We start from the raw sequence: 68,120 nt of genomic DNA on the forward strand, positions 1-68,120 counted from the left end.
TGAACCCAACGCTGCTTCATTCCATTCTGCCCCACCCCCAGCGCCAGCCCCAACCCGGCCCCCATGGCATCTTACCATCAAGGTTACGTGGTTTCGTCGGCCACACTAACTCCATATTTTCCTCGTTATCCTCCTCCTTCTTCCTAAAACCAGCCATCTCAGTTCTCTGGAGTGATGAGAGAAACTGTTCATTATTTTCATCATCTTGCCTATTACCAACCATGTCATTTCTCTGGAGCGATGGCAGAAAATGTTCATGATCTTCATCCCGAGACTACCATTGATACTGCCAAGAAGCACGAGGATGCTTCTAAAAGGGATTCAAAGCGTCGGAATATCCGTGATATGGTTAAAAGAAACGTGGAGGCTGGCTACACCAAAGGGTTCCGGCCACCACGGTTGTCTCGCCGGCCAAACGGCACAGTTGGTTGCGATCGCCGAATTCAAGTAGGGACTTTTGGAAACTATAGGGTTTTCCCAAGGAATAAGAAGTCGAAGAATCCGTTGGTCGAGGGGAATACGACGATTATGATCAGAAACATACCCAATAAATACACGTTTGTCTCTGAACTCATAAAAATGCCTCCTCGCCTCCTCATTTCTGTCGTTATAAGTATTTCTGCATTCTCTGTGTGTCGGTGATCATCTGATCACAGCAAAACTTTAAAATCAAGAAGTTTTGAAGTTAGTAACCAGATTCGTATATTCATTCATGGGTTTTCTTCATATTTGTCCAATTAATACTGATAGTATATTGATTCTAGCTGTGGTTTTCGTCTGAGTTAACTGGAAAATTAGTTGCCTGTTGATGTTGCGGTCTTTCTCTTCTTCCCAAGCTTATTTCTGTCGAGCTAGAAGCTTGAAAATCATTATTTTGCGTATTAGGTCATAAACTTTTCTACTTCCATGCATAAAATTTCCTGATTCTTTTAACGTTATATTCTCTTACCGGTTCTCGTCTCTCCAGGCGGGCGATGCTGATCGAGTTCTTGGACCACCATTGTTTGTCTGAGAATCAGAAACTATCAAATAACGACGAAGGTGGTGAACCCACGATGTCAGCTTTTGACCTCGTATATCTGCCGATAGACTTCAAGTACGCCAAGTAGCACTCATCGTTCTATCTTTGTCTGTCTGGGGTTCAGATTTTGCATTAGTCCGTCATAGAGTTTCACTCGGGGTAAAACTTGGGTGTATCCTCACATTAAGGAAAGGACACTTTAAAATCTCTCTCTTTTTTTAATTAGATTGATTCCGTAGACGAGGGTTCTGTATGGATTCAGTTTTAAAGAGGCGGGGCGTCCCCGAAATTGTCCCAGTGCTGACCCTGGCGATCGATTTTGCAGGACCAAAATGAATAAAGGGTACGGATTCGTGAACTTCACGACTCCGGAGGGAGCTTGGAGGTTCTATGTTGCTACGAACAATAAGAAATGGGAATTCTTTCAATCTCGCAAGATCAGTGAGATCGTCGCGGCAAGATGTCAGGTATTTGTTATACCCTAATGGTCTTTGTTGATCTCAGAAACACCTGTTGTTCACTTCTTCATACTTATATGATTTTCCGCATCGTTTGGGATTCACAGAGATTCATTGAATGTGTGCAGGGGAAGGATAATTTTCTGGTGCACTTGAGCTCGATGAAGCTTCCGGCTGATTGGGACGAGGTTAAGCCTGTGTGTTTTAGCCCACCTCGGGATGGAACAGCCAAGGGAAGCCAAAGGCCCCTCGGAAAGCCAAACGAAGTTTGTAATAATCATGTCAGTGGTAGAAGCTCAAGGCCAAGCGGATGCCAATGGAAACCTAAAGAGAAGACCCCTTCTCCTCCAGTGGAACGCGTCAGTTATGAAGAAAAGGAAACATGAATGGTACCCTCCAAAAGTGTGCACATCAATTCAATGATTCAGAATTAATCTCCGCATTTAGACGCGGGAGCGCTAGATTAATCTGAATCATTATATGTAACATCCTGTGCACGGAGAGTACACGATCATTTCCACAGACTGGTTAGGGTTGAAGTGGCAGCACATGTATATCGTTTCATGTCTGTAAACTGTCTGTTTGTATTTTCAGTGACTGTGACCCCTTTAGCTGGGGTTTGAATTTCCTCGGCCTATCTACCTATCTATCTATCTATCTTTCTCACTGTCTGCTGATGTTGTCTGTGTGTAAAGTAGTACTCCTGTAGGGTTTGCCCTATGATACTGTTGTTGTATGCTTTCCGATTTTCATGAAACCTGGCTTTAGGTTTGAAGAACAGCATCCAGTTTTGACTTTGATGCTTAAAGCAGTTCAAATCAATAATATTCCTTGTAGGGTCAATTTTCTTTTTCTATTTATGGCTGTATCGTTGTTGTGGTAGCCAGGTCTCGGTTTGATAATTTGCAGCAGTCTGGTTGGTTAAAAGAGATCGAAGGCAAGTCAGCGGCTGAAGAGCTGCAAATTCGTCTGTGTGTTTTGGTATGTGGGTTTGGATGAATCTTTCCTCTTGCATGCATCTGGAAACTGGGAAAGCAGAAAGAGGGTTTGTTCTTTTGTCGTAGAGGAAGCCGGAATCATGAAAGGTTTGATTGGGGTTGAGTTTGATCATTGTTTATGGCAGAATTTGAAAAGTTGAGCTTGTTTGTCCTTGTTCAGTAATGGAAGTACTGTCCATGAGCCTGAACGAAACCTGTGCGCATCACTTCTTCGGCTCATTAATTGTGAGCATTCATCAATCCTAGTAATGTTGGTCTTTGATTAATAGAGTCAGAATATTACCTGGTAGGTTAGGTTTTTACAAGGCCTACATTTAGCCTACATAAGATTTAATCAAATCTATTTAGTAAATAAGTTATATTCATATTTAGATCTATTTAAGTAAACAGGTTAAACTTAAAGCATTTGTGTTATTATATACTCCTTCCGTCTTTTATTATAAGAGATAAATAATTAAATTACGTTTGTAAAAAAAACAGTTAAAATTAATTGAGGACAATTAATATGTAAAAAGTATAATGTTTTTTCTAACAATACTCCTATTAATAAGGGAGAGAATATGAGAGAGAATAATTAAATTATTAAAAAAAAAGAGAAGTGGGAGGGGGAGAGAGTATGAGTTGGAGACAAAATAAATAGGAGTAAAATAGAAAATCAATACAAAAAAATAGAGATAACCTTTAAGTGTCTCTTGTATATAGAAACATGTTATAAGTATCAAATGTTTCTTATAATAAGGAACGGAGGGAGTATTATATAATATAAACTAATTTTATAAATTATTTATAAAATTACTAACTTTAATTTAACTAAGTTTCACATCATGATATTTTTATATAAGATCAGTCTTTTTTTTATTCTCCAGTCATTCACCTCTATCTGTTTTTTTTCCCCCGAGCTCAATAAGGCAATATTAGCTCACTTTTTTTTTCTTCTAATTTTTGTTTTTTATTAAAATATAATAATTATTATAAGTTTATTTTAGTGATATCTAAATAAAATATTATAATATCAGTGGGAACAATTTGCCCAATTTATGCAGGAAACCAAATGAAGTGAAATTTAGTTTTTACGTGTCAGTTGTTATGTTTGATTAATTTTAGAAAATATATCTATTTGTTATTAGATGATTGGTTTTTCTTGTTTTTACTTTTATCTGATTACTGTTGTCATTATGTATTCTTTTGTTTTTTGCTAGACTCTTATATTGCAAATAAAAATAAATTTTAGACTTTTAAAACATAATAAAAGTATTTAAATAAGTTTAAAGGGTTATAGATGAACTTGGAGGCCTAGGTTTTAAAATTTATATAAAGGCTTACATTTTAAGTAAGTTTTTAAATGGATTTCAGGTCTTGTCAGGTTTTTTGAGAGCTCAAGTTTAGGCTTTTAAAAAAAAAAAAACTATATGCAAGTTTGGATTTAGACTCAGGCTTTAAATATCTATTACAATTCTAAACGTACTTGGCTAAAGCCTAACCCAACTTAGTTTATTTTCATTACTATCTGTGATAATTTTTTGATTTACCCCTGCATTTATATAGGGAAAATTGTAAAAAGACCTTAAAAATTAAAAAATTACATATAGAGACTGTTAATAAAATTGTTATTATTCACTTATTAATTGTTATCAAAACCAATACTAATTTTGTAATACCAATACTAACACATTCTTATTAGAAATTTAATGGTAATGTGACGTCAAAAGAAGTGTTCTCCCTCTTTTTTATAAATATACAGGAGCACAAATATAAATGAGTAATAGTCAGGGCTTTAAATGTTTTTTCCCTATCCTATTTTGCCCATAATTAATTAAAGCAGTTGAGTTATAATTTATTATTACATGGGGAAATGGAGAGTAATCATGAGTATTTGTTTTGGCGACATCATTATTTAATAACAAAATATACGGCGATTCACAGTATGAATTATTTTAATTAAAATATTTAAGTTGTTTAATTAAAGCAGTTTTTTTTTTTGCCAAAAGGTTTAGTTAGAGCAGTTGAGTTATTATAACACGAGAGTCTGAAAAAAAGAGCATACAGTAAAATGTTCTTTTTATTTAATAACGAATTTTTTTTTACAGATCTATTATATAAATTATTTTAACTAATTTATCAGAACTAAAAAATGACACTTATTTGTTTCAAATTTAATTTTTTATAAAATTTACTCATTAAATGAGCATATAAGAACAAAATTGATAAGTAATTATTAATTACCCTTAAGTGATTTATATTTTAAATCAAGTGATTCCTTTAAATAAATACTATCTTCACCTACTCCTCTAATCTTTAATACAGGACTCAATTGTTAAGTTAGTTTTAGTTCTAAATATAAAACCTATTTTTCATATTTATCAATTTTTTCTAAATTACTTATATAGATAGTCCCTCAACCATAATCAAATAGAAAAAAAGATAACGTATTAAAAAAAATGATTATAGTATTTTAAGAAAAATGTGTCACATTTCTTATAATTAACTAATTTACCTAACTTCCTTGATCTAATTAAATTAGTTAAATGGGTTTTATATTAAGGACTGGAAGAGTATTATTTTCCAGAAAAAAAGAATTAGGGAAACTAATATGGTATTGCTTATAATTTTACAAATTTTTTAATTAGATTCTTGCTTCTTCTTCTTCCTTTTTTTTTTTTGGATCCAACTCTTTGGGCATCAGCCCCTCCCTTACACACAACGTCACTTGAGAGAGCGCGGCGCTGAACAGGGGTAAGCACACGTCTTTCCTCACCCCTGTAACAGTTCCTCCTTGAAAGCGAATACTATTGTCTCTCTCAGCTGTAATAGCACACTCCTCCTCATTTTTGCAAGGCTTACCTCTCATGCCATGATCGATCTCTTTGCAACTTCTATGCCTCCTCCTTCTTCTACTCTGGGTATGAATTAGAGTGTAAGGGAGCGATCCTATTGCGAGAGAGAGAGAGAGGTGAAGAGAAAATGGAGGGAAGGGATGGAGTCTCAGTACTGAAGAGCTCTTCACTTGCTTTGGTAAAATTAAATCAGAGAGAGGCCAAGTAGTATTGCCATCGATTTTTGAGGCCAAATGAAAGGTACAAGTGATTTTTCGATTCCGATAAGGGAAGCACCGTGACTATCAGCACCACAACTACAAGCAGGTTACTAGCAAAGAAAATAAATTATACTCTTTTTGTCTTTAATATAAAACTTATTTAACTAATTTGATTAGATTAAAGAAGTTAAATAAATTAGTTAATTATAAAAAAAAGTGACACATTTTTTTTAAAATACTATAATCATTTTTTTTAATACTTATCTCCCGCTTCTACTTGATTATAATTCATAGAGTATCTATAGGGGTAATTTAGAGAAAATTGATAAATATAATAAATGAGTTTTATATTTAGGACCAAAACTAACTCAAAAATTAGATTCTATATTAAATACCGGAAGAGTATTATATTTTAGTTGTTCACTGTATATGCAGCACTGGCTTCAGTCGTAAAACTGCAAAGAGGAAAATTTAGGAAAGAGACGACAGCCTATGTCTCAAGGCATTCGTGCCTACTACCTTGCCACTTTCAGAGATTGGTTCACTGACGAAAAAAGAATGTACGATAATTTTGATAATCTGGGATTGCAGGTGTGTGAATGAAGTTAGGACAGAGATATGGTGAGTTCATTTTACTCTTCTCTTGTCACTTTGTTTAAATAATTAAAAAAAGTTGGGTAGTATAGGGGGAAAAGTGAGGAGGGAGATTTTGGGCGGTGTTCACTTGATTATGGGTGGTGTAGGATTTTGGAACTCCTCCTGGATGCACCCTAACCTTTTAGACCATTGTGATGAATTTCTGGGTTTTTGGTTAGCAATGCACTACAGGCTTCTTACCAATCAAGTTAGGCTCAAGAGGAAGATGGCGTCTGATGATATCGCTGTGAACTTTGTGGAAAAGCTTCGGAAGATCTAAATTCTTAGATACTGCACTTTAGCCTCCTCATGTTGGAATCTCCCGGCAGCAACAATTTTTGACACAACCGTTTGATATATAGATGGCTCAGTTAAAGAAAATTTCTGGCTTAACGATCAGAACAGACACTGGTGCATCGTGTTTGGTCTCCTTTGTTGGCAGCTCTGGCCTCTGGGACGCTAGAAATCGTTTCCACTTCTCTCAGGAAGACACTAATCCCACCGGATTGGTCAACAGGGTTTTAGCCTTGAGTGATTCTGCGATTAGGGCCCAGGATCATCACGAACAAATGGGTCATAGTTGATCAGAGCCTGACCCTTTTTGCTTTTCTCTTATAAATACTAGTTATCAATAAAATTACATTTTCACTATAAAAAGATAAAGGTGGTTGCTGAGCCTGCTTTAGTAACGCTGGAGGCATAATCATAGATTAAAGCTTAAACCCTATTGAAGCACCATATCATCATGAGCCAGCAGTTTTTCTTTCTACTTTTAGTAAATGAAATGGAGAAATTCTTGGACATGTTATTCTAGATGTTGACACAGTTACTCGATCACGTGGATCAACTTCATTTTTGGATCGTAAAATATGATGGACGTGACGTGAATAATGCAGCATATACAGTTACCTTCAGGCTAAGCTATGAGATGTATGTGTTGCTGCAAATTGACATTAGTGTGTTAGAGAGGATAGGTGCAAGAGTATGAATGAAGGGCAAACCTGGCTGGAGCATGACGAGACCTGACAGAAGAAGGAGAAGAAGTCATAATGAAACAGCATTCTTGGCTGCCAACTTGCTATGGGACTTGAAAAGCCGGCGAGAATCAAGGTTGAGCGAATCTAAACAAATTCTTAATAAGAATATAAATTTGGACGCTAAATTCAAATAGTCAACTTATAAGAATTTATTTTTATTAATAAATTAGTATTAAAAATATATTTTTAAATAATTAAAATATAAAAATTATAATAATTTCATTTAAATATATTTTGAATCTAAATAATTAAAATTAAATTCATTAATTTTCATAACTTATCATATTTAATAAAGAAATTTTTTTTATAAAATTGACATACAAACTCACTAAGCATACCTAAATCCAAAAACATAGCACAAAGTTTAAAAAGAAGTTAATATGAATTTGTAAACTAAAAAAGTAAAAACAGGAAACTAGCTAGTGAACTCGTAAGTTTGACTGAATTTATTTATAGGGAACAAGAGTTTAAGAATAACTTGACACAATTTTATAAGTTAAAAATGTAGAAACATTAAACTCGAGAGTTATCTCGCGAGTTTGACAACAATTGTAGTAACTAATAAAGGAAGGGGAAATGATGGCTACGATGTAGTGTATGAATTAAAACAAAAAAATACTTCCAATTCTTAGGATAAGATCCATATGATTAATTTTGAAAAATTAAGAAAGTTGCTAAATTATCTTAAAGTATTTATAATTATCATGTAATATATACTATAATCAAATAATTTATAAACTTTTTTAATCTTTTCAAATTAATCAACTTGATCTTATATTAAAAATCAAGGAGTACTGTTAGAAAGTAAAATATGAAAAGTCAAAAAAATTTGGGGAATTTTAATTTTAATTTTTTTAAAAAATTCAATGTAATTGCGCGAATCAGATTAAATTTAGTAACTTTCCTCTCTCTCTCTCTCTCTCTATTAAGAGGACACGAATATATGAGCAAAAAAAAAAAGGCATGTGCGAAATAGCCCTAAACGAAGCGACGAGGGATGCCCTCCCATGAAGGATTTAGAACAGAAGAGGAGAGATTTTAATCATTTTTTTTATTTTGTAAGATAAACATTTTAGAAGGGAAGCAAAAATTTTTTAATCTTTTCTCTTCCCTCCTCTCATAAGCCTCCCTTCTAAAATTGGAAGAACTTGAAAGAAAATGGTAATATTTTGACTTGTGTTGACTAATATGTCTATATTATTTTTTTAGTAATATCACGTTACTCTTTATTACTGAATTGTATGTGATTTGATATATTTATGGATCCAATCATACTTCTCTTCCCTCATATATTAAAGGGAGAATGACAGAAAAAGAAGTTGGAAATTGCAAATCCCAAATCAGGTTTGATAACATAACTTTATTTAGTATTGACAAGTCTAAATTTGCAAATGACAATGAATTTTTGTTGACATTCTTTGTTTGGCATTTACAAATTGCAATTTCTTTTTTTGTCATTGTCCCTATATTAAATATTATTTATAATTATATTTTATTAATTATTCTATAAAGTTTGTAAAAATCAACTTAAATAATATAGGGGTAAAGTTGTCCATACAAAATATTTTGCCTCCTCTCTTTTCTTAAACTAAACAAGGTAATATTAAAATCTCTTCCATTTCTTTCATCTCATTTATCTCCATTAAAATTCCTTCATTCCTATCTTTTTTATTGAGCCAAACACACCCTTAATCAATCATTTCAATTTACAAGTGAGGGGTGAAAAAAAAGGGATACTGAGAGAAAGATGCAGTTTCTGGTATTAATAAAAAAGAAGAGAGAGAAAAAGATGCAGTTTTGCGTAAGATTTTTTTATTTTTTAATTTCAAGAAGTGCCATTTTATTTCTTCAATCTTAATGTTGTTAACCAAAAACAAATGCTAACATTAAGATTTTAATATTGACAAAATACTTTTGATTATTAATATAATAAATTTAAATTCAAAAAATAACAATAATTTGAATAAAAAAAATGATCACGGTTTAAAAACTAAAAAAATATTTTATAAAATTGAGCAACCAAGATTAAGGACCCACTGAAACTCAATTTAAAATTAGAGGACTAAAGTTATATTTTTATTGATTCTTTCATTGTATCGTTTGTGGTGCGACCACTACTACTGGTCCGGTAGATACTGCATCAAAAAGGTCCAGGACACATTTGAAGATAAAAAACCCTCAACCGAAACACCAACGAAGTTTCTCAATTTCTTTGCAGGGTGCTGCAATCCGAAGATTTGCGCGGTTATGGCGGCAAATGCGCCATCCAGCCATCTATTGCACATTCTTCGTTCTCAACCATCTTCTCTGTCTTCGATATCGCCATCTTCACCTTCTTATGTTTCTTTTCTGAAACCTCTTCTGCTCTTATCCTCCTCTACTGCTCCCACTGCTGTACCTAAACTCGTTGGACGGATCCAAATTCCACATCGTCGGAAATCCCTCTTTGCCTCTCCCACTCACCTCTCTAATCCTTTCTTCTCTCACTCTTTCTCTGCACATGTGATTTCTGCTCCTCAGAGACATTGCGATGCTGTGGGAGCTGGAGATTTGGCGGACATTGCTGAGGACGATGAAACAATTGAACCGTACACTGAAGAGAGCGGGATTGAAAACGAAGATGAGCATATCGAGATGAGTAGGGGTTCAGATTTGTCGCCATTAGAGAGAAACAGGGAGGAGAGGTTGAAGTTGCCCAGTCTCACTGTGAAGGAAAGGAAAGAGCTCGCCTCTTACGCTCATAGCTTGGGGAGAAAGCTGAAAAGCCAGTTGGTGGGCAAGTCTGGTGTTACACCTAATGTTGCGACCTCTTTCATTGAGACCCTTGAAGCTAACGAGCTTCTCAAGGTACTAATTCCCTGAAATTTAGTTTATAATTGATGCTATGCCTCTAGAGATTGCTTTTTGGTTCTGAGTTTTGTATGTTAGCATTAGTTATGGAAATTATTGTCTGTTTATTTGTACGCCGGGATTTTGAATCATATTTCATTTGACGAGTAAGGAGAGAATGGATAATAAAGGGAAATTAATGTTCATTTCCTATTTTCCTCCTTGTCGAGCTTATACTGGGGATTCTGTTCGGCATAGGCTGTCAAGTATTCATGAGGTCTGCGATTCCCTTTAAGCTAGGTTTCAAGTTCATCTGTAGTTTGCTTCTGTTGGACTGTCTTTTTCTTCCTCGCCCCTTTTTGTGTATTGCTTGTCTAATTGGTTTGCTTTTGAAAGTAGTTTTCTAATCTATAATATGTTAATAGTATCATATCAATCTGGTGTGCATGCTTTTATGTTGTGAATTAGCTTGTTGGTAGATATGTTGCTGAGCGTGTCTTTGCTTGAAATTATTACACAGTCGGACCTTGGACGAGTTAGATTTTTACCATTTGAGTTGAGGTTTCGGGATATCAGTGTATGTATGAAACAATTGCAGGTTTTTGTTCACGTAGTTCAGTGACTGAATGGTAAGGGATATCCAAAAATAAGGTACCTGCGGACGGGAAAGAGTAATTTGAAGCACAAATATCCAATTTACTGTTTTTCTTCATGTTGCGTTTCCTCTCTGCTTTCCCTAGCTCAATGATTCTTGGATGACGTTAAAAAAAAAAAGGATTCTTTTGATCTGTACTTGCATTTGAATGGCACGTATGCAGATTAAAATACACCGGACTTGTCCAGGAGAGCTAGATGAGGTCGTGAAGCAGCTGGAAGAAGCAACTGGTTCGGTGACTGTTGGTCAAATTGGTCGGACAGTGATTATATACAGGCCTAGTCTCACCAAATTGAAGGCAGAAGAGAAGAAGAAGCAAGCTCGAAAAGTGTTTCTGAGAAAACAGCTAAAACCAAAACTAGTAAGCAAGGGCTTAGCTTTCATTTTCCTAATTTCGCCTGTCTCTCGCGACACTTCCCTAATTGTCTAATAAATATTGCAGAGTAAGGAGCAAGGGTCAAAGTTTTCGCGGCGGAGATAATTTTGGAAACACTAGCTAACAATTCTTGGTGTACTTATGTTGAGGTTTGCCCTATACGGAGTGAGGCTTTGCATGCATGGCATTTAGAAGCTAAATTCACAAGCATATTTTAAGGCAGATGAATTTCTATGGTTATGTATAGAACTCTTGTAACTTATGAAATCTCGCTGCCGAGGAAGAATATTGCATGTTCTGTACATAGATTATTTTGCTTGAGAAACTGGGAAGCAAACTTGTTTCGGAGGATTTAGATTAAATTTTTGAAAGTAATTTTATGAATATTGAAGGTAATTTTGAAAGTAACTTTTTGAAATCTCACTGCTGAGGAAGAATATTGCATGTTTTGTACAATGATTATTTTGCTTGAGAAACTAGGAAGCAAACTTGTTTTGGAGGATTTAGGTTAAATTAATTTTATGATGTACGAGCTAACTATGTAGAAATAGTTTTGTCTCGATTTGTACGAAAAAAACACCCCTAATCTCAAACTGAAATTAGGTTATGCATGTTGATTATTTTCCAAAAAGAGCTGAAATATTATAGATTGCAAACTTAAGTTGGTTATTGATTGAATTCAATGGCATCATAGGATCTACTTAGTCAATATTTCTTGATGGAAAAAAGTTTATTGTTGCTGCTACAAGCTTAGAAATGTATAGGCTATGTTTGGCGTTATGTTTAAAATGATTTATATACACAATTCATATAAGTTAGAATGAAACTCATTTTATATATTTGTTTTGTATTTTGTAGATCATGGATGAAAAGTTATTTATAAAATTATTTATAAGAAATTCTAAACAAACCCATGGATGTTGGCTTCATTGTAGATGATCATAACACGACAAAATGTGTGGTGTTTTAGGTGTTATTCCAAACGTCAGCATCTGAAATCGTGGAAGAAAAACTGACTGCGCATGCCTTTTAAAACTCGGACCACGTCCCATATATGCTCCTATGAATAATTATCCGGTTCGAACGAAAATGGCTGCTTCGAAAGACCATTTTTGTTATAGAAATGGTATTCAGAGGAGGGATTTGTTGCCTAATTGCCTAAGGCCAACAATCCTATTTGGCCCGAGACCAATAATTATGTTCGTGTAAAAATAATTATATTTTTTATCACAATAAATTACCTTTTTATACGGGCATAAATTAGACAAATCGGTTCAAAAACTCATTTCATTTATATTTTTGATACAAGTAAGCTCTAAATCATACAATTTTTTTTTTTTTCACTTTTCAATGCTAAGGAGTTAGGAGGATGTAATAATATATAATAAAAGTTACTGAAAAATCTCATTAAAATGTTTATCCTTTAAAAGTGCCTAAAATTTGTTTGACCACCCAAGTCCTTGCGTGGGTATGACTCATTTTTAATGAACACAACTTTTCAAATGTGCAATATATCTTTAACTATATGTAAATATTTTTATTTTAAAATTTTTACACATACTTAAAAATATATTGCGCGTAGCTTAAAAGTTACGTATATCCTGTATAAAAAGAAAAACAAAAGACAATCATATATAACTAAAAATATATTGTACATAATTGAAAAAGAATTGCACCCCTTTAAGTAAACAAATTTCAAGCAGTTTTGGCAATAAATATTTTTATGGAGGAAGCATATAAATGATAACGAATTTTAGGCGTGTAATACCTTCTCCATCGGGCCTGGTTTGTGTGCCTGGATCGCTGAATATAATATCGATCTAAATTTAGAAATAAAATTACAGTCGGAGCACTTGGGCATATAAATTGCTTGCATTACGTCATGCTTCTAAGAATTAATAATGTGAGCCCTGGCATATGATCACAAGCGCATGCCTACCTTTTTGATACTACAAATACAAGAGTGCTTCTATCCCGATTAAAGTGTGTCATGATTATTATAAAACTGAGCTCCCAACCTACGCAGCCTTGAGCTGCTTATACTGCTCAAAATCTTCAGAGAATAACATGCCATTGGGCGAAAGTAGACGCTGGAGGGACATCGAAAAGCGAGCCTATAGACGATAAAATAATTGAACATCAGAATTTTATAAACAATGCCTGTACTTGATGCAAGCTGGAGATCCTAGTCTTACCCATTGAAATATTGCGAGCGAAAACCAGCAGCCTTGCAAGCCATACCTGCTGCTCAGTATCTGGCGTCAAGGGAAATTGAATGTTACGCAAGAAGTGAGAGAGCGATATCACATTGTACAAAGGAGACCAAGAAAGGGGTTGCTACCAATAGTATAAATGCACCGAAGGTGAAGCATCCGCCCATTGATAAACTCATAAATCTCAGATCGCGTCCAGCCTGCATAAATAAACACACCATGAAACTGCTAGACGTAGCCGTATAATGTTCAATCCATGAATAGTAAAGCAAAGCAAGTTGGAGAAATATATCATACGCTAAATAATCACGCATTTGTGTTAAGTTACCGTTCGATAGTGCATAAGAGGATATGGATCACATCATACAAAGAGTACAAAAAGGGGGTACTAAAGTTGAAATAGCAGAGTTCAGTTGATAACGTGTAATGGATGCCTATAAATAGGGGGCGACAACATATTCAGCGGATGGATCGCCCAAATCTGACAACCCTATTTAAGTAAGTTTAGGGGAGCTTATTGGTAATTCTAAGCAATTAGACTTGACGCGGCCTGTTTATGTCCTGGCCTTAAATATTTACTTGTATTTCTTTGGAAAAGTTTAGGGGTTAAATGAACATACCAGCAATGTTCCTTCAAGGCTAAGAGTGGAGGGTGTTACAACAAGCGCTAAGAAGTATGGAATCAGCACCTTGTGCATCTGCATGGTCACAGTTCACAAATACAATAGTTAACTACTATTTTTGTTTATATAATATATCCGCTCTCAAAATCATTTATTTTTTTAACGCAAATCATGATTGACACCACATAAGATGACTATCTAAAGTATAAAGCGCAAGCACTAACCTCCTGGATAACCATCTGATCGGGTGTAAAAATTTTGGGGAATAACCAAGGAATTGATGTCCCAACAATTCCTAACAGCAATCCGAGTATAGCTCCAATTATTACTAGAGACCTTAGAAGTACTCTAGCCTGTTGACATTATGAAAATTCAGGATTTTTTTTTCCAACAGTATGCATGCAGAAATTCAGCAGCAGTGACAGCCACAGGTGAAGAAAATCCCTTCTAATCTAACCTTTGCCAAACTCCGCTTAGCGCCATAAATCAATTCCGGCATAAATGATTGGGCAGTTTGAGAGAGAGGTTCACCCCATACTGTACATGTGGTGTAGGTTTGAACCATGACCTAACATTAGAGTCAAGTCATGTCAGGGCCCTTGAATTTCAGATACCGACAGCAAGCAAATCAAGGAATACAGTGCAAAAAAATTAGAGAGGCGTAAAACTAACTTGATGAGCAGCCATTGTATGTGTGCCCATTGATGTGGCAAAATATATAAGTAGTGAGTAGAAAGCCACCTATATATTACAAGTCTCAGTAACATTTTTTTGGGGGGGGGGGGGAGTCAAAAGAGATTCGGATTTAAGCAACATAATTAAGTTCAATACTCGATGCAACCTTTGATATCAGTGTAACAAATACAGGGGTAGCAAGCCCAACTATCGAAAAAAGCTCTTGGGCTGAGGGGATGGAGAGGGCATATGCATTATATCCCTTCTCTTTTAGACTCTGAAGCATCATGTACCCAGCAACCACCTAAAAACAGGAAGGCAAGAGGTAAAGGATCGGATATATGACAGTTAACGGATAATAATTCACATGAACGCATGGGCACATAAACTGAGAACATTTGGAGCAGCATATGATAGTTAATGCATTATATGTGAATTTTTAACATACTTGTGATGCCATTGTAGCCCACGCGGCCCCTGCAATACCATAGCCCAGAAAAATACATAATACTACGTCACCAATGCCATTTACAGCACTAGCGGCGGCCAAAGCCTTCAAGGGTCCCCAGGAATCCTTCATACCAAGACTGTGAGAGAGAACGCTAATATTAGGACAATGGCTTCAATTAATAAGCCTATGTTTAATGAATTACTTATAGAAAGACATCATGTATTACAATAAACTCTGCTAAGGGTAAGTAGAAACTTGAAGATACAGGATAAGGAAATTTGAATGAGAAGCCCGAAAGTATAGTCATGCATATTGGTCGAACAGTAATACTATCTCAGCACCATCTGAACAAGGAAAAATGGGTCACAACAGGTTCTGAGCAAATACAAAGAGAAGCTCTATCATCCCATTGAACAGCTCACAAGGATTAATATGAACAATTATATGTAAATGAAATAGAATGTCGAGCAGAATCTCGTAAAGGCTCAAATTAAAAAAAAAAAAAAGGCACAAAGTAGCAATCTTTCATTTCAGCTAATAAAGCTTGAGAAATAAATAGAGCATATTTTGACCTAGCACTTTGAGCAACCCATCCAACAAGTAATGCAGGCCATGCCAAGCCTCGAATCTGACAGCAAAAGAGACTCCGGTTAAGTCATTTAAGCAAGTTAAACAGAGGAAAACATCACAGCTTTATTTACCAAAAAATCACGACTTCATTATTTAATAGTTAGGAAGCAAAAGGAAAATCTTATTTACGAGTCCTGATAACTTAAGAGGAAATAATGTTGCTATAGTGCCCTCATCTATTCTTATGAGAAAAAGAGATGAAAATTGATGACGGCTTTGATTGCTTTCCTCCATCAAATTTCAACTATTTCATAGTTTGTTTTACTTTGGAAAATATAAATTGTAGTCTTCAATTAAATGAAAAAAAGTAAATGCAATAATTTTAAAAAAAAGAAAGAAAGAAAGAAAGAAAAACCTGTACGTAAGTGTTTGCTGCAGGAACTACATGCAAATTCTTTGACCCAGTAAAAGCTGAAAAGGGGGCAGACAGAAAATTCATCAGTCATTGGATTGGTTATGCCCCCTTTTCTAAATAAGCAAGATGCTGTCATCCTACGAGGAGCACAAAACAACCAGACTGTGAAAGCATTACACATTCCATATGCATAAAAAGTAAGTAGTAGATTTCAGTACCAGTGAGCATTGATGCACCAAAGAATCTTGTGAACAAAAGCATCACGAAGCCACAAACTAACCCAACTAAAAGCAAGACAGAGATGTGATGCTGTACTTCGTCTCTATCCTACACATATATATATATGCTCAAGCAAAGCAGTGTAAGTCCTGGAGACACAAAGTGATAGATATGAACCGCAAAAATATACCAAAAAAATTCAAAATTTACGATGTCCAGAAAACTTGGTCAAGTGATGTACTATTGATTATTAATATAGGAATTAGAGAACTAAATTGAGAATATTAAGAAAATTAGTTAAGTTTGCTATTTGTAACAAATGTGTGCTGATTTCCCTGGACTACCTCTTTAATTATATGCATTGAAAGTAACCTTGGTGAACCTTTCAATCAGCAACAATATTTTAGAGAAAAAAATTATAGATTTGGAAGACAACCAGCCCTCAACTAGCTTTTATATATAGAAAGATAAGGCTGTGGGGCAGGAATACAAGATAGTAAAATTTGAAGATGTCACAGTTGAACTTTGGAAAATAAAAGTCATAATTCTAATGAAACAAGAAACTAACCTGTTTAGCAAGGGCAGTAGCAACCATGTTAGAAGTTGCAATCGAGAGAAACATAAACGCGTAACTCATGTAATCACACACAACTGTAGCAGGGCCTGCTCGTAGGAAATCAAGAGTTCGTATGATGCATCTTCAGCTATCAAAAGGTATATTAAGTGAGTAGATAAATTATATCCCAGAACTCAGTACCTAAGGCAGCTAGCTCAATGGAGCTTCCCTGACCAATAACAGCCGTATCAATGAGACTCATCAGTGGTCCGCATATCCAAAGTGCCGTTGCTGGTCCTGTAAACATGACAATTTCCTTCATCTGACCCCATATACTCTGGTCAGCCAGTTCCTTCTTCTCAACCTCTCCCCCGACTTCAACTTCGCCATCTTGTTCCCGAGAATCCTCCTCCACATAATCCTCATTTGCCACAGAAGTTTCGCGGCTATCATCAATGAGTTCTAGATTCCGATTAACGCAAGTGACTAACCAATCACGATGCGTCCGGGGAGTTCTAAGGAATGGATTTGAAGGAAAAGTAGGAATGCGAAATGCAGGTGGGGATGAATCGAGGTGTTGGTGATTGGAGAACAAGGAGGCTGAAGAGTGAGGAAGTGATGAAGAAGCACAAGGGTTCTTGTAGAGAGTGTTGTGAAGAAAGCGAGTTTGAAGTGCCATCTCTGATTTTGACGGTGATGAAGGAGTGAAGCAGAAGAGTGGTTTCGAACTTCCAAGAAAATGGAAGGAAGAGAAAGGAAGACAAAGCCCCAAAAAGGGGCCGAAAAGCGAGTGGCTTGTAATTCTGCACGCCCAACAATTGGTTTGGATGTTTCCTTATCAGAATTCAGAAAACGATAAATTTAGAAGCAAATGGTTGCTTGGCCGGGTTCCCCCTTAGTGCCCTTTTGCGCTGCCGCCTCTCTCTCTCTTTTTTTTTTTGGGCTTTAAATATTATTTTAACGAGTGGAATGCATGAGAACCAGAAGGCCTCCCACTTCCCAGGCTAATTATTGTCGGACGGAGCCGACCCTTCGTCTTCGTTTTATCTTCAAAGACTCGCAGCTTTCTCTTTCTCTTGTAGCTGCCTCCCTCCCCCTCTCTGTCTCTCTCAATTAAAAAAAAAAAAAAGAAGCAATTTTATTATGAAGAGGAAGATGAGAAGTTTAAAAAATTGAAAGAGCCCATAGAGAGAAACTCCGAAGAAACAATAAATTATCATCAGGAAGTGGGGGAAAAAAAACACGGTCAAAAAAACTTCAGATATAAGCACCGAGGTATTTGAGCTTGTTTTATTTTTTTTATGAAAAATTATATTTACCCATCTGTATAAAATATTATTCAAAATTTTAAAAATATATTAAATTTGTTGACATTAAAATTATTATTGAAAGTGAAAATTATTGTTGTATTTCTGTACCAGAAAAAAAGAAATTGTTAATGTATTTTCATACTTGTTAGTTCTTATAACGTTTTAAGAAAACTATCGCTTCAAATTTTTTTTTAAAAAAATAATTTTATGCTTTTCTGAAATTTAATAACATTTTTAACATAAAAAACCTTTTCTTGACAACTGAGTTCTGATTAAGTTCATTTTTGGAAAGACAAAAAAAAACATTTAACAATGATATGCCAATTTGACCATGATCTCAACTTCTGGCCAAAAAACTTGACAATACGTTCCTTTGCAGCTTAAAAAAATTGTGAAAAGCTCTGTTAAGTAACAATAACAAGGAAATTCATGAGGCCTGCAACAAGGTAAAAAAAAAAAAAATCTCTGCCTCCACACAGACGCAGTTGAATAAATAGAACACTTTGTAAAAAATCCCAAATAGTTAATCATTTTAATGGTTGAAATGTCATTGCATAATTACATGACCCACGTAGGTGGAAAAAGGACACTCCAACCACCCCCCCAACCAAAAACACCAAAAGAACAAAAATGAGTGGATATCACACGGCCACGCCAGAGTATGAAAATCTAGGCAGGGTTGCGAGTCTAAAACAAGCGGAATACTGAAGCATTTAAATTGTCTGCACCGCATCCTGCTTTAAAAGAAGAAATATAAAAGGGGAAGAAAGATCAGCTCTGGCTTTTAAAACATATGCATTCTCCTCTCATCTGATACATACACGGAATGCAAGTCCTTTTACTTCCTATCCCTATGGAGGTGTGTCATGAATTATAAATATTAAACTGAACTCTTAAACTATGCAGTCCTCAGCTTTTGCTGCTTGTGCTGCCCAAATTCTTCAGAGTACAACATGCCATTGGAAGAAAGAAGGCGCTGGAGGGCAATTGAAAACCGAGCCTGCAGATCATAAAATAATTTAAAATTATAATGTAATTAACAATACTCCTCCAATTCTTAATGTGAGACCTATTTAACTAATTTGATTACACTAAGAAAATTAACTAAGTTAATTAATTATAAGAAATATGACGTGTTTTTCCTAAAACACTATAATTATTTTCTTTAATATCCTCCCTCCTTCTCCTGCTTGATGATGTTTAAGGGAATATCAAAAGACGTAATTTAAGAAAAATTGATAACTATAAGAAATATATCTTATATTTAGGATCAAGATCAACTCGACAATTAAGTCCTATATTAAAGACCGGAAAAATACTTGTACTTGATGCAAGATGGAATCCCAGCTTACCCATTGAAATCCTGCGAGTGCAAACCAACAGCCTTGCAAGCCATATCTGCCGCTCAATATCTAGCATTTGCCATTAAGGGGAATCAGACGTTAAGGCAAAATGAACTAGATCAATAAAAGGACTGCATAAAAGGAGACCAAGAAGGGGTTGCTACCATTAATACAAGTGCACCTAAAGTAAAGCACCCACTCATTGACAGACTTATAAATCTTAGATCCCGTCCGGCCTGCATAAACAAATACAACTCGAAGCTGCTCAAACAATTGCTGTATCAATGAACAGTAATGAAATGCAGGTTGGAGAGATTCATCAAACAATTATGAAATGCATGTTATATTTATGGTCTGACGCTATCGAAAAAAGATTGTGCTCTGACATCGTACCATAAAAGCATTGATTTAATTTCATCGATGTTGGAACAACATAACTCAGTTGAGAAAGTTTCATGCAAACCCAAAAAATGTACACAAGACATTTAGAAGAGGAAGTTCCAAGATATAACAACTCTGGAAGTGCAAGTTTATGTAAACTGAACATACCAGCAAGGTTCCTTCAAGGCTGTGGGTAGGCGGTGTCACAGCTAGTGCTATGAAGTATGGAATCAGCACCTTATGCATCTGTATGTCCCCAGCTCACAAGGGGTTAATATTACCGTTTACATCAACTCACATAGTGTAAATTATATTTATACTCATGAGACAACCATCTAAAGTTTGAAGTACAAGCACTGACCTCCTGGATAACCATCTGATCAGGTGTAAAAATATTGGGGAATAGCCACGGAACTGATGTTCCAACAATCCCTAACAGAAATCCGAATGTAGCTCCAATTATTACAAGAGACTTCAGAAGTATTCTAGCCTGTTGATGTTATGAAAATTCAGGAAACTGTTGAATAAAAAAGTATATAGAGAATTCTAACACATCATCAGCAGAAAGGTCAAAAGAAAAATAAAAGGTCGGTGGTTTTTTTTTTTTTTTTTTTAGGAGGGGGGTTCTAACCTTTTCCAAGCTCCGACTGACACCATATATCAATTCAGGCATAAATGATTGGGCAGTTTGAGAGAGAGGCTCACCCAATACTGTACACATGCAGAAGGTTTGAACCATGACCTGAAGTAAAAGTTATGAATGCCCTGGAGTACTAATTTGCCGTAACAAAATCAGAGAATGTGTCAAACTAACTTGATGAGCAGCCATTGTATGTGTGCCCATTGATGTGGCAAAATATATAAGCAACGAGTAGAAAGCCACCTAAACATCAAAAGTCTCACTTAGACAAGAATTGTGTGTTAAGGCCAGAAAAAGTCATTAAAATGAGTTAAATAATTGATGCAACCTTTGACATCATTGTTACAAACACAGGAGCGGCAAGCCCAAGTATTGTACAAATTTCCTGGGCTGAAGGTACGGAGAAGGCAAATGCATTGTATCCCTTTTCATTTAGAGTCTGAACCATCATGTATGCAGCAACAACCTAGAAACAAGCCAACAGGAAAAGGTGTACTAGTTTGAGAAAATTTGGAACATGTGGTGTAATATATGGCAGTTATATATCACAATGTTCAGCTTACTTGTGAAGCCATCGTAGCCCAAGCAGCCCCAGCGATGCCATAGCCTAAAAAGATGCACAAAACTATATCACCAATGCCATTTATAACACTAGCAGCAGCTAAAGCCTTCAAGGGTCCCCAGGAATCTTTCATGCCAAGACTGTAAGAGAGGGTAATAATATCAGAACAGTGGATTCAATTGAGAAGCTGATGTTTTACTTGCCTACTCGAGCAAAGATCTCATCTATTACATGAATTGCTAAGGGTAACGAGAAACTTCAAGACAGCCTTAAAAAAGGAAGGAAAAACCAAGGAGAGAAAAAGTCATGTGTGGCTAAAAAGCACAAAGGGGCGAACTTAAAGAAACGGAAAGTATTGTATAAGAAGCCAGAGAGTTAAAAATACACATTTTCAAGTTAAGACGGATACTGCTACATATTTTCAAATAATTGAGGGGTAAATTGTCTAAGAAGCATTACCTTCTTAGAATTTTCCACGAAAAAACTTTTAGCCAAGAGTTTTCACATAAATATTGACAGAAACTTTATCACCAAACTGAAGGCTCAACCAAATTAATATAAACAATTACACAAACGGAGTAGAATAACAATTGCAGTATCTCATATTTAAAAAATAAATAAATAAATAAATTGTGAAGAAGCTGCAATCTAGTGTTTCAGATGACAACGCATGAGAAGTAGAGAGCATTATTTCACCTAGCACTTTGAGCAACCCATCCAACAAGTAAGGCTGGCCATGCCAAGCCTCGAATCTAATAACAAAAGAAATTTCTGTTTAGTTTGAAGCAAATTAAGCAATGCAGAAAATCATAGCTTTATTATTTTCAGAGACAGTGATTATAAAATAGCTATATATGATGCCCTGGTCTAATATCATGAGAAACGAGAATGACAATTGAAGGCTCCAATTACTTCTATCTGAGAAACGTTAAATAATTTGTTAAATTTTGAAGAATATAAATTGCGGCTTTTCTTTGAATAAAAAAAAAAAACAAGAATATTAAAAAAACCTGCACATAAGTGTTTGCCGCAGGCACCACATGTAAATTCTTTGACCCACTAAAAGCTGAAAAAGGCGTAGACAAAAATTTCGTCAGTCATTGCATTAGCTCTGCAACCTTTTCTGCATAAGCAAAATACTGTCATGGGAATTACGAAGAGCAAAAAATAACTAAGCTAAGTAAATCCTCAACCTTCCATGGACATAAATACAAGTAAAATATTCAGTACCAGTGAGTGTTGCTGCCCCAAATAATCGTGTAAACAAAAGCATCACCAAGCCACAAGCTAGGCCAACAAAAAGCAAGACGGATATGTGAAGCTGTACTTCTTCCCTATCCTACAAAAATAAATATACTCAGCAAATTGAAGTAAGGTCCTGTAAATACACCAACTGATAGATAAGGCGCATTAAAAACTGGATTGACTCATTATTAACGGTACACATTAAACCCTTATTGTCCTTATACACAAACTGTGGCATGGATAAATTATTCTCTCCTGTTACCATATTCTCCCATCTATTAATATCTTGCTCAAGACCAGCCACTCCAGTCAAGGTTGGGGAAATTTAGAGTAAATTTATTTATTATTCCTAATACTGTTTCTGGAATCTATTGCAGGTTTTTAGTGACATGTACAGAATATTAGAATACCAAAACCGTCCTTCATGACCAAAATAGGAGACTGTTCTGTTTCGGTCCTCATAAACAACCATCCTAGATTAAAAACATTTGCTTCCAAATATATTAACCAAAATTTATGACAGAAGAACCCCAGTTAAGTTCGTACAATCACACATGCTGCTCCTAACAACCAAACCCTTTGTTTAATTTACAAATAGGCATTAATCAATTGTAACGGAGAAGAAATAGTTCCGCTTTTTCAGAATTAAGAAACTAACCTGCTTAGCAAGAGCAGTAGCAACCATATTAGAAGTAGCAATCGAGAGAAACATGAACGCGTAACTCATGTAATCACAAACAACTGTAGCGGGGCCTGCTCATGGAAAATTAAGAGCAAGAACAATGTATATTTAGCTATCAAACGGTATATTAGCTAAATTAGTTATATCCCGTAATATAATTAGAACTAACATCACACAACTATGTCGAATTTATCATAAAGTGGCGGCACCAGGATTTAGTACCTAATGCAGCAAGTTCAATCGAGCTTCCTTGACCAATAACAGCTGTATCAATGAGACTCATTAGAGGTCCGCATATCCAAAGTCCCGTTGCCGGGCCAGTAAACTTGACTATTCCCTCCATCTGTGCCCATATACTCTGGTCGGCCAGTTCCTGCTTCTCAATCTTCTCCAGCATTTCATCTTCGCCTTCTTGCCCTCGAGAATTCTCTTCCACTTGATCTTCATTTTCAAGTGAAGTTTCGAGGCCATCATCAATGAGTTCTTGAGTCCTATTAACGCAAGAGGGCACGAACCAATAGCGATGCGTCCTCGAAGTTTTAATACACAAATTTGAAGGGAAAGCAGAAGCGTGAAAGGAAGGTGCAAATTTATAGAGAAGTCGGCGATTGGTCGACAAGGTAGTATAAGACTGAGGAGGTGATGATGTACACGGATTCTTTCGGCGAGGGTTTTGGAGAAAGTGAGTTTGAGGTAGGAGGAGTTTGCATGCCATTTTTGTTTCTGTTTGGCAGTCAAGGAGCGAAACACAAACGAGGTGACGAAAAAATGGAGGGAGGGGAAACGGAAGACGAGAAGCGGTCCGCGTCTTTTCTTGACGGTAAAATTTGACGCCCTTTTGATTGAGAAATCAAACGATGAAGCTGTAATATTTTACGCGCTGTAAAATATAAAATATAAAATGTAATTATCTTATAAAATTATCATTAATTATTATCACTGTAAAATATAAAATTTATATCAGAAAGAAGGGTTTTATCTCATACTAACTCTAGTTCTTAATATAAGATCCTATTTAATTTTTATTTTGATTTTAAATATAAGACTCTAATCTATTTTATTTCTTATATTTATGTATTTTTTTCTAAAGTAATCCTTCTAATAATAATAGTTTTGACCAATATACTTAATTTGTAAAGATATTTTGAGAAAGACAACACTTATTTATTATAAATAACTAACTAACTTAATTTATTCTTTTAATCTACTCAAATTAGTTAAGTAACTCTTATATTTATGATCAGAGAAAATACAAAATATTTATCCTGGATATAAGAAATTATCGAGATCAATTTATTCCTTCACTTAGTACGAGAGGTAGAAGCGCTAACCATCAGATAAAAGTTAAGACGCAAGAGTCCAAACTCTAGTGGGAAGGAAGATGTTGGTTTGGCTGCTTACTGTTACTGTGGCCTAATAACGGCTTTTTTTATCCAGACACGACAAACAGTAAAAATATTTACTCAGATGCTATAAGATAAAAATATTTACTCAGATACTACACTTGAAATCGTTCAGACAGTGAACGAGTTTAAATTTGTACAGAAGTTGTTCAGGCAAAAAACGACTTCAGTGGGACTCACATCCAAATATGAAAGTTGTTCTTGGTCTGAACAACTTCAGTGGACCCACATCACAAAATGGAAGTTGTTCTTGGTCTGAACAACTTCAGTGGGACCCACTATATACATTTGTCTTACACTCCATGCGTTTTCAGCTTTCATATTTTGACCAGACTATTTCTGCCTTTTCCAGCCCCACGCAAAGTATTCCTTCCTTCCCCAAATATTCCCATCAATATAGAGTAGTCATTCCTTGTCTCTCATGCGTAAGTACTTTGTTTTTGCATGTGAGTGTATAGTATGAATTCTACTTATATAAGGCATTCGGCATTCTTTTTATTTAATTATTCCAAAATTATAACTAAAATTCTAAAATTATAAATAGAATATTATTATTATTTATTTAATATTATTTATATTTAATTAATTCTGTTTTTAATAATTAATTAATATTAATTAGATATTAATTATAGATTTATTAAAAATAAATAGTATATTGAGGAAATTTCTAGATTTCACATCTAATTGAATTGTAGAAATATGATAATCTCCTCCAAGAATTTTTAGAAAAAAATCCGTCAGATTTACATTTTATTTGATCCTTAGTTTCTAGTCGAAAGTTAATAATGTATTCCCACTCATCATAAGCCTTCTCCTCACTTAACGGAGTGAAAGGGGCTTTTGTTTTGCATGTTTTGGGTTTTGTAATCAGACCCAGTTTTGTGTTACTTAGGGAATTTTTAGCAAAACGCTGCAAACAGGGAAAAAAAATTCTTCAAATACTACATAGTGGGAATTATTTCCCCAAATACTACACTCAAAGTTGTTCTTGGCTTAAACAACTTTAAAAGTTCATCTTAATAAGAGCAATTTCTTCAATGAACATTGGTTCCCATGCAGCTGAACTTCATCTTGGCTTGAACAACTTTTAAAATTCATCTCAGTAAGAGCAATTCCTCCAATAAACCTTGTCTTCCGTCTAGCTGAAATTCATCTTGGTGTGAACAACTTTTAAATTTCACCAGCATCTGAACAACTTCTTCACAATCTCTCACCACATAAATATTCCTACAAGGATGTTAATAATGGTCATATCATTAGAATAATGAGTTAATAATTATATAATGATAATAGTAATAATTAATATTATATTAATTAAAAAGTGATTAAAGAAAATAAGTAATGATTAAATGTTATAAAATTAATAACAAATAACAATTAAATTGACATGAACAAAAATAAGAATTAATTTACCTCACAAATAATGACTCCCCGTGCCACATCTTGGTCTCCTCCGCGCACGTTGTGGCCGTTGTTGTATATTTACTTCTTGAGTTTGATCTAATGTCTCATTTGTCTGCGTAGTTGACGTATTTAAATCAAACCAAGGTGATTCGGCTAAAGAAATTGATTGTCGAGGGGTGACAAATGCTTCATTTGATGGACCACCTTGCTCAAAAGAAGAAGTGTTATATTGATCGATAAATAATGCAGAATCATCAAATAAGGACATGAATGACTGAAATTGAGGAGGATTGGGTGAGTCAGAATGGGATAATGTTGATGATGATGGCATGTGATGAGGGTAAAAATGAGTTGGATTGGAAGAGGTGATAGGGCTTGATGAGACTGGTATGTTATCAGAATGACTAAAATTTTGAGGCTCTTGTTCACTTAAATTTTCATTTACAATTGGTGGCTGAGTAGACAAGTAACCGCCTCGCCGTTTGCTTGGTCTATCTCGAGGAATTTGTGGACGAGGTAGCTCAACTGGTGGTGGAGCTGGTTGAGAATTCATATTAAACCGTTGTTCTCTAACTGCAAGTAAGATGTTACGCTAGTCTCGAGCAACTCTTTCTCGATAATCAATGCAATCAGAGCATGTTGAACGAGAATTAATTGTTAGCCTATATAACTGTTCTGCTATGTCAGCCTGAAATAAATAAAACATTAGGTTTGAAAAAATTTCGTATAAAAGAAAATGATGATATTGATCAGAAAAAACTAAAAAAACCTTACCACATAGCCAGTATCACCACTAACACGTTGGATCCATCGTCTTGTATGTCTCCAATACCATTGCATGTACTCAGATGTTCGATCAAGTTCACCAAGTGCCAGAGGAGCATCAACAACTGCATGTGGCCATCTATTCCATGCTTCAATGAAGTTTGAGTATTCTTCAGTCCAATTTGTGCTTATTCTGCCACGTAGCTGTATTGTATGGTAATTTCCTAAATGAACAGGCATGAAATGAATAGGTTGTTGACGACCGAATTGTCTTAGTACACAATCAGGGTGATGCCATTCTATAATATGAAAACATATTAGAGGAACTGAAGCAAGCCAAATTTCAGGTGTTGCCAAGCAATATTCTGGAATCAATTGGTGCACTTCAGAAGATTCATATGGCTGCCAAATTATGTCATCATCGGTCATTCTATCAAGAAGACTCCTATATTGGCGTAAGGATGTGACACTTGGACAAGGATTTTGTGCTACATTTTTCCATCTAGCATTATCAACAACCCAAAAAAGTAGTGTTAAGATTTGTGAAATTTCAATAATAAGTACATATGAAATATTTGTTGAGTGATTTTGGCATACCTGAAACCCAAAGGAGGTAAGAGAGGGTAGATATTAGATTGTGGATCTAGAGATACAGGTTGTTGTGGTGCTAGCATAGGAAAACGATCACATGCCCATAAATGTAATAATGATAAGCACCCTCCAATCCCATCTTCAGTTGGATTAGTAGTATTACATAATTCTCTATACAGGTGAGCTAAAACTGCTGAACCCCAACTAAAATTTCCAACTTCTTCTAGATTATAAAGTAGTGGAAGGTACATCAAATACACCCTAGTACACGATCTATCTGGCATGAGATATCCTCCAATCAACCTGAGAATATATGCACGAGTGAATTGTTGAACTTGTACATCGTCTGCATCATCAAGTAAGTGATTAAAGTGCTCTTCCAACCAATTCGTAAGTAGTCGTTGTCCAAGTATTCTATCTGCAGGTGGTCTAACCCCTAGAAGCCATTCACAAAACATCTTGCCGATTAAAGTCAGTTTTCCAATGACAGGCATTCCTACACAAGGAAGGCCTAACTGTATAGCAACATCCTCTAATGTTATTGTGCACTCTCCACGTGTAGTATGAAATGTGTGAGTCTCAGGACGCCACCTCTCAACAAGGGCTGAGACCAAACTCCGGTCGTAATCAAATTGCCCTACCCTCGCAACACCATAAATCCAGCTAATCTAAGATATTCAAGTATCTGATTGGGTGGCTCAATCATTCGATTAGCATGCATGACTCGTCTAGTGTGTAGGATTCGAGAAACCTATAGAGAAAATTTAAAAAAAAAGTTATTATTAAAGCATAGAATTAATAAGTAGTAGTTAAGAGAGATTACTTACATTTTCATTCCAAACTTGTTGCGAAATATGTTGAGTTTGTAAGTATAAAGGTGAGTTATCCTCTGGACCAGGGTTAATGACTTCTTCTGGATATTGTGCCATTTTCAAATATCTAAACACAACATAACAAATAAATATTCACATAATATAAAAAATTACAAAAACCATTTACATTTCATCTTCATATGTATAATTTTCTTTTTACATAAGCAAAACACATAATTTATTGTTTGGATGCCACACTTTGAGGACAAGTAGAGCGATTACCAATTTGTCTACATAATCCACATTTGTTGGGTGGGTTGGGTATGGTCCAATCCATCTCATTACGTATGCGACTGAACGAGGACGGCCTTTATCTCTAATCATTGATGGATCAGGTATTAGAGTAGGGCAATCAATTTGCGGCCAGTAAGTCCTTATCTCCTATTGGATGAAAGTTGTTACTGTAAGCCATTTGCATGGTTTCTAACCTAAAAACAGGATCAACATATTGCAAATGGTTAATGCCTACTTGTGAGCAAGTTGCAAAAGCATGCATACATGGAAACTTTTCTGCTTGAAATTCTCCATAATCACATTTCTATCATCAAGTTAACCTTGCAACAACGACGAAATTGACGAAGTTGAATATTGTATGGCTCCATAACCTCAAATGATGGTGATATTCTATCAAACCGTCGAACAACACATCCAGATGCACCTTGTGTTACTATGTCTAACTTCTTTGTTAGTGTCTCAGAAAACACTTTAACCAGCTACAATTTGCGCATGAACTTGTTGGGCACGCTTTACAAAATACTCCCTCTGTTCCTTATTATAAGAGACATTTGGTGCTTATGACTTCCTATATATACTTAAAAGTCTCTACTTGTTGGTTGACCTAACATGTCTCAATTCACACATTCTGTTACTCTCTAATAATTTAACTCATCATACTCTGAGGGCATGGAACTTATAACACATTGATTGTTCACACTGCTTTGATCAACGTAATTCGGTTATTCGTCTCTTATAAAACACGGAGGTAGTTGTTAACTCTATACATGGTCACTTTAACTAAACCAGTTATGGGTAGACTTCGAACACCTTTGAATACACCATTCATGCACTCTACAAGGTTAGTTGTCATGTGTCCATAACGTCGACCTTCAATGTCATATGCACGTGACCATTTTTCTTTGGGGATGGCTCCAATCCATCTAGCAGCAGATGCATGTTGCAATACTATCTCTACTAATTGTTGGTCAACAACATGACGTTCATACGCATACCCTACAAGTAATTATTAACTTGTTAAAAATAATCATAAAATTATAAAGTTATTGTATCATTAAAAAACAAGAAATCTCACCAATATTTATAAATTTCTCTTTTAGCCAATTTGTTCCATGTGCTTTGTGAAGATTAGAGGCCACATGACGTAGACAAAAAACATGATGTGCATGTGGTGGCTGCCATCCATGTTGAGGATCAGAAACTACAGCCAAAATTGAACGATGTCTGTCTGAAATTAAACAAATTTTTATTCTATCTTTTACAATACAATGACACACATGGTATAAGAACCATGTCCAAGCTGATCTTGTCTCCCCTTTAACTACCGCAAATGCAAGCGGCACAACATTTCTGTCACCATCTTGTGATATAGCCATTAGTAACGTGCCCTATACTTTCCATATAAAAATGTTCCATCAACTTGTATAATGGGCTTCAAATGTGGAAAGGCATCAATGCATGGCTTGAATGCCCAAAACACACAGCGAAACATTTCAACTGGTTCCCCATTCGCATTGACTTGAGAGCACTGTTAATTTGAAAATTGTACGTATGATCCAGGCATGAAGTGTTGTACTGCGGCCAACCACCTTGGGAGTAAGGAATATGAGATCTCCCAATTCCCGAAAGCAACGGCAATGGCTAATTGTTTTGCATTCCAAGCCTTCTTATATGACACTATATAACCAAACATGGATTGTATCCTCTCTATAATTTGAGATACTTTCACATCTGGCTTATCAGTTACCATTGCTATGATACAAGATGATATAACATCAGCATCTAACTTTGGATGGTCTTGAGTTAGTGATGTGCTTAAGCATGTGTGGGGCCCCCCATATTTTGTAATTTGCCAAAGTTTCTGTTTTCCTTCTTACAAGCTCTTACTCTCCAATTGCAGCTTTCACCATAGTTAATGCATCGATATTCTTCATACTTGTTACATGAATAATAGACATTGAATGTGTGATGAACTCGAACAGAGTATAACTTGACCGCACGTCTCAAAGCACGAACATTGCTAAACATCTTTCCGATATGTAACTCTTCATTTTGACTTAAAGGTGGAATTTCTTCTAATTCACTGAACTCAAGAGCCATAGCTGACTCAACATTAATATGCGAGAAGAAAGCAGATGCTAGCTCATTATCCTGGTTGATCTCGTCATGCTCATCATTGTCATCATGATCATTCCCATCACCAATATTTAAATAAGAATCATATTGATCTTCGTCCTCAAATTCATCCATAGTATCTTCCATTTGAGGAACAGAGCAAGATGACCCATTGTTGATACCATCTTGGGGAAGTTCAAATGGGTGAAGATTTGCCATCTAATCGCTAAACATGGATTCTTCTTCTATAATGTTCAGCTGATTGCTACTTGATGGAAGAGTATTTCCAGCATTTTTGTCCATTAGTTGTGATTCAATATGACCAACATCTTCCAAGTCACCTATATTGGCATACAACTCTGCACATGTTAACTGAGTTGAGAATCGACGGTTCACTTGCCACATTTGTTGTACATCCGAATCATCTTCTAGACTGCATGCTTGGTATTGTGGTGGATTTATGCACGTAGGATATCTGTACACTAGATTTGTCACAATTCCATTGGGAGGAAGTTGTAGTTTTCGTCCAATAACTTCCTTCAATCTATCCAATATAATATTTGGATCAACTTTCACTACTTTCGCTCTATCACACTCAAATGTTGCACCGACCGGGCCATTAAAAATTCATCCATTTGCAAATATACACACAAACTCTTTTCTATGATCCATTCTGCTTCCTAAATAATACATTATAATTAGTAATTAAACAAAAATGAATTGTAAAACTAAATTAACTCCATAATATCATTATTTTTTAATTCAATTATGTATATATTTTTTAAAATAAAGTAGTAGAATAATCATTTATTTACAATTACAAAAATTAGGCTATTTATTAAGAAACTTATTTACATTTTTAAGTAAGATAGTAACCTGTAATATCTTTTAATGAACAACGACTGTGGAACATCAATCATAAAAAATATTTAGAATAAATTAAAAAATAATTTCAATTAAAAATAAACGTTACATATTAAAATTTTATTATAAATTCTAATATATCAATATAAAATTAATAATATAAATTACATATTTCAAATATATTAAATAAATAATTTTCTATTCATTCCATTTTATTCAAAAAATATATTATAATTAAATATTATTAAAAAATTAGCTAAAATCATTACTTCTGTTTTATTATCAAAAAGGATCTTAAAAACTATAAGTATTTAGAAGGATTAAATATATTTAAAAACATTAAATTCTCCCACAACTACATTCCTAAATTTTTTCTAACTTATGTTCCATTATTGGATAATTTTAATGACTAAATTAGATAAATATTTGATTAAATAAATTAATTTGAAAATATTTCTTATTCAAAAAAATTGCCTCTGCTTCATTTTTCTCCTGGTCCCAACTTCATACTTCAAATGTTCAATTTTAATTTATCTATATTATTAAAGAATAATCATATTCCTTGCAGCCTCTAATTTCTATATTGCGAATAAATGCTTTTGATGAGATATATACTTTAGTTAACACATAAAGGTAAATTTACATTAAATAATAATAAGCTTATAATAAATGTACTTGTGTAATTTTATATTAGGTACCGTTTAAGTGACCCCAAAAAAAATCCTTATGATTGAAAACAAAAATAAATGTTAATAACTATTTCACACTAGTTATTTAAAAATTATAATTACTTAATATGACGAAACAATTAGCTATTACTGTTAAGTGATTTTTTTAAATTTATAATTTATTATTTGGTCTGTCTAAATAATTATAATTTTTAAGATCCTCTTTAATAAATATTGCTTTCTCTAGGTCCTCCTCTCTAATTTTTCCAACAAAAAAAAAACTCCTTTCTTTCATTATTATTAACCCCACCATCAGTACTCTTTTTATTAGGGAAATTTTGACACCATTTAGTGCTAGCTTTCATTGGCTAGATACAAGACTAGACTAAGCTCACAACCGGGGTTGTCAAACTCACGAGTTTAAGTAAACTCGTGACAGGTATGTAAACTCGAATTTATGAAATTCATACATGAAGTCACTATGCATAATCAAATAATAAAATAATTATAAATTTAATAAAAATTATAACTTGGACTACTGATTTGGATTTTCAATATTTTAAAGGTTTTTATAGTTAAATAATTTAACTGTCTTCTACGCATGCTTTGATATGAATTTTACGTAATTTTAACAAAAATAATTTTATCGTTGTATATTAAAATTTTATGAGTGGGGAATATTATTCCATCAATTTTTCTTTAAATATTTAAGTATTTTTCATGACGTATTGACTGGCATAGGAGAAGTTTGATTACCATGCTCACAACCAAATATTATCTAACTAAATACATATTTAATTTGACTACATATTTACTCAAACACTATCTACTAAAAAAAAGATATATATTTAATCAGATTATAAAAAAATAAACTGTAATTTATTTTATATGACAATTAATTATATGTCTACATTTTTTTAATTAAAACAAACTCAACATGTAAAAATGACTAAATATAAAATTCTTATCCATCATTTAGCAAAATACATATCAAAATTTTAAAAAAATAATAATCAAGAGAATGTACCTTAATCAGAAGAAAATTAAGCCTCAAGTTGAGATAAAACGTATACAATATTTGCAAGGCCACACACACCACCAACTTCACGTGAAATTGTGGAAAGAGAAAGAAGAACTGAAGGACCTGCAGATAAAATTCAATTCTTCACGCGAAATGCCTTATATATAGAGAAAGAAGAATTGAATTGTATGAAGAATTGAAGTTGAGATAAAACGTATTTACCTACTTCACGGGAATGCCTTACACATAGAGAAAGAAGAATGTGAGAAGTGAAGAGAAGCCTTCTGATGAGTGGGAATGGCGAATATCTTATATAAATAGAATTCATACTATACACTCACATGCAAAAACAAAGTACTCACGCGTGAGAGACATTGAATGACTACTCTACATTGATGGGAATATTTGGGGAAGGAAGGAACACTTTGCGTGTGGCTGGAAAAGGCAGAAATAATCTGGTCAAAAAATAAAAAAGCTGAAAACGCATGGAACCCATATGGAGTGTAAGACAAATGTATATAGGGGGTCCCACTGAAGTTGTTCAGACCAAGAACAACTTTTATTTTGTGATGTGGGTCCCACTGAAGTTGTTCAGACCAAGAACAACTTTCATATTTTGGATGTGGGTCCCACTGAAGTCGTTTTTGGCTTGAACAACTTCTGTACAAATTTAAACTCGTTCACTGTCTGAACGATTTCAAGTGTAGTATCTGAGTAAATATTTTTACTGTTTGTCGTGTCTGGATAAAAAAGCCCCTAATAATCGGCAGATGGAGGAAACGCCCATTTCTCGACTTTTGTTCCGTAGCTCTGTATCTTATTATTCTCTGATGAAATTTTATTTTTCAGCATGTATTTATTGGATATCCTTCGTGGGAATTTTTATAATTAATAAAAATATTTTGAAAAAATATTACTCCTCCGATCCTTAATATAAGATCCATTTAACTAATTTGATTAGATTAAGGAAGTTAGGTAAGTTAGTTATTTATAAGAAAAGTGACACATTTTTCCTAAAACACCATAATCATTTTTCTTAATACCCCTCTCTATCTTCTACTTGATTATTGTTGAGGGAGTATCCATGGGAGTAACTTAAAAAAATTGATAAATATGATAAATGGGCCTTATATTTAGGACCAAAACCAATTCAAGAATTGGGTCTTATATTAAAGACCGAAGGAGTAAAAAAATAAGTTGAGATTTTATATTTAGGATAAAATCCAAATTCCAAACCCACAATTGTCTCTTACAAGAGGTACTATATAAAAACCATATATTGATATAAAGGCACTCTTCGATAATTATTCATTACTTGTTTAATTGCTGAAAACGAGCAGTACAAGCATCACGTGCAATGGGGAAAAAATGGTGAAAAAATGACAATGATCGATTGATCATGATTAGATCAATGGGAGTTCCCTTAAACTCGGAGGCACGAGAATAAAGAATTTGAACTAAGCAGCTTTCAATTTATCCAATTCCTGGGAGTTGAGCATGCCACTGGGAGAGAGAAGACGCCATAGAGCAAGGAAGAAACGAGCCTGAAAAGACCTACATATTTAGATAGGGTTCGGCCTAATTGTAAACCAAAAATAAAGTGTAAATATTGCAATCTTTACCCATTGAAACCCCACAAGAACGCACCAGCAGCCAGGCAAACCATATCCTTTAGTACTCACAGCCTGAAATATAAAAGGGAAAGGGCCATTTAAGTCTAGATACATCAGAATTGAACTCGGGACACGCTTTAAGACTTAAATATACACATACCAATAGTAAGAGGGCACCGAGACCGAAGCATCCACTCATTGTTAAGCTGATAAATTGAAGGTCCCTCCCAGCCTGCGGATCCAAAAGAAAACATTATCCTAGAACAAAAACTTTCTGAACATGGTATATTTACACTTCTCTGTCTCAACTGCTTATCACGAAGATCAAGGAATATGGACAACTGAACAAAGCACAAATTGGTCTTGGGTCTGGAAATGGCCAGGATCACAACGAATCAGAACGTTCTTATGACTGGCCATGAAAAACCGTCTCCTTACCAATGAAGAACGAATCAGACGGAGTATAGCCACTGAAGGAACTTGCGCACTACGCCATGCAGAACTGGAAAACCTAGATCACATCTTTCGACGCTGTCCCACTGCCTACACCTGCTGGAGGAAATCCATTCCACAGTCGCGCGTTCAAGAATTTTTCCAAAAGCCCATCCAAGACTGGTTTCTTTGGAACCTCAACCCAAGGTGCATGGGCACTCACTGGCGCCTCTTTTTTGGCACCCCTTGCTGGAAATTATGGGATAATAGAAACAAATGTATTTTCATGAATGAATCCTCTAACCCTGAGGAAATTATTATCTCTGTTTGTACTCTTGTCAATCACACAACTAATGCTAGTGAACTCCCCAGTTTTATAGGGTCCGTAGCTTAGATGTTGTACCGTTGTAAGCTATTTGTACATTTTGTTAATATATTCATTTCGATTCCAAAAAAAAAAAAAAAAAAACTTTCTGAAGGTTCGTTTACTTCTGAGCGTGGATTTTTTTTTTTGCCATACACGAACGTGGAATTTAATTTATGCATCATTTACTAAGAAAAATAGGCTAGATACGCATTAAGCACGACACTTGTGGCACATCGGGGAGGGATGAAATAGGAATGGCAGCAATAAGTAGACATTGTGCATAAAATTCCGTTTTGTCACATCTGTTATTTGACATTTATGTGGACGTGCATCATGACGCTTATGGATTGAACCCAAAAAAGAAAGGCTAGAGCCTACGGAAAAAAATTCATTTTTTTTCCCCTTAAACTCACAGAAGAGATGAAAAAAACATTCTTAGGATAAGATTATATCATTAGCAAAGGACATTCAAAAAGGAAATAAGAAAATAGGTCTAACATACCAATAGGGTACCCTCAAGGCTGTGAGCACAGGGTGTCACCAATAATGCAACAAAGAACATCAACAACACACTGTGCATCTGCATTAATAGAAATTCAGTTTCAATTAAGACCAAATAAAGAAAATGGTCCTTTGATCTCATATTGAACTTAATTCTTTGCAGATATCAAATTTCATCACATCAATATTATCGCTACATTGCCTTATAAAATAATATCCTCATATCAGTCCTCTCTATTTGGAGTCTATAAAAAGAAATATCGAATATACCTCACTTCAGGACTGTATACCGTAAAGTTTTCAATCATTTATTGAAGTAACAAAAGTTGACTGATTATATCTAATTAAGTTGATTATAACAAAAGTTGATGGTGGGCTGAAATTTGAAATTAATTAACCTTGGAGGAACCTTATTTCAAAAATTGGTCTATCCATGTATATTTTAGCCATACTGTTAATATGAGAAATGCCATATTACTGTAAATGTGAAAAGCAGATGACAATAATTGTTCCACAAGTTCAGAATATCTAACCTCTTCTATGACGTTAAGATCAGGTGTAAAAATATTCGGCAAAAACCAAGGAACAGACGTTCCAATTGTTCCTATTACCAATCCAAGTAAAGCTCCAATAATCAGCAGTGACTTCAGCAGATTTTGAGCCTGTTTGATGTTGCAAAACCTTTAGAGGACATAGACAAACAGAGCCCATTTAAGAGCCAGATGCTGCACACAAATCAAGTCATGGTTTTCATGGACAAAGACAACTACTTTCAGGACAAAAAAATGTTCGATATGACAAGTGTCACTCACTAAGACATGCAGTGAGATATTATACATACATTTGAAGTTTCAAACCTCACTAACCTTTACCAAACTTCGGCTGAAACCATATAGTAACTCGGGCATAAAAGACTGTGCAGTTTGAGAGAGTGGCTCCCCCCATACCACACACATGCTGTACATTTGAATCATAACCTAATTGTTGGTAGATTGAGAGTTAATATTAATTGGATAGACCTGCACCAGAGAAAGTTATGGCAAAAAACGAAGTAACCATAAGCACTTTTGTGAGTAAAGCTAACCTGATTAGCTGCAACCGTATTAGTACCCATTGCTGTAGCAAAATATGTTATGAGAGAGTAAAACGCCACCTAAAAACACTAAAAAGTTTTCAGATGCGTATATCTTCAACATGGAAACCAATAGAGACACAGATTCAAGCAGGATCAGGCTAACCTTTGAGAACATGGTCACAAATACAGGTGCAGCAATCCCAAATATTTGCACACATTCAGAGGGTGATGGTATTGAGATGGCAAAAGAATTATATCCTTTCTTGTTTAGCGCTGCAACCATCATATAGGCTGCTACAATCTGTAAGGAGTCCGACAAATGAGGTTATTGTAAGAATGAGAAAGTGAATAAAAATAAAGAAAACGTCAGGCCAGATCTTGTTAAAAATGTTTATTTGACGTACTTGGGAAGCCAGCGTTGCCCATGCTGCACCTGCAAGACCATAGTTAAAAAAACTGCATAGGCCTATATGACCAATGCCGTTAACAACACTGGCAATGACCAAAGCCTTCAGAGGTCCCCATGAATTTTTCATGCCAAGGCTAATGATCAGAGACAAAATTTTCTCAGAATGCAGCATAACAATATAAGTTACAGCTTAAGGTTAAACTAAAACTTCATCTACTAAAGAACATCTTTGTAGATACCAGCAATTTACATTGAGGATTTTCACTACTAAAAACTACAGTAAAATGCATTCTACCAAATGTCTATGCCGTTTATAGAACAGGATGGCTAGTCTCGTGGTTGCCTTTACCTTTCATTAGTAGATGTAACAATAATAAAGTCAAATTCTTCTTGAAGGCTACTTCATAACAAAAAGTTTCTCCTTTCAAGTGCATGGGAAAACTTGTTTTCAACGCTTGTCAGACTGCGGTTTGAGAAGGGATTAGACATGAAAGAACACATTTTCAAAATCATATTCTAGTGATGAAGCGAAATTCTGCTAAAAAACATGCAATTCACTGGATAAACATTGATGCTAAAGAGAAAGATGCACCATGCAAAGGTAATGCTTCTCTGCCACTGCATATAAAAGAGCACCGAGATACATTATCTTACAAATAGTTGAAAATAATGTTCAAAGATCATTATAACACAACAATCTTTACATGTTTTCAGGGTTCCATGCGATGAATAATAATACATGAGAAGAGGCGCACCTTGCACTCTGAGCAACCAGTCCATAGAGAACAGCAGGCCATGCTAAACCTCGAATCTATCAACAGAAATGCTCTTTTTTAGTCAAATATCTGAAAATCAACCTCAGAATTAGGTGTGAAATGCACTGTCAGGCCGTAAGTTTAGAGACATGAATAGGAAGTATATGTAGACAGGGAAGGGAATCAACAGTGAAGAAATAAACAGGATTTATGAAAAAGAAGAAATAAACCTGAACATATTTGCTTGCCGCAGGTACAATTTGAATATTTTTTGGCCCAATAAAAACTGTAAATAAAAAATTATTGACCTCCCCACCAGAAAACATTATTAACTTCTGAAAATAACTAATGTTCATAATATATCTGTGCGCATTTGGATAATACAACATCTGGATTACTTACCAGTTAATGCCCATCCACCAAGAAATTGAGTAAACAAAAGCATCAAGGTTCCACATATCAGGCCAACAAAAAGTAAAACCGATATTTGGTGCTGCACTTCGTCTTTGTCCTGCATATTTTAGTTCAACCATCTCAGGTGAAAGTACAGTACAGAATTTAACAGAAAATGTCCACGTCATGTAATTTCCACATATTTTAACTCTTGGAGTTTATTCACCACAGCAAAATATTGACAGGGTGGCAACGGCATAAGATAAGACATTATTGAAGATTATGACGCAGAATCATCTTGCATTGTATATTTAGGACCAAGACCCAAAAATGATCACCCTAGCCCCCGACGACCGATGCATAGTACAGGAAAAGGCACATGAATAGGAGTGAGAATGAGTTTTTGTTATTAGGACATTGGCTATAGCTTAATATCATCACATGGATTATCACGTATTGCATTATATCCATCGGAGGTCCAAGAACTAACCCCTTTGGCAAGTGAAGTAGCAACCATGTTTGAAGTTGCAATGGAAAGGAACATGAACAGTAGATTCATGTTATCGCAAAACACCGTTCCCGGCCCTGCTCACCATTAGTGAAAATATAGGATTTAAATTCCGATCTTTGCCTATACCATTGAGCATTTCGAATCACTAAAAAAATATAGAAAAGAAAAGGGAGTAAGTTCCAGGGGTTGCCATTTTGAAATGCTACCTAAAGCAGCAAGCTCAGTTGAGCTTCCTCGACCAACCACAGCGGTTGAGATGAGACTCATCAACGGCGCACAGATCCAGAGCCCAGTGGCTGGTCCAGAAAACATGATAATCTCCTTTACTTGCGACAATATGCTCTGATTAGTCGATGCCTGTCTCTTGCTTACATCAACCTCCACTGCCACCTCTTCATCTTCGGACCACGAAACTGACTCGGAACTACAATTACACTTACTCCGAGCTTCTGGATTGCTTCCAGAAACTCCATCTCCGTTTTTAATGAAAGACCTTACTAACTTACAATTACGAGTTTCCAACGGCGCACTGCGAAAACTGAGAGGAAAACCGGAGGTTGGAGAGGGAGAGTCGGAGAAGTTGAAGTGGAGAGAGGATTGAGATAATTGTCGGAAATTAGGATTTCGAATGGGGATTGGGGAAGGGAGTGAAAGGGATTTGAGCTGCATTATGTTATGGTTTAGTTGTAACGTGAGAGTGTGGAGGAGTGGGGTGGGTGGAGAAGAAAAAGAAAGAAAATGGAGTTCGGTGAAGGAAAGCAACTAAATGATGCGTTGGTTGGGGAACGATGTCGTTAACCAAGTTGCCGTTGAAGTTTCCATTGTCGTCCAACTAACCTGCGTTCTTCCCTCGCGCGGCCATCAAATTTAAAGCCACTTCGCAGGTATCACGCGCGTGGCTTACCGAACTCAGGCTTGTGATCTTAGGGGGTGTTTTATGGTTTTAAAAATGATTTTAAGCCCCTTAGAGGAATTCATGGAAGTGTTTTAAAGCAAATACACTATTAATCTATATCCAGAGTGTGTTTGGGATCACGATGAAGGTCTTCAAACTAACTTCTCCACTGGTAAAAACTGAAAAAAGTAACTTCTTATTTAAAAGAGATGTTTGGATTCACGGTGAAAATAAATGGACTTATACGGGAAATGGACTTTTTTTTCATAAGCTGCTGCCTTCAGCTTTTCCGTCTTCCCGCTCGCAACTTCTCCACTACACCCTTCGTGGGGCCCATGAGTGAGGGAGGAGAGAGAATACATTATGTGAGTTCTTTTTTTTTTTTTAATCCAGCCAATTAGTTTTCAATATTTAAACAATTATTTTTTGAATAATAAAATCATTTTTTAAAAATAAATTATTTATTCTTTAAAAAGTAACTATTTTTATTTTTATAATTAATTTTAATTTTTCTCTACAATTATCACATTATAAGTATATAAAATAAATATATATTGTTTAATAAAGTATATGTCCTTTTCAGTCATTTTATATTCAAATTTATTTTTACATTTATCATCCAAACAAGTTTCAGCTTCTCAGACTGACATTTTTTCAAAACTCAATCTAAACATAAATCACATTACTCTATCTGACTTTTATTCAATCTGACTTCTGTAAAAGTCAAATTGAAAAAAAAAAACTACTTCTGCCACTGCTATCCCAAACACACCATCATATTTCTCACTTCTCAGACGTAACCTAACATTTCCGAATCAACATTTGGAATCAAACAAATGCAGGTACATTGGGATTTGGTGAGAATAAAAGTATTTCAATGCCATAATCATTGTATAATAATAAATTAATGAATTAATACTTTTTTAATTTTTTAATAATGCCTCCATTCGTGCCATATCATTGCCATCTTGGACTTTTAACTTTGTCCCAAAGCTTTTTTTTCCCCAGTGAGAATAGGAGGTACTAATTGCCCGAATCCATATCATTTATAAAAAGCTTTCATGTCTTTTTTTTTTTTAACATAAAAAGCTTTCATATCACTGTCTTACAAAACTATTCATTAAGTTATTATTGTCATGAAAGTAAGGAAAAAAAAAACGTTTATTATTCTAAAAATGAAAAGCTTCGTTAATTTATCTTTTTCAGTTATACCATCAACTATGCACCCATTATTATTTGCAAAGTGTCAATCGTGTCCTCACATTTAAAATTGCTGGGACATATGATTCATGTGGAATCATCTGTGTGCATTTAATCACATAGGGTGGAAAATAAGTTCTGTTCTGTTACGTGAATGATGAACTTGGAAGCAGTTTTGGTCAAAAAAAACTTGGAAGCAGTATAATTATATGTTTATAAATATAATGGGTTATGATTTTGACACAGCATTGGATTGTGGGGCTCCATATTTCCGTCTTTGCCTCTTTAATTGAAAGGCCCATCTCTTCAAAGCGGTTCCCTTCCCCAAAAGAAACTAGGAATAACGCAAACACGTTGTTGGATTATTTAGGGGGAAAAAACCCATGACGTGTCTGGACGATTTTTTTTTTTAAATAACGGTTTCTTTGAAAACGTACCAAAGTATTGTTCGGCCCAGAGGGAAAAAAAAGGAGGAAAATTGATTCTAAGTTCCTCTTTGACAAATTAATCGGGGAATGAGAACCGCAACAAATAAAAAGGTATAGGCTCCTCAAATACTAATAAGTGTGGTAAGGAAAATATCATACTGCTCTAACATATATTAATTACATATAACAGATCCTCACTTGCATATCATAGATCCTGATTACAAGTAGTGAATACCTAGCTGTATATAGGATCTTATTGCATGTTATGGATTCTAACTGCATGTCATTGATCCAAACTTACATTTTGTTGATTTTAATTGCATGTTATGAATACATAGTTACATATGGTCTGTTATTGCATATCACAGATCTTAAGTGCATATAAATGATCTGAAGATGCATATTGATGATCCTAACTGCATATCTATATGCCTAGTTGTATATGAGACTTGATTACATATCACAGATCATAATTGCATGTTGCCGATTAATAGTTGCATATGCTTGACTCTAATTGTATATTGCAAATGCCTAGTTGCATATGAGACCCTATTGCATGCCATGAATTCTAATCGCATATCATTAATCCAAATTTGCATATTGCTAATTCTAATTGCATATATATATATATATATATTGCTACTTACATGAACAAAAAAAATTTGTGCAGAGCTTATAAACAAATTCTTATCTACAAGTACTGATTGCATATGACGGATTCTGCCTCCGTCATGTTAGTTTGTACATAAGAATTTATTCATAAATACTGTATAAAGAAATTTGATGTGAACAAAGTAGCATATATGCAATCAAAATCAGCAATATGCAATTTTGAATATATGATATACAATAAGAATTAGTAATATGCAATAAGATCTCATATGTAACTACGTATCTGCGATATGCAATTAGAACTAAGCATATGCAACTTTAGATCAGTAATATCACATATGCAATTAGGATTCATGATATGCAATAACGTCTCATATATAACTAGACATCCATATATACAGTTAAAATAACCAATACGCAACTTGGGATCAATCGTATGCAATTAGGATCTATGATATGCAACAAGACACTATATGCAATTAGATATTTACAATATGTAATTAAAATCAGCAATATGCAAGTTTAGGTCAACTATATGTAATTAAGATCTGTAATATGCAATAAGACTCCATATGCAACTAAGTATTCACCATATATAGTTAGGACCTGTGATATGCAAGTGAGGATCCATCATATGCAATTAGTATCTATTAGGGCAATATAGTCTTTTCTTACCATACTTACTGACATTTGAGAGGCTCACACTTTTAAATTCATTGCAAATCACATTCCCTACTTAATTTGTAAAGGAGGAACTTTTAACCAATTTTCCCAAAAAAAAAAAAAGGGTCTCGCTTCACTTTATTCATAAAAAATATATGATTATATACTCGAGTAAGACATTGGCAAAGATGTTATATCATTATTTCAATTTATCCATTAATAAGATGTTAAACCATTATTTCAATTTATCAATTAATACTTGGAAAAATTAGAAAAAAAAGCCTTCATAAGAAATTTTATTAATGAGATGAATCTAAATCAAAATACCGGTACTTTGCGTTAAACAGGATAAATTTTATTTTCTTTCATTTCATGTTATAAAAAGAATTATATTTGTTGTCCGAACTTTGTAATTCAAGAGGTTCTTGGGAACAATAAAAAACACTTGTATGTAAGTTAAAATAAAACTTCTCTGATATATTTATTTTATATATTTTAAAAATATGGTTTGATTTTTATTTAAATACTGACACCAAGTCTCTTCTTTTAATGTTTCTTAAACGTAAATTTAAAATAATGAGCGTGTAGATTATGATAAAACAATAAATAAATTATATCACCCACAGTCTTAATTATAAGAACTAGTTGACTAATTTGAGGAGATTAAAGAAATAAGTTAAGTTAGTTATTTGTAATAAATATGTATTGTCTTTCCTAAAATACCCTTGCTAATCAAGTGTGTTAGCTAGAACTATAATTATTAAACATACTATCTTGAAATAAAATCTATAAATATTAGAGACAAAGTAGATTAAGATCTTATATTTAAGATCAAAATAAAAATTAAATAAAATCTTTTATTAAGGACAGGGGCAGTATCTGTTATGGAGTTCTTGTGAGATTACCGGTCTTTTTATTGGAAAGATTTTTTTTTTAATTTTTTCTGGCTTGAGAAAATGTATCACAGGCCCTTTTTGCCCCCTTTTGTTTTTTTGTTGTCCGTCCTTGCTGGAATTATAGAATATCCCTCTCACGCATACATAACACAGTCAAATCGAGAACCGAATCGTTGCCAGAGAAATATGTGGTCCAATTGTTTTGGAACCACACGATTCACGCGGACATTTTATAACATTATTTCCCACTCAGCTATGCGAGAATCCCTCCTACGTTCAAGGTTCAGAAAATATGTGGGCGATTTTTTTTCCCGGAAAAAAAAAAAATCATTTCGGTGTACCCACTCAATGACAGAATTTCGATCCTTCGCCCGTGAAAATAAAAACAATTTTCAAATGTACGTATTTCTTCCTAATTAAAAATAAGAATTAGACTTTTTTTATGGTCCTTTAATATAATTTTTATTTTGATTTTTATACTTCTTCATAAGTTAGTTATTTGAGAAAATTTGAGAAAATTAAAAAAATTAATTAATTTAGTTATTTGCTATAAATAGTTGTTGTCTTTCTTATAATAACTTTGTTAATCATACATATTAGTTAGAATTACCATTTGATAAAATATTTAACATGTGTAACTATTATAAAGACTACTTTAAAAAAAATATATAAATATAAAAAACAAATGGGATTAAGGTTTTATATTTAGAATCAGATTAAAAATTAAATAAACTCTTATAATAAGAAACGGAGGTATTAGTTTGTGTGCAGGTTTTTTACAATAATTTTTCCCGAAATTAACGTTTTTGAAAAAAAAATTGCGAGGGCATTATGCCTTTGAATCTTTGATGCCCTTCCACGCGTTATCACTCTACCTCTGATCAGCGGGGGTACCACCAGATGTATAAGATGGTTTTATTTGTTTTTTTGGTCAACAACAATATTGCTTTATTCTACTTTCACATTACTTTTTATTCAAATACTACCTTCGATCCTAATTATAAGAGCTAATTAACTAATTTGAAAAAATTAAGAAAAGAAGTTAAGTTAGTTATTTGTCATAAATAGATGTTGTCTTTCCTAAAATATCCTTGTTAATTAAGTGTATTGGCTAGAACTATTATTATTGGAAGGATTATCTTGGAAAAAATGCATAAATATTAGAAACAAAGTGGATTGGGATTTTATATTTAGGATCAAAATAAAAGTCAAACAAGGTTATATATTGTGTAAAAATATGAAAATTTTGTGTAAGACACAGTTAAAAACATGAACAAGATAATTAGAATGGGTATGTTGTGTAAAAATATACTACCTCTAGTCCTTAATATAAGACCCTATTTGGTTTTTATTTTGGTCCTAAATATAAGAACCCAATTCACTTTGTCTCTCATATTTATACATTTTTTTCAAAGTAGCCCTCCTAACAATGATAATTCTAGTCAATACACTTAATTAGCAAGGATATTTTAGGAAAGACAACACCCATTTAAAACAAATAACTGATTAAACTTACTTCCTTAATCTTCTTAAATTAGTCAATTGGCTTTTATAATTAGAACCGGAAGTACTAAGTTTTATAAAAATCATGAGAATAACACACATATATATGAACAAAATAAAGCTGAACATGTAATTTTGCTCTTGTTAAAGCATGCATGATAAATATACGTGCACGCGCGCGTGCGGACCTTGTGATCCAATAATGCTAAACTCTTCCCACAGTCTTGTAAGTTCCATTCTCTGCTATGTGGAATGGGTATGTGAGTTATCCCCCCCCCCCCCCCCCCAAAAAAAAAAACACGTTATTTTTATCTTTCCAGTAATAGCTCTCCTTTGAAATATCGTGACATGAATACACACTAAAATGCATATATTTTGTCATTTTTCGTACAACTATGAAGGTTAATGACATTTTGAATAATAAAATTTTTAACAAAAATTTAAATAGTCTATAAATATTGATTAAGCAGTAAATTAATTAAGTTGATTCAGGCGGTAAGGATAAGGCAGATCATGTGCGTAGATCAAAATACATACGTATATATATTCTTTCATGTCACATGAGAAGATTGGCAAAATATTCATGGGACTTTATGTCGCATTAGAGCCATAACTGATTAATCAAGGCTTTTTTATAGCCCATAGGGAGACATTATAAAGTAAGATTTTGCTGATCTCATCTAATCAATCATTAAACAGTACAGCTAATAAGTCGGTGTGTGCACAGACTTGTATATATTAACAACTTTAATGAAGAGATCAAGATTCTATAGTTTCATATGACCAAGCATTATCTTTGATCTTGATATAAGACCCAGTTGATTTATTTGAGAAAATTAAAAAAAGTTAACAAATTATCTTAAAATACTTATATTTATCTTCTTTTTCAAACTAATACACGATTACTTTTATAAGTTGATGTATATAATCTAACCATAAACGTAAATATTTTATAGAAATCATGTAGTATATATTATAATTAAATAATTTAACAACCTTCTTAACATTTTTAAATTAATCAACCGAGTCTTATATCAGTTTAAGAAATAGTAGTGCTGCCGTTTATATAGAAATGATCGAACAAAAAGAAACACGGGCTTGAGTTGAAAAGACAGCACCGTGATCAACATATATAATAAGATATTGGAATATACGATTGAAACTTATCTTCAGTTGTAGAATAAAGTGGAAATTAAAGAATGAAGGAAAACAGATCAACATAAATTAACGAACTTTGGAAATATATACATATATAACAAGGATATTAAGAAAATATGAAACCCTCTCAGAGAATATAGTTGACTCTCAAGCGTCGGAGAAATATTCAAGCGAACACGCGCATAACGCTTTGTCAGCTGGCAGCCATGCAAACAGCTAACTATAATGAAGCCATTTCCAATAAGACTCAGAGACCTGCAGTTAGCAAGTTCTATATAATTAATGCTCCCCCACTTTCTCTCCAAAACTCACGAATCAGCCAGGCGCATTAATTAATTTACTTGTGGCATCATTACTACTTTTGAGTGTTGTGTTTGGCATTCACATATCTCTCTCTTTTGATTAGGCTATATACGGTAGGTCTAAATTAAAGCAGAAGAGGAATTAGAAGTAATGGCGAGCTTATTGGGAGCGATTCTGAAGCACCCAGAAGAAATATACCCAATGTTGAAGATGAAGATGGTGATAAGGAAAGCAGAGAAGGTCATTCCTGATCAGAAACCACATTGGGTTTTCTGCTACACCATTCTTCACAAGGTCGCTCGAAGTTTTGCCCTCACCATTCAGCACCTTGATTCCCAGCTTCGTGATTCTGTGAGTTTCTTCTTATTTCTTCATGTTTTCTACTGCGCTAGCTTTTCCTTATTCTCCTCTTTTCTGGGATATGGCTGTTCCAGATCCTTCAGCATAAAGCCATCAGGCACGTTCATACTCCTGTCTTTGAATTGGTGCTTGTGAGAAAGTCATCTATCTATCTTTAAGAACCAGAATATCTGTTGGTTCCATGGTTTCTAGCATTGCAAATTACAATTAATTAGGTCAAGCAAGTAGCTAAAACTACTAACTCCGGTCCTTAATATAAGACTTTATTTGGCTTTTATTTTAGTCCTAAATATAAGACTCCAATTCACTTTGTCTCTTATATTTATGTATTTTTTTCCAAGATAATCCTTCTAATAATGGTGGTTTTAGCCAATACATTTAATTAGTAAAGATATTTGAGGAAAAATAATATTTATTTATGACAAATAATCAACTTAACTTATTTCCTTAATCTCCTCAAATTAGTCAACTAGCTTTTATATTAAGAACAGGAGCTAGTATTTTGTTTTCATTTATAAATGTTTTTTTTTTTGGTGTGGCAGATACTCGTATTTTATTTGGTTCTAAGAGCCTTGGATACCGTCGGTACGTTGCTTTCATCATTTAATCCTTGTGATTGTAACCCTTTATGTATATCTTAAATATATAATTGGATGACTTTAAATGGAAATACTGCCCGCGCGCGCGCACACACACATATATAAAATTAAGTACTACGTAAATAACCTCATGCAATGATATTATAATTTGGCATGCATGCAGAGGACGATACAAGTTTGCCTTCAAAAGTGAGAATACCTATTTTGGAAACATTCCATCTCCGCATAGCTGATCCCCGCTGGAGTTTTTCATGTAAGAGTTCTAAGACTCCTGTCTAGCTAGTAAATTACTGAAATCTAATATCTAATGCTCATTAATTATAAATTTCAAGATTTCGTACGTATTATAAAATATATTGTTTTTGCTAATGGAAAGGTGGAACCGGAGATTGTAAGATTCTTATGGAGCAATTTCATCATGTTAGAACGGCCTTCCTTGAGCTTAAAAGAAGGTACATTCATTATTCATTAATAATTATCCATGAAACATAATAGAGTCAAATGTTTTTTCCTCTGAAATATTTATTAATTATGTATTTATATATTCCTGTTGGAATAATGAGTAATTATTAATAAGCATGCAGTCATCAGGATGTGATTAGGGAAGTTACCAGACAGATGGGAGCTGGAATGGCAAAATTTATTTGCAAGGAGGTAATTACAGAACCTATCTCGCTCACTTTTGCATATTTATTTATAAGCATAACTAATAATGGAATATAGTAAATAATCTGGGAAAATTGTTGCAGATAGAGACAATAGAAGATCTGAATGAGTATGCTCATTACGTAGCAGGGTTGGTAGGGTTAGGACTTTCTAAGCTCTTTTATGCTTCTGGGACAGAGGATTTAGCTCCTGAATCTCTTTCCAATTCAATGGGTTTCCTTCACTCCTTCAGGTATATAAATATATATATATATATATATGTATATATAAATTATTAATTAATTATATTCCACATTTTGTAACCTCTCTTCCTTTGTTTATGTTTCCGCGAGAGAAGATTAATTCAAATTTCCTATTTCAATACTAAATTAATTCAATTGCAATGGAATTATTGTAGAATGCAAATATCATTCGTGATTATTTGGAAGATATTAATGAGATACCAATGCCACGCACCTTTTGGCCTCGCCAAGTTTGGAGTAAATATGTGCACAAACTCGAGGTATATGTATATATAATAATGGCTCTCCTAAGAATTAATTTATTTTTCCTGTATTTTTAAAAATGGATAAAATATATGAATGTGTATGTATGTGTACGTAGGACCTGAAAGAGGAGAACAACTCGAAGAAGGCGTTGCAGTGTTTGAACGAAATGGTCACAAATGCTTTGGTTCACGTACCACATTGTCTCAGATACCTGTCTGCTTTGAGAGATCCTGCTATTTTCAGATTCTGTGCTGTTCCTCAGGTTTCATAAAATCTCTTCTTAATTTTCTCGAATATTCTTATAATTTTCTTACACATTTTTTGCTTTGTCTCTAATCATCTGGAAGCTTAATTGATCCACAAAATTATTCATTACTGTTTCGTGACCTTCTGATATACATATATATATAAATATATATATATATGCATCTCGTGAATGTTTCTTAGTAATTGTGTGAGTGAGAGAGATCAGCGTTGACTTTGACTTTGGCCCTCACTTGTGACAATACATGGACAGGTCGTGGCCATTGGAACCCTCGCTTTGTGCTACAACAACATTGATGTTTTCAGAGTTGCTTTGAAATTGAGACGCGGTGCGTACACACCCAGATAATGCGAATTTCCCTATATTTTAATTTATTCTACCTTCTGTATTTAGTATAAGAGTTCGATAATTAATTTAAAATTATTAAAAAAATTAGTTTGATTGGTTATTTATAACAATATATGTTAACTTTTTAAAATTATCTTATCATGTATATTGAAATTACTTATTGGTGAGAATCCTTTACATATAATAGAAATATTTTGGGAAAAATATATAAATATGAGAAATAAAGTTTATTGAGGTCTTGTATTTATAATTAGATTCAACCCCAACTAATTTTTATATTAAGAACATGAGGTATGAAGTACTACCTCTGATCCTTAATATAAGAGCTAGTTGACTAATTTGAATATATTAAAAAAAATTAGTTACATTAGTTATTTGTAATAAATAAATGTTATCTTTTCTAAAATATCCTTGTTAATCAAGTGTAGTGGCTAGAACTACTATTATTATAAGGATTATGTTAAAAAAAATGAATAAATATGAGAGATAAAAATGATTGAGGTCTTATATCTAGGACCAAAATAAAAATCAAATGAACTCTTATATTAAGAAACAGAGCTAGTATTAAATATACGGATGTATAATGTACACACAATATGCTGGCTTTTTTTTTGTTTGGGGTATGAATAGATTATTCTGTGTGCGGTTAGGTCTGACGGCTAAACTCATCCACCAAACAAGAACAATGTCGGATGTCTATGATGCTTTTTCACAATTCACTTCCATTATGAAAGCTAAGGTATAATTCATCTTTATTTATTTAATTCAAGTTGATAGAATTGAATTGTTCAGTTCTGTCTTTTATGTTATATTGAACTCTTTACTGAAGTGTAAATGAATATAATATAGGTTGAGCCGGACGATCCTAGTGCCTCAACTACGCTGAGCAGGATAGAAGCAATTCAGCAAATTTGCAAGCAACAGAATTCTAAAACTCCAAAACAACAAAGGTCTTAACTTAAATCCTTTTACTAGTTACTTACACTTTCATTATTATTAGCTAACTACTCCTCCGATCCTTAATATAAGACTCATTTAACTAATTTAATTAGATTAAGGAAGTTAGGTAAGTTAGTTAATTATAAGAAAAGTGACATATTTTTCCTAAAATACCATAATCATCTTTTTTAATACTCCCTCTCCTTTTTCTATTTGATTATGGTTGAGGGAGTATCTATAGGGGTAATTTAGAGAAAATTGATAAATATGAGAAATGGATCTTATATTTAAGATCAAAACCAACTCAAGAATTGGGTCCTATATTAAGGACCGGAGGAGTATATACGTTTCTCTTACCTTCTCTATCTTTTTCATTTTAGGGAACATTGCAAGGTCAACAAAGAGTTAGGATATCATTCACCGCAGGCGAGAAGTTCATCATTATTTTTGGATTGGATTTCAAATTTTATATTATTTTATGAATTATGGTTATTAAAATTTAAGCAAACATTTGGTAACAAAATTGCATCCAAATCTGCAGGGGGTTGCAATATATGTTGCCATATGCTTGGCATTTGCATATTTATACTCCAGCGTGCTCAATATATACTGTAAGTTCATTCATTCTCATTGGAGTCTGATTTTAATATTCTTTTTTATATTATTAAAATTGATAATGATGTTGATATTCTGGTGATCCATCCTGATTGTACGTTATGATTAAATTGATATATTTTTTCCTGGTGGAATTTATAAATTGATTTAAACAATTGGATTTTGAATGCAGGACTTGTTGTCTTCTTAAGCCCATTTACAAAGCCCTGAAGAATCCTATCCATCATGGAGTTGTTGTCTTCTTAGGCATAGTTGTCAGAAGCCTATGTTATCCATTTTTAAAAAAAATCAATACTAAAGTTATCTTACATGCAATTATGTTTTTTGTATTTTTATATTGTTTCGGCGATTAAATCCATGAATCTTTGTGTAATTTCATGAGCTAGATTCATAAATTATTATGTTGCAAAATCTATAAATTTATTGGCCCCGTCACCTTCTGTGACCAAACATTTGCATATTAAGTGTTCAATATCAAAATAAATAAATAAATAAAACCCTCATACTGTAAATTAAAAACCAATGAACTGTCAGTCTAGAAACAAACTACTCTTCCGGTCTTAAATGTAAAACCTTTATACATATTAGTATAAGGGTCTTGTATTTAAGACCGGAGAAGTATTAAATATTAATAATACAAAAGCTGCGACTTCATCTATAGAGTGAGTGGATGACAAATCAATGCTCCATCGTAATAGCAAAGCGATGAAATTGCGTCTTTTTATGGAAAATTAACAAGTGCGTTGTCATTAAAAAGTTAGGAAAATCGCAAAAAAAAAAATCCTAAAAATTATATACAGGAACCAATTTATAAAATTTGTTATCATTTGTTTATATTATTTTCAAAACCAATACTGATGTTATAATAGGTTTTATTTGTAATATTTTTATTTCTAAGATTGTTTTTTTTTTTTTGCAATTTTTTCTTGAAATTTTCTTCATATCTTAAAAAATTTGGCAAACAAACAAATATGATGATTAATTTGTACAATCAATGTTAAAAGACTAACAATTAAGGCCTTGTTTAGAATCATGATTATGAGAACATTTTATGTATATTGCGATAAAATTTTTCTCACATAGTTATTTTAGACCTATTTGGCATAGTGTTCAAAAACATTTATAAATATGTTTCATATAAGTTGAAATAAGGCCTTTTTATATACTTATTTTGTATTCTGTACATAAAAGCTATTTATGAATTATTTCAAAAAATCCTAAATTGGAGAGGAGATAGAAGGATGAGATAGTCAACTCTGATAATAAATTACGAGTAGTTTACTAGAATGCGTCTACTCGGCCACCTACTTAATTAAGATTTAACTTTCAAAGTGGGGGAGATGTCCTTATCCAAGCACTAATTATTGACGATGACATCATACATACTTACTCTAGTTGTGTATACTGGGTATCTATCGTAAGGGGTAAAGGAAAATCGTGGTCCTCAGTATAAGCCAGTTCTCGTGGACCATCGTTTTGTGTAGTATTTAATGGGTTATTCCAAAACTACCCCTTCAACCATATTCTCCCGTAATATTATTTCCAGTTATAATTATAAGATTTTGTTTTTAAACTATAAGTGAGATCTTATAATTAGGATAAAAGGTACTCATCCGGTCCTTAATATATGACCCAATTTCTGAGTTGGATTTGGTCCTAAATATAAGACCCATTTATCATATTTATCAATTTTCTCTAAATTACCCCTATAGATATTCCATCAACCATAATCAAGTAGAAGATAGAAAGGGGTATTAAGAGAGATGATTATGGTATTTTAAAAAAAACGTGTTACAATTTTTATAATTAACTAACTTACCTAACTTCCTTAATCTAATCAAATTAGTTAAATGGGTCTTATATTAAGGACCGGAGGAGTAGTATGAAAATATTTGATCAATGGGGAAGTGATTCAATTTTAATATTATCTCTAATCCTAATTATAACATCTCGTTTATAGTTTACAAATAAGATCTTATAATTAAGATAAGAAATAGTGTATAACCTTAACTACCTTGTGTTAGTTATGATAAATTAGTTAAACGTGATTTATATACAACTATAAATGAAAGGCGATTCACATGCATCCCTAATCACACACCCACTTCACTTTACTACCTTCTTCTTCTTCTTTTTTTCACTAGCACTTCACTTTACTCCCTTCGAGCATAGTATCCATAGCTTTCTTTATAAGAATCATTTCTACACATGTTAATCTAAATAAATAAGCCTTCAAGTAACTGAAACGCAGCTTCATACATAAGACCTGTTTAGAACACTTTATAAAAAGTTTATAAACTGTTTTTTAATAGTGACTTACATGATACGAGACAAATATATAAGAAAAATTTTGTTTCAATTTACATAAGATGTATTTATAGAAAATTTTCACCGCTTTACCAAATAGGACTATAATGGACCCCATCGTCTCCCTGCGAAGGAGTAGTGGCAGTTTAAACAATAATAATCAGTCACATCTCTCCAGCTGTCAGCATGTGAACACTTGCGCGACACACACGCGCACACATATTCAACTTTACTTGCATTTTTCCCTAAATCACATCTATATTTATTTATGTACTAACTCCGGTACAGGGCCTTGTTCTTAGGACCGGAGGTAATAGTGATCCATAACAAATGACATGGTTCACACTTCACAGGCCACAACTTTATATATGTAAAACACAGATATATACGTAAAAATATAGAAATTAATTTTACTACAGTGGTTTAGGTTACCTGATCCTTGCTCGTGCTTCTACTGGACAAAATGATACTATATAATACTCTTCCAGTCTTATATATAAGACCCATTTTGTAGTGTAAATTACACAACAAAATGAGTCTTGATTGGAGGGAGTATTATATAATGCGTACTCGTTTAAAGAGGTACCTATATTTAATGCTTAACAGTATCTTGAATATGATTGTTTTTATTTGGAAGATGTTTATATGTAATAAAAAAACAAAAAAAAATGATATTTGAGAAATAAAGCTGACATGAATAAAATAAATATATAAAGAAATACTCCTCCAATCCTAATTATAAGACCCAATTGACTTATTTGAGAAGATTAAGGAAGTAAGTTAAGTTGATTATTTATAATAAATAAGTGTTGTCATTTTTAAAATATCTTTGCTAATTAAGTATATTGGCTAAAACTATCATTATTAGAAGGATTATCTTGAAAAAAAATGCATAAATATAAGAGACAAAATGGATTGGGTCTTATAATTAGGACCAAATAAAAAGTCAAATTAGGTCTTATAATAAGGACCGAAGGAGTACCATAATTAGCATAACTTTCCGAGGACAAGGTCATTAGTGAGGGTGGGCCATGATCCATACAAAAGTCCAAAGTGGACCAAGCGGGTTGGTTAGGGATGATGTGAACTCGTGACAAGCGAGAGGGACCATTAATTACTCAACTGACTGTCATTTCTTGACAATGTGCAGGCCCGACCCACGACGTGATTGCGATATCACATAATATTCCCCTTCCGTTGGGGGGGGGGGGGGAATCCCACTTCCTCGTGCATCCTTCTATGCGTATCCCTCATCTCATCTAATTTATATTTAAAAAAAATATCAGAAAGAGGTTATATTCTTCATAATAGTGTAATTTCTGATAGATTTTATCATATTAATATTGATATTTAAATGTTTTTTATGTAACCATCTGATTAAGTCAGATTCAAATATTATTGAGCCAAACTGATGATCTTTAAATATATTAATCAGCAGTGATGATTACTACTTCAAATAAATCAAAATCACTCTGGCAAAAAAAAAATCAAAATTAACCTGGTACTCTTGCAATTTTACATTCCCATTCAATTGTGTTGTTACGTTTGTTTTCTTCGCCAACAAAATATGTTCTTATGTACCAACAAATTATACCGCTTAAAGTCAATTTAATCAAGTAATTTCTCTATAAAAGGTGCTCCTTCTGAATTTCTTTTATAAGAAATAAACGAAAGCATATTTTTAGAAAAAATTAAAACAAGACTGGACTCTTGTGAAAAAATATAAGAAACAAATTTATATGTATTCTTGAGGAAAGTAAAAACATTTTTAATTTGATTGCCAACTCCTGTTCCTATACATTAATCGAATTTAGTTGGGAGAGGCGCGGGCCTTCATATTCTAAGGAAGACTGGCCTTTGCTGTTGGTATACGATATTCTTTGCCATTAAAGAAACGAGAGTCTGATCAATTTTCATGATTTTTAAAAAATTATCAAAAGAATTTATAAATAATAGATGTTTCACTTAAAAATACTCTCTTCAGTCCTATATATAAGCTTTAAATAATCTAATCACATTTAACATACTAACAGTTAAAATTAGTTTAAAATAATAAATAGGTTGGAATTTTTTTTTTTAAAATTTGTTCTTATTTATTAAGAGAGTAAATGAGAGACAATAAATAAAAAATGATGAAAGAAAATATATGTGGATAACATTAAGAAGAGAGAGTACTAAATACAATCAACTAAAGACAAACTAGAAAAAAGAAAAAGTAATAAATATTTAGATAAACTCAAAAATAAAACTTATATTTTAAATCAGACCTATCTTTAAAAATGAAACTTATATATAAAACTGAAGGGAGTAATTTATTATAAATATATTTTTTTGAAAAAAGAAGGCATACGAAGTTTGTTTGGCTCTGCCCCTCTGGGTCCTTAGCGTGGCTTACACAGAAACGATGCTGATTGGTTGGAACAGATTTGGGTGGCATTAATATTATCAATATATCAATATAATTAATAATAAGAGTTCCATTTATTTTTAGGAAGATAAAGAAAAATAATACTCCTCTTGTCCTTAATATAGGACCGAGTTAGTTTTAGTTCTAAATATAAGATCTATTTTTTATATTTATCAATTTTTTCTAAATTACCCCTATGGATACTCTCTCAGCCATAATCAAATAGAAGAGGGAGATGGGGTATTAAAGAAAGATTATTACAGTGTTTTAGGAAAAATGTGTTACTTTTCTTATAATTAACCAACTTACCTAACTTTTTTAATTTAATCAAATTAGTTAAATGATTCTTAGATTAAAGACTAGAAGAGTAATAATAATTCAAAGCGCACGCGGACTGCATGCCCCTCGCATCTCGCGCTGCCCTCATAAACAAATCCGTTACGGTTGAAAATAACCAGAAAATATTCCGAATTTCCAATTTCCAATCCTTCTTGTTGTGCTGCCAAATAGTACTGTACCCACTCGATCCCCTTCCAGGACATTACAACTCATGGTAAATTATTAACTAAGCATTTGGCTATTCGCAACATCGAATCAAATTTGTCCCTCGATTCTGTGCTTCAAGGTATTTCGTGCTTTAATTTCTCCATTTCTCTATCACCAAGCTCACACGCCAAACTTCACTGTACTCCGTATCGGCCGATCATTGTCACCCGCGAAGCTCCAGCAATAAGAAATCAAGATATTTCTCAGTCCCCTGTATTTTAAGTCAAATCCTGGGATTTGGATTTTGGATACTCTGCGAAAATGGGGAGTTTGGGCGCGATTTTGAGGCATCCCGATGACTTCTACCCGCTTGTGAAGCTCAAAATGGCGGCCAGGCACGCAGAGAAGCAGATCCCTCCCGAGCCACACTGGGCTTTCTGCTATAGCATGCTTCACAAGGTGTCTCGTAGTTTTGGTCTCGTCATTCAGCAGCTCGGAACCGAGCTTCGCGACGCTGTAAGTTCCGTATCGCCTTTTATGGTGTGTTTTGAATTGTCTGAATGATTTTTTTTGTTTCTATGGTTCTGGCAAATCGTCAGTGAATGAAAAATAGAATGAGGATGGACTACTTCTTCTGTGAATCTTAATAGGTGAAGTTGAATTTGTTTTTTGGCTGCATATATAGGCGCTGGATCCTTTTTCGGTCTCAGCGCATATGGTTAAGGCAGATTTGCAGCCTTTGGCATTGGAATTTATTAATACGAGTTTAGGTTGACTTGATGCTTGAGCTAGAAAGGAATTCCTTGGATACTCCTCGAGTTCTTATTTCATATCATCAATTAATTCTACATTATTTCTTCTCTCTACATCACTAACGAATGGTTCTGAGTCTTGGTAGAAAACCTTCAACTGAAAACTACCAAATTCAGAAGGACCTGGCTAAGTTGAATTTGTGTTTTGGCTGCATATGTAGGCGCTGGATCCTTTTTCGGTCTCAGCGCATATGGTTAAGGCAGATTTGCAGCCTTTGGCATTGGCATTTATTAATACAAGTTTAGGTTGACTTGATGCTTGACCTCGAAAGGAATTCCTTGGATACTCCTCGAGTTCTTATTTTATATCATCAATTAACTCTACAATATTTCTTCTCTCTATATCACTAACGAATGGTTCTGAGTCTTGGTAGAAAACCTTCAACTGAAAACTACCAAATTCAGAAGGACCTGGCTAAGTTGAATTTGTTTTTTGGCTGCATATGTAGGCGCTGGATCCTTTTTCGGTCTCAGCGCATATGGTTAAGGCAGATTTGCAGCCTTTGGCATTGGCATTTATTAATACAAGTTTCGGTTGACTTGATGCTTGAGCTAGAAAGGAATTCCTTGGATACTCCTCGAGTTCTTATTTTATATCATCAATTAACTCTACAATATTTCTTCTCTCTATATCACTAACGAATGGTTCTGAGTCTTGGTAGAAAACCTTCAACTGAAAACTACCAAATTCAGAAAGACCTGGCTAAGATTTGGGACTATTTGAAAAATGATCAACGACGGGACTGGATGAAAGTATTCTTGCTAGAGTTGACCCTTTTATAGCATTTTTCATTTTACAAGTTGCTGATATTAGTGCTTTCCTTTGTTGAGAGGATTACTTTTGTTTTCTACCGAGCCTTTTCTCCTATTGATATTTTCCTGAAATGAATTGTTTATAACTCCAAAATCTCTGGCTTTGCAGGTTTGCATATTTTATTTGGTCCTTCGAGCCCTTGATACCGTTGGTTTGTTTCTACAGTCTTCAACCTTGAACTGTTCGTTATTGCTTCAACTTCTAATTTTGTCCTATATAATAAACTCGCATTATAGAAGCCAAAATTTGTTTAGTGCTTGTCGAATATCCAGGTTTGTGGTTTCTAATGGTTCTACTAGATATCAGGATATGTTTACTTGACAAACTGGTTGGTCTACGATCTATTATTCCTTTTTGTGTCAACTATATTTTGGTTAATTAACTGAGGTAAATAGAGACTATCGTTAGATGCTTTGAAACTTTCTGGCTTATGGCATCACAAATTATCTTTTCGAGGGCAATAAAGAACTCAAATCATAAATATGCAAACAATTATCAAATTACTCATGCACATTTTGATAAGATACCATATGAAATTATTATTATTTTTATTTTGCCTTGCATATAAGGAAAGTATGTCTATCCGAACATCTGAGGAAGTATAAATCTGCTACTAATTAGTGTTAGTCTATTTAGCATTTTGCTTATGGATGAATATACATGCGAATCACAATTTCTTTTTTTCCAATTTTGTTTGCCTAAGTAGGAATCAGATGATTTGTTTGCCTAAGTAGGAATTAGATGAAGAAAATAAATGGTTTTCATTGCAAAAAGAAAGTAAAGAGAAAACAAATGATGTCAAGTGTCTAATTTGAACCACACCTACCTAATATGGGAAACTTGTACTGAGACTGTTAGAAGAATTCTGATTGGCAATTTCTTTCCTCTTCCTTCTTACCTATCAACATTGCACCGTTCAATGTTTAAAACTGTGTTTTCACTAATCATATTTTTGCAACCTTTTTCTCTTGGCAGAGGACGATACTAGCATAGCTACAGATGTTAAGGTGCCAATATTAATAGCTTTTCATCATCACATATATGATCGTGATTGGCATTTTTCTTGTAAGTGTCTTGTTTTCACCTTTACTATTTCTTTTCATGCTGAGTTAGATGTCATCTGGCATGCCGTTTGTGCCCCCTTGCTGGAATTTTCCTATACGATACTTGTTCAACTTGACCACGCCAAACTTGTCCTGTTGAAATCTGGTTGAGAAGTTTAAATGTTTGACTCTTTCAATAGCACACATACCTCAAACCTTGTCTGGTGGTTTTCATGCTGACTCTAGTTTGTCTTTATGTAACTAGGTGGGACAAAGGAGTACAAAATCTTAATGGACCAGTTTCATCATGTTTCAACTGCATTTCTGGAACTTGGAAAGAAGTCAGTTTTTATCCTTGCATATTTCCTTCTATAGTAATTTTGTTAAGAAATTATTATAAAAGTTATTTATGGCCCTTTGCTTGTTAATAGCTCTACTTTTTAAGCTGAACCGGCCCTTGACAAGATACCAAAGCACCTCTAAGATCAAATAGTCAAAAGTTGAATCCCATCTGTCTCCAATTCTCTTAATTAAGATTCACTTGCAACCCCAAGGCATGGTTGGTTTGTGTTCTGTCCACATTTCAAGCTTTAAATGCTTGTGCGTGAGGGGGTGTGCTAGATATTATAACAAAATTTGTTCATGGCCCTTGGTAATTTCCATCCTTGATTTAATCAATATCATGCCCGCAGGCCTTATTTCCTATTTAATGCCTACTATTGTTTTATTGCCATGAGCATGCATTCAAATGCATGTTGCCTATTTCATGGATGAGTGAACTCATGAATCAACAACATATTTGATATTCTGTTCTTACCTTTCTCTTAATTTTTTCCCCTTGAGCATTAAGTTTACTTTAATTCTTTTTCCCCTAGAACATTGAGTTTACACTATACAGCAGAGCAGTCAGATTTTAAGTTTGGCCCTTTGAGTTTTTGTCCATGTGAACTATCATTATTTACCAACCATATTATAGATATTTTTCATTTGTTTTCTTCTACCTAAGAATTCTCCGCTTTTCCAATGAGTTTGTCTCTGAATTGGCCAGGTGGTCAACAACAAAATTGTTGGTTTTGACTCTGTGTTTGCAAAATTCTCTCATTTGTTATCCTGTTCTGTTTCTTAAAAAATATTTCATGACTCAGCTGGGGTTCCTGAGGATTTACTGTCAATGCAGTGCCTGCATTAACTTCGCTTATGCATATGTGTCATGAGATAGAATTGTCGGTGTGCATTCTTTTGAAAAATGACTAAACAATGAGAAATTACCTCTGCAGCTATCAGGAAGCAATTGAGGATATTACCAAAAGGATGGGAGCTGGAATGGCTAAATTTATTTGCAAAGAGGTTCACTATGCATCTCTTCTGTTCATCTTAGATTCTAGATATTTCATAAATATGCTAGATTAGTTCCACTTGATTAAGTCATCTCTTTGACTGGTATGATATTATATTCATTTTGCATTTTGCTATCTCCTTAAACCTGGCTGGAAGGATAAATATTAGTTAGTTTTAAATTTAGAGGAGATAACTTTTTTCCAAAATTTTGAGTTATCCCATCCCTCAACTCCCGTTCATAATTATAAGGAACTTTAAGTAATTACTCCCTCCGTTCCTTATTATAAGAGACAAATAACCAAAGTACGTTGATAAAAAAAACAGTTAAAATTAGTTAAGAACAATTAATGCGTAAAAAGTATAATTTTTTTTCAAAAATGCCCTCATTAATAAGGAGAGAGAGAGCATGAGAAAGAACAATTAAATTATTAAAAGAAAGAGAAGTGGGAGGGAGAGAGTGTGAGTTGGAGATAATAAATATGAGTAAAATAGGAAATCAACACAAAAAAGTAGAGACAACTTTTAAATGTCTCTTATATATAGGAACATGTCATAAGCATCAAATGTCTCTTATAATAAGAAACGGAGGGAGTACAACCTAATTCCAACATTTTGATTAATTAATACAACATTATTAAATTTAGTGTTTAGGCCTTCATACCCATGAACAAAGACCATATGGCCAAATTATGAGTGTTGATCCCCCTTCTTATTATTTTATACTTTTTCAAAATATTTGTTTCTAAGGTGACGGACGTATGGCTATCTAGTAGTTTCTACGTTTTGCTGCTAGTTTTTTTTGACCTTCAAACTTTCATATCAGGATTCAAGAGTTAGACCTCAATGAATGTCTAATAAAGAGAGTAAGGTAGCACCACATTTTGATATTTTCATGATAATTGCGTTATACTACTATTAGTGCATCTGTCATGTCTCTCGTGAGTTCAAATCCAGAAGCTTTATTCGAAACAAAATTTCCCTTCAGTCTAGATAGATGGTCTTGATTTACACCATGGGATTTCTCTCTACTTACAGGTGGAAACAGTCACGACTATGATGAATATTGTCACTATGTAGCAGGACTTGTTGGGATGGGTTTATCCAAGCTTTTCCATGCCTCCGGTTTGGAAGATTTGGCTCCAGATTACCTCTCTAATTCAATGGGTTTGTTCCTTCAGGTAGCATAAAGTGGAATGCAGACAAGCAACATTTTTACTGTTCTTTGCATGCTTTTCAATTGAGAACCTTCTCAAATTGCAGAAAACAAATATTATCCGAGATTACCTAGAAGATATCAATGAGATCCCAAAGTCACGCATGTTTTGGCCTCGGCAGATCTGGAGTAAATATGTTTTCAAACTTGAGGTTTGCATCTTTAAGAATTTTTTCTTACTCACCTTTCATTATCTATCTTTCACTCCATGATTCTTGGCTGAATTTGTATGAGTTGATGGATGTTATGATGGCAGAAACAACTTCGCTGTTCATTTTACTTGTATGCATATCATGTATTTTCCCCCCTTCTAAGTTGCACGTGTATAACTTTGTCTTTATCCAATTTAATTTTCTGGTCCAGGACTTGAAAGAAGAAGACAATTCTGTCAAGGCATTGCAATGCCTCAACGACATGGTCACCAATGCATTGACGCATGTTGAAGATTGCTTACTGTACATGTCTAACTTAAGAGACTTAGCTATATTTCGTTTTTGTGCTATTCCGCAGGTGCTGTTCTTTTCCTCAACGGCCTCTAGTTTAATTCTTAATTTCCACTGTCATCATTGATACAATGGTCATTTATTAATCATAAGCTAGGTTTTTGCTTCAATAGATGTTATGCTTATATGTCATCCTGTTCTATTGCCAAGTCCTGTGAGTAATGGCCTCATACTCAATGTCAAGTAAAATAATTTAAATTTTTGCAACAGTCGATGAGTTTCTTTAAAGTTTTGATTTTGCCAAAAAGATCTGATGATTCTAATATATACTTTACATGCTTTGGGTGTTTTTGCTACATGTCGTGATCAATGATATTTTGGTAAAAAAATCTCTATATGGCTCGATTAACTTGGTAAAATGGCAGATATTGAATGCCCATTGGTGAATTAAAAATTTTAATAGTATCCAAAATAAGATTTGATGTTCTTCCTGGTTGCTGTGATATAGAAACTAAAGACGCTAAGCTTCTCAGGTTCAGGTCTCGGATCCTGGACTCCTATTTTCAATTAAATGAAGTTTTAGTTCTTAATCTCTTCAGGCTTTGCTAAGTTTCAGTTCATTTCCTTGTTGGCTTCTACTTATATAATCTCCCCTGTTGTTTTTATGCACCATATCTTCCAAAATCCATGTCTGTAGCTGTAGTTATTTTTAAACTAATATTTGATTGGTGTAACTTGGCTGCTTGACATGTTCTGCAACAGATCATGGCCATTGGGACTCTTGCATTATGCTACAACAACATTGAAGTCTTCAGAGGTGTAGTTAAAATGAGGCGTGGTAAGATGATGTATCTTGAGATACTAAGTGCAAAGCATCTAAGCTTTAAGGAATGTTAGGCACAGAACTACTTTTAATGGAAATGTGTGTGGAAGTCACATGAATTTTGAATTGCTGCATGCAGCATTCAATACTAGCTCATTTGGCAAAAAGTAACTTGGCAAAATTTTCTAACGGGAAATTAGATATATTGTGCTAAACAATAGGATCATATATTGAGCAAACTCAATGTCGTTAAACTTGCTGCATTGGTGCTATTGGATTCTCTGGTTACAACTAATAGCACACACATGTTGCTTCGTCCTCTAGTAGAAGTTGTTATGGTAATTAAAGAGTGGTTTGGATGTGGCTTGTGATGGTTTCTAATTTTTCACTTCGTAAACACTGCTATAATCAAGATTTTTATTGGTTCCCACCTGTTTCTTGAGAGAAAATGTATAAGGCTACATATATAATGTGATAATGGTGTACTAAGTTGATAAAGCACTGTAGTGCCAGACAATCTATTTAGCTGACCTCACTTAATGGGATGTGGCTTGTTATTGTTTGTTTTCTTGTTTGTTGGATGTACTAAGTTGTTCTCATTATTATGTTTGTGTTTTATAGGTCTAACTGCCAAGGTGATTGATCGGACAAAGACAATGTCAGATGTCTATGGTGCTTTCTTTGACTTTTCTTGTATGTTAGAGTCCAAGGTATGCTGTATTTTAAAGTATGGTTACTCTTGCAAGTTTTACATAATTTGCTTATATTACTATTGTTTCACAGTTGGTAATGCTATCATTTATGTTAATAAAACACACATGAATATTGCGAAAATAAGATTTTGGGAATAAGAGTTGCTGATGCTGAGAAAGCCTTCTATACCCAGTGTCATTGAAATAATACACGTGTTAGTCCTCATTAGCCATGACAACCAATAAGCCATGGCTATTTTGAAATGTAAAACGAAAAAAAAAGAGAAATTGATCTTTAAATTTTAGTCTTTGATACTACCTCTGGTCCTAAATATAAGAGCTAATTGGCGATCCTAAAATATAAGACCTCAATTCACTTTATCTCTCAAATTTATAATGTGTTCTAAAAAATATCCCTATTGATTATAAGGTATTTTCACTTAGGTGTAGTTTCAATGTAAATGATTGAATAACGGTAATTTAAGAAAGTCAACACACATTTGTTACAAATAACTAACTTTCTTAATCTCTCCAAATTAGTTATCTAGCTTTTATATTAAAGACTAGAGGTAGTATTTTAGAAGACGAGTGAAACTTAAATGGTGTGAATAGGCTTTGGTTTGATTGTAGAGTCTTTCTGGTAGGATCCAAGATAGGTAAGAAAGGAAGAAAGAAAGAAGAAAACTTTTTTATTAAAAAAAGGAAATCAGAATGTAACTTCTCAAATTAATTAAGATGGAGGAAAATCTTTAGTTGAAGACGAGCAAAGATCTTAAACTCATACAACTAATAAAACCTAATGAGAATCTCCACTAATAAAAACAAAACATTGATTTTTTTTTACGATGATTTCTACATGCCCCTTCTTTCCATAGCCACTTACAGAAAGGAAGAGTTGAGTACCGGAAAGTTTGAAATGCAGATATTAGATTGTATTGTGGTCGTCTTTATTCTGTAGCACAATCCTCCATGGCACTAAAGCTATTTTTTAAGTTATTAAAGCTTTTCTTTCCAACTTAAAAAATCTATTATTTTTCTCTCATAGGTTGACAAAATGATCCCAATGCAAGAAAAACATTGAGCAGGGTAGAAGCTATACAAAAGGCTTGCAGAGAATCTGGTCTCCTAAGTAAAAGGCATGCAGATCATATCCATGTAGCTTCTGAGGTATGTTTCAGTTTCGCCAGTGATATTCTGACAGATTTTGCATTTATTTCACCAGGAAATCTTATATTGTGAAGAACGAGCCTGGATATAACTCAGCCACGGTAAATTTGTCTGCTTTTTTTTTTTTGGGTAGAACTTGATGCTACATTGGTAGAACCCGAATGGCTAGATAATTAAGTGAATTAAAAAAAAAAGCTGAAATACAATCTAGTAGAGGGTTGAGGCAAGAATCTCACTCTCAACTCACTAATAGTCGGGATAAAATCTACTAAAATTTACTTGAGCAAGGATCTCACGTAACTAGATTAGTAGTCAGAAGGAGAATCTCCAAATTACTGAATAAATATTTATTCTCTCCTAAAAAGATGCAAACAGACTCCACTACTCCAGTCTCCCTATTTCTTCTCTGGTGCGTTAATGTGCTGACTGGAGTCCTATCATACATATGTAATTATGTACTGATTTTTGAGTGTTTCTGCAGTTTCTGATACTCATTCTCACACTGGCTCTCATTTCGCATATCTCTCCGCCAACCGTGATAACTGATGTAAGTTAGGGTAAATTATATCTAAGGCCCAAGATTTGGCTCCGCATAAGTTGTCACTCTGGTTTCAAATGTTCCATTCAACCCCTTAATTAGTTTCTTCAATTATTAGTATGTTATTTTCATTCCCAGTGGTAGTATGGAATAAATGATTTCATAAATATTAAAATGTTTTATTAATGAAAGTATATTTTACTTGTATCTCAAATGGTCGTTTTTTGATAATGCAAATGAAAAATTGTTCTAATATTTTTCGTAACTAATTAAAATTTAAACGTAAAAACGAAACATCGTGGGGGATTAAGTGATTTGGCAACAAACTGCAGGTACGGAATGAAACCAGGGGAGAACAGTAATTTGTCTTGTCCAATTCCTCTAATTTTTGTGTTTTTGCCCCTTCCAGCTAGCGTGAGATAGCAATGTTACAGTGCTGGGTTGATTTATTATCCATAATGTGGATGTTCAAGATCATAAGGAGGATGGCTGGTGTGGTTGTGCTATATTTTGTGCGGAAGAGGTGACGTGTCCAGGAAGCAGATGTGGTTGCTGTGTCAGGCTGTAGCTTCCTGCGTTGTATTTTTGCTTTACCCTACTGCCACCCATAGAATTGTCGTTTACATGGCGCACTGTTATTGGCTGTTACACACAATAACAGTAATCAAATTGCCACCGGTGAACCTTTATTGTGGAAATGACTGTTAATTTGTGGTTGGGTACTTGGCCATAAAGCCATCAAAAGATTTGGGATTATAAGAAGCCATGATGTTAAGAAGTAGAAAGGATTTTCTTTCTGCTTATATGAAAATATGTTGGTGTTCATTATATCCTTATTATCATTATATCTCCATGAAAATATGTTGATATTCATTATATCTATTATTTTTTAGTAACTTTACAGAGTTTATGGAATAGCAGTAGAAAAAACTCCCCAATTTTTGTACCTGCTCTGGAATCTGATTGTTAGAAGAAAAACTTTCAATTTGCATGAATTTCTTGGCTTGCTGTAAAGGCGAGCCTCTGGAAAATTCTCTTGGATACACGATTCGAAGAGGGAAAAATTCTATACAACGGAATAACTATAAATAAAAGAGCAAATGCATTCCATAGAAACTGCTGATGAGAAAAAAGTCGGCATCTACATAACAAATCAATACGTTCTACGCTAAAATGACCCTTTTACCCACGGCCCGAAAAACACACGCTCAAAATTTACGGGGCAAGAAGCCAACCCAATAACAGAAGTTAGAATAGTACAGCCACCTTGCTTGCAAGAACCCTTTCCCTTCTCTCAATGTAACCAAAAGGAAACCAACCTGCTTTACCTTTGCACTCACCCTCAGCCCACCCATTGCTTGTTACTGTTGATACCAAAATAAGCATATTACGACCAATTTGAAATGCAGAAGGATTGTCAAGGTAAAGTGATCTGTTTCTACCCGAGAAAAGGTTCATTAATGTTTTAGAGGGTCTGATCAATTTTTTCACCCAGACTCAGCAATTCCCAGATTTTATCCAAATCTACAATCTCTCCATATTAGTGTGAGGGCCCTCTTCCTAGCACATTCAGGATTGTAGCCCCCGAGTCCTCCCCAGAAAAACTACACCAAGCAGTTATTTAATAAGAGATACCAACCCTTAGAGAACCCTGACGGATCCCAAAATTTTATGGTTGGGTAACACCAAAACATTTCAGGACAGATACACTCTGCCCTTTTTGGAATTAAAAAAAAAAAAAAGCTACAGAAAGATACTAACCTTCCGAACAACAACATAATCACCAACTGACAGATTTAACTCCACATCAGACACAGCATTGTATGGAAACATAGCCTGCAAGAGTAAAAAACACAACAGAAAGAAAAACCAGTCACCTTTGCGAATCAGTAAATATATGCACCAGATGTAATCTCCAACTAACCTCTCCTAAGAAGTAACCCATGCTATCTGTTGATCCATCGGGTGTTTGAGGAGCATAGACACCATTTGCTTCTTCATATGATGGGGGTGGAGGCATGCTGTCTTCCATGCTAGGAGCAGAAGGGGCTTCAATACGCTGCCGTTCTGATATCATCTATCATTAATATACATATAACAGATAATCATGTGTTGATACCAAAAGAAATTGTGGCCCAACTGTTTGATTGCAAGTTTAACTTTGCTAGGGAGAATAGAATGATAAAAAGGCCAAGAGTTGTGATTACTTACCTCTCCCTCAAGCTGATGATCAAGTATTTGGAGGACTCTGTGGTGATAGGCACGCTCTGCTTCAACCTTCATGATAAGAAAAAAAATGCTGGATTTAGTTGTGATTTATTTTTACTTCGGATGAAAAATTCATTAACAATGAATACATTTCCATCAAATGGTACCATTATATTACCATAGCTATAAGACGCTGAAGGGTCAGTCGCTGTTGCTGAGCTTCAACAGCAGCCATAGCGGCAGCTGCTTCCTTCCCCAGTATGGCCACGTTTGACTTCAGATCTTGAAGTTTTGCTTCAGCTGCTTCCAATTTCATGGTATTCTCAGCATTGCCTGGAGTTTCTCTCACTTTAGCCTGACGTTTGGAAACTTCAATTGCCTGCCAAGATTCAAAGGATAGTGTAATTACATGTCAAAGGAGAAGAAAAAAAACTAAATGAACAATTATTTTTGACCTAACCAGTATATAAAACCGTGAATTCGCATGTCCTTAAGCACCGGAGAAGTTAAAAGATATTTTTTCAATGCAAATTCAGATTCCTGGATACCTGGGCTTCAGCTTCCTGTCGCATTCTGTCATAACGTTGAGCAAGATGCCGAGCATCCTCCAAGGGAGCCCACCACCATTGCTCTAAGGGGCTCTGCAAACCTAATCATGGAGCAAGATGTTGATCAATGAATTATGAGGCCTAACATATAAGATGACAAACTGCATATATTAACAACACAAGTGAGCACATAATATCGTAAGAAAGTCAAGCTTCTCTGGGTATAAAGAAGAATTGGATCAAGGGTGCAAGTAGTCTCCATATTCTTTTCCATTTGATAATGTTTAAAAAATCTTTAAAGCAAATTTTAAACCCTATCACACCAATGACAAGGGTCAAAAAGAATATATAATAGTTCCTGGTTTGTAGTTTCTTAGCAGAATAGGAAAATACAATATTACTGATGAAGGGAGACGAGAAT

General features: G+C 34.1%; 5 protein-coding genes and 2 pseudogenes across 5 annotated transcripts; 3 read left to right on the top strand and 4 right to left on the bottom strand.

Moving 5' to 3' along the window:
* The first annotated feature begins 6,509 nt into the window (after window positions 1–6,509).
* On the top strand, window positions 6,510–11,458 carry LOC114725595 (uncharacterized). The gene is made up of 5 exons (XM_028912122.1): window positions 6,510–6,665; window positions 6,974–7,077; window positions 9,317–10,031; window positions 10,832–11,029; window positions 11,111–11,458. The coding sequence occupies exons 1-5, from the start codon at window positions 6,510–6,512 to the stop codon at window positions 11,147–11,149; spliced, it is 1,212 nt and encodes a 403-aa protein (XP_028767955.1). The 3' UTR covers window positions 11,150–11,458.
* A 1,407-nt stretch (window positions 11,459–12,865) lies between these two features.
* On the bottom strand, window positions 12,866–17,649 carry LOC114725591 (protein DETOXIFICATION 46, chloroplastic-like). The gene is made up of 14 exons (XM_028912118.1): window positions 16,968–17,649; window positions 16,779–16,873; window positions 16,210–16,318; window positions 15,992–16,047; window positions 15,579–15,634; window positions 15,004–15,142; window positions 14,722–14,859; window positions 14,553–14,621; window positions 14,338–14,448; window positions 14,105–14,233; window positions 13,878–13,955; window positions 13,386–13,457; window positions 13,240–13,299; window positions 12,866–13,158 (listed from the first exon to the last, which is right to left on the bottom strand). Exons 1-14 carry the CDS (start codon window positions 17,443–17,445, stop codon window positions 13,063–13,065), a joined length of 1,686 nt encoding a protein of 561 aa, XP_028767951.1. The 5' UTR covers window positions 17,446–17,649; the 3' UTR covers window positions 12,866–13,062.
* Window positions 17,650–18,578: 929 nt separating this feature from the next.
* On the bottom strand, window positions 18,579–23,730 carry LOC114725592 (protein DETOXIFICATION 46, chloroplastic). Its single transcript, XM_028912120.1, has 14 exons — window positions 23,152–23,730; window positions 22,906–23,000; window positions 22,233–22,341; window positions 22,013–22,068; window positions 21,699–21,754; window positions 21,004–21,142; window positions 20,769–20,906; window positions 20,615–20,683; window positions 20,432–20,542; window positions 20,162–20,290; window positions 19,969–20,046; window positions 19,584–19,655; window positions 19,429–19,488; window positions 18,579–19,076 (listed from the first exon to the last, which is right to left on the bottom strand). Exons 1-14 carry the CDS (start codon window positions 23,642–23,644, stop codon window positions 18,975–18,977), a joined length of 1,707 nt encoding a protein of 568 aa, XP_028767953.1. The 5' UTR covers window positions 23,645–23,730; the 3' UTR covers window positions 18,579–18,974.
* Window positions 23,731–34,145: 10,415 nt separating this feature from the next.
* Window positions 34,146–39,592, bottom strand: LOC114725593 (protein DETOXIFICATION 46, chloroplastic-like). Its single transcript, XM_028912121.1, has 14 exons — window positions 39,129–39,592; window positions 38,902–38,996; window positions 38,421–38,529; window positions 38,249–38,304; window positions 38,019–38,074; window positions 37,259–37,397; window positions 37,018–37,155; window positions 36,864–36,932; window positions 36,646–36,756; window positions 36,313–36,441; window positions 35,781–35,858; window positions 34,640–34,711; window positions 34,489–34,551; window positions 34,146–34,410 (listed from the first exon to the last, which is right to left on the bottom strand). The coding sequence occupies exons 1-14, from the start codon at window positions 39,589–39,591 to the stop codon at window positions 34,324–34,326; spliced, it is 1,665 nt and encodes a 554-aa protein (XP_028767954.1). The 5' UTR covers window position 39,592; the 3' UTR covers window positions 34,146–34,323.
* A 7,138-nt stretch (window positions 39,593–46,730) lies between these two features.
* On the top strand, window positions 46,731–51,070 carry LOC114725596 (squalene synthase-like). The gene is made up of 14 exons (XM_028912123.1): window positions 46,731–46,931; window positions 47,483–47,525; window positions 47,703–47,792; window positions 47,916–47,991; window positions 48,124–48,193; window positions 48,289–48,465; window positions 48,603–48,707; window positions 48,809–48,955; window positions 49,211–49,286; window positions 49,957–50,045; window positions 50,156–50,256; window positions 50,626–50,671; window positions 50,787–50,880; window positions 51,033–51,070. Exons 1-14 carry the CDS (start codon window positions 46,731–46,733, stop codon window positions 51,068–51,070), a joined length of 1,353 nt encoding a protein of 450 aa, XP_028767956.1.
* Window positions 51,071–56,055: 4,985 nt separating this feature from the next.
* LOC114725594 (squalene synthase-like) lies at window positions 56,056–65,433 on the top strand (annotated as a pseudogene).
* Window positions 65,434–65,910: 477 nt separating this feature from the next.
* LOC114725597 (SH3 domain-containing protein 2-like) lies at window positions 65,911–67,800 on the bottom strand (annotated as a pseudogene).
* Window positions 67,801–68,120: the final 320 nt, after the last annotated feature.

This window comes from Neltuma alba, unplaced genomic scaffold (assembly GCF_004799145.2).
Source record: "Neltuma alba isolate B1F8T4 unplaced genomic scaffold, ASM479914v2 tig00012256_pilon, whole genome shotgun sequence".
NCBI lineage: Eukaryota > Viridiplantae > Streptophyta > Magnoliopsida > Fabales > Fabaceae > Neltuma > Neltuma alba.

Coding starts and splice junctions, on each gene's coding strand:
- LOC114725595 (XM_028912122.1), top strand. CDS start 6,510: ATGGCTCAGTTAAAGAAAATTTCTGGCTTAACGATCAGAACAGACACT. Junction 10,032..10,831: donor AAGCTAACGAGCTTCTCAAG/GTACTAATTCCC, acceptor GCACGTATGCAG/ATTAAAATACACCGGACTTG. Junction 11,030..11,110: donor AACAGCTAAAACCAAAACTA/GTAAGCAAGGGC, acceptor TAAATATTGCAG/AGTAAGGAGCAAGGGTCAAA.
- LOC114725591 (XM_028912118.1), bottom strand. CDS start 17,445: ATGGCACTTCAAACTCGCTTTCTTCACAACACTCTCTACAAGAACCCT. Junction 14,860..15,003: donor GGGCTACAATGGCATCACAA/GTATGTTAAAAA, acceptor TCCTGTTTTTAG/GTGGTTGCTGGGTACATGAT. Junction 13,300..13,385: donor TCGGTGCATTTATACTATTG/GTAGCAACCCCT, acceptor CCTTGACGCCAG/ATACTGAGCAGCAGGTATGG.
- LOC114725592 (XM_028912120.1), bottom strand. CDS start 23,644: ATGGCATGCAAACTCCTCCTACCTCAAACTCACTTTCTCCAAAACCCT. Junction 22,342..22,905: donor CTACTGCTCTTGCTAAGCAG/GTTAGTTTCTTA, acceptor TTATTTTTGTAG/GATAGGGAAGAAGTACAGCT. Junction 21,755..22,012: donor CGGCAAACACTTATGTGCAG/GTTTTTTTAATA, acceptor TTTTGTTATTAG/ATTCGAGGCTTGGCATGGCC.
- LOC114725593 (XM_028912121.1), bottom strand. CDS start 39,591: ATGCAGCTCAAATCCCTTTCACTCCCTTCCCCAATCCCCATTCGAAAT. Junction 38,075..38,248: donor CGGCAAGCAAATATGTTCAG/GTTTATTTCTTC, acceptor TTCTGTTGATAG/ATTCGAGGTTTAGCATGGCC. Junction 36,757..36,863: donor ATACGGTTGCAGCTAATCAG/GTTAGCTTTACT, acceptor ACCAACAATTAG/GTTATGATTCAAATGTACAG.
- LOC114725596 (XM_028912123.1), top strand. CDS start 46,731: ATGGCGAGCTTATTGGGAGCGATTCTGAAGCACCCAGAAGAAATATAC. Junction 47,526..47,702: donor AAGAGCCTTGGATACCGTCG/GTACGTTGCTTT, acceptor GCATGCATGCAG/AGGACGATACAAGTTTGCCT. Junction 47,793..47,915: donor TCCCCGCTGGAGTTTTTCAT/GTAAGAGTTCTA, acceptor GCTAATGGAAAG/GTGGAACCGGAGATTGTAAG.